The sequence below is a fragment of the Giraffa tippelskirchi genome, chromosome 8 (genome assembly GCF_054371585.1).
Source record: "Giraffa tippelskirchi isolate mGirTip1 chromosome 8, T2T-mGirTip1v1.2.pri, whole genome shotgun sequence".
NCBI classification, from domain to species: domain Eukaryota; kingdom Metazoa; phylum Chordata; class Mammalia; order Artiodactyla; family Giraffidae; genus Giraffa; species Giraffa tippelskirchi.
Window position 1 is genome coordinate 77786791 of NC_137282.1, and position 70114 is coordinate 77856904.

Consider the following 70114-nt stretch of genomic DNA (forward strand, 5'->3'; position numbering starts at 1 on the left):
CACAGCTTGCCTGGAGGTGGAAGAAACCAATTTGTTAACAATCCTCAGAGAACAAAGAGGCCGGGCCGGGTAGCAGGAGAATAGAATCCAGAGGCAAAATCCCAGCCAGCCAAGAGAGAGGCCTGGGTCCAGGCCCTGCTTTTGCCTACTCCTCTGGCCCCTCACCCTCACCCCTGCAAGTCCTCCTCCACCAGGAAGCCTTCCAGCCCTTCTCCTCGTGATGTGATCAGCTCTCTTTGCCCTGCAGGAGGTGTCCTCCACAGCCGCGTTGCTTTGATTTGCTTTTATGCTTGTTAAGATGGTGCAACCCTGCTTGAAGTTGTCTGCTCTCAGGCCACTGGAGTCCATGTTTCCTAAGTCCAGGACACCTGTGACTATTTTGTTTCTCTTATTAGTCTTCATTTTTTTTTTTTAAGCAATTTAGGTTCACAGCAAAATTGAATGGAAGGTACAGAGATTCCCCATGACCCCTTTGTATGGTGGCCTCTCCCATGAACCACATCCTGAACCAGATGCTACATTTGTTTCAATCAATGACCCTCCACTGGCACATCTTAAGGCTCACTCTTGGGGCTGTGCATCCTATGGGTTTGGACTAGTGTATAAGGATGTGTATCCACCACTATAGCATCATTCAGAGTATTCTCATTGCCCTAAAAATCCTCTGTTTCACCTCTTCATCCCATTACCCCTCAATCTCTGAAAACCACTGATCTTTACAGTCTCTATAGTTTTGCTTGTTCCAGAATGTCACAGAGTTGGAATTACACAGCATGGAGACTTTTCCGATTGGCTTCTTTCACTTTGTCCTATGCATTTAAGGTTCCCCCATGCCTTTTCATGGCTTGATTTTTATCACTGAATAATATCCCATTGTCTGGAGGGACCAGTTTATTTAGCCATTCACATTCTGAGGGACACCTTGATTGCTTCCAAGTTTTGGCAAGTATGAATAGAAGTGATAAAAATATCTATGTGCAGATTTTTGTGTAGACCTAAGTGTTCAACTCCTTTGGGGAAATGCCAAGGAGTATGATTGTCAGATCATATGGTAAGAGTATGTTTAATTTCTAAGAAAGCGCCAAAGTGGCTGTACCATATTGCGTTCCCACCAACAATGAATGAGACGTTCCTGCTGTTCTACATCCTCACCAGCCTTTGGGGATGTCAGTGTCTGGATCTGGTCATTTTCCTAGGGGTGCGGGGCGTCTCCCTACTGCTTAAATTTGCATTTCCCTGATGACATCTGATGTGAGGAGCATCTTTCATGTGCTTGTTTGCCATCAGCACATCTTTTCTCCCACACAATGACAGTGTCTCACTGGGCAGTCATTGGGTTCTGCGCACTGGACTTGCTCTCTCGTTCCTTATTCTTGAAATTAGGAAGAGAGTTTGCTAAGGGCAGGGTGTGCCTCCCAGGTCAGAGCTTGACCCTGGAGAGTCTGGGCACCGTGGGGTAAGAGCACATCTGCTTGTGTGATCACAGAGAGGCTACATCACCCACCTGAGCCACAAGCTCATCACCTGTGAAGTGGCAAGATGCCTAGAACCTTCTTTAGAGAGCTGTTTCCAGTGGTAAACCCGCTGCTGTATATAGAATCGCTCGGTGCCGGCACATGGGCAACCCCAGGAAAGATTAGAGAACGGTGACCGAGACTGTTCTGTTTGCAGCTTAGAGGAAGGACCCGCTTCCATCAGCCCAGATAACAGCTGAGCTGGGACAGGGGAGCTGGAATCATTCTCAGCACCAGGAAATCTGAAGCCAGCAGCCAGGCTGCCTTCTTGTGTTGTCTCATTACGAATTTTTTTTTTCCCTAAAATAGGTGCCCAGGAGTTTGGGGTGATGAGTAGGCAGAAAAGGTTAAGACAAAGCCACCATGCCATGGTTGCAGCTCGATAAACTGCAACTTCCAGAGCAAGTAAGTTACGACTTGAGAATTAAATGTTAAGATTAAGAGACATTACCTAATATGGGGATTCACCCAGGAGTCAGGCTCAGTTATCAGCATAGGGGTGAGCTGGTTAACAGAAGACCAGTTCCTGGGGCTCCTCGCTCACTTTCTTGGCTCCAGCCAAGGCCAGTCCTGGCCTGCCCTCTTTCCTCACACCATCAACACACAATTAATGAAATGTTGGAACAGGCCCAGACGAAAAACTTGTTTAGAACACTTCCTCTCCACTTCACCAGCACACAAACATCTATTCTGGGTTTGGGCTATTTTCCAAGTTGTGTTACATGATAATAAACAAGCTTGTTTTTTTTTTTTTATGAGTGAAACTTTAACTGGGTACTTTGCAAAACACAATTAAAAACATTATTTGGAGAAACTATTAAGTGGAAAAGTTCAAGACGTAAAGAATTGCATGTGGGTTATAAAAATGTTTTTCTCTAAGCTCTGTTTATTCCTTGGCATTTGGAAAGACCTGCTTGGACACATTTCTTCTCAGGAATATGTGCTTCCCATAGATGTTGGGACTTTCTTATATAGGCTATCAATAATTAGCTATCTTGTTTTAAGGATAAAAAATGGGAAAAGTTCAAGAAATTGATGAGCAGGCTTAAATTTGCTGAGAAGCTTAGAATTCGTGACTGCAATTTACAAAGTAAATCAACACACTATGAAGAAGTAAATTAACCCAGAATGACAAAATGAAGGGATGGTTCCCATGTAACCTCGTAAATTTCCTGCTTGATGCATTTCAAGTCTCTGATTTCTAATAAAATTCTCATGAGAACATACTATTGCTCCATAAAAACTCCTGAACTCTCCCCATGAGAACCGACTGGTTTATAAGGGCACAAGAGTTCAAGGCTGTGGTTTATTTATTAAAAAATTCTCAGTAAATATATCATGGTCCACTGGAGAAGGCCCCACAATTATGGGGCGGCCGTGTGTCATCCCTGCTGCCCCCAAGCATGAAGAAAAACAAGAAGAAACACGTCAAACACTCTGAACCAGGAAAAAAATTGTAACTTTTTTTTTTTTCTTCCCTGAAGAAAGTTCTGTGTGAGTCGCTCCGGGCCTTTATCTTTGGTGCTAAGGATAGGGGAAGCTCTCACCGGAGTTTCACCTTTGCCTTAGGAGAGTCTGAATGGTTGGCAGCGAGCCGGCAAAGCACAGAGTGGGTCTTGGTGTCCTTTCCGTTGGTGGAGCACCCCCCAGGGCACCCCTCCTGGGACCACACGGCAGAGAAAGGCGGCCAAGTGGGCACCGCGCAATCTGAGAGATTTCAAACGTCTCAAAGAGGTTTTAATATATTTAAATGTAGTCATGAAGAGAAGGAGTTCGTGGCATACTCACCTCCCCCCCACATGCCTACCAGCTGGGAAAGTAATCTCTACTAACCTTCTGTTTTTCATCTGTGCCAATGCTTGGCTAAAGGCTGTATGGGGGGCTTCCCAGATGGTCCCGTGGTTAAGCCTCCGTGTTTCCAGCGCAGGGGGCGTGGGTTTGACCCCTGGTCGGGGAACTAGGATCCCATGCACTGCATGGTGCAGTCAAAGAAAAGAAAGCTTTAGGGGTCTTTGACCCCACTCGATTGTACACAGGGTCCTGTAACACAGGCTGTTTCTGTCACCCTCATTTCAGAGCCCTGAGGGAAACTCCGCACAGAAACGTTAAGGTGCAGAGATCACTCAGCTCACGAGGGATGGAGCAGGGACCCAAACCCAGCCAGGCAGACTGAAGTGCTGACCACTAACCACCGGCCTGGACTTGGAGGAAATGCCCACCAAGGAGGTGTCATGACTCCTGGGGCCTTTCCAGGTCTTAACCTGCCTCGCCCAAGGTCCTCTTTAAACAAACTCACAGGTTCAGATCTAACAGCTGCAAAGCACCTGTATCGGGTTGAAAACTACCGAGCTCCTCACAGGTGGGCCACGTCTGACGCTCACAGCCCGCGAGGGAAACAAGCCCTCAGCTTTTTGTGCCGCTGTCTTCACCGGACTCCACACTCCAGAGCTGGACCTTGTGTTTCCAGCGCTTGGCGAGGGGCCTGGCACATATAGGGTGCTTGATGGAACGTTCTGAGAGATAAAAGTAGGTTTTGGCTTGTGGCTGAGAAGAGAGGATAACTAAGATTTAAAACAATGGACTGCTTTTAAAGAGCAACCCTAGATTCACAGCAAAACTGAGAGGAAGGTACAGAGATTCCCAGATATCCCCTGCCCGACCGAGGCGTCACCTCCCCCCGTCAACGTCCCCACCAGATGCCATGTTTGTTGCGACTGATGAACCGACACGGACGCACCATCACCACCCAGGGTCCACAGCTTCCACCAGGGCTCACTCTTGGTGCTGTGCCTTCCATGGGTTGGGACAAGCGTATAACTGTGTGTATCCATCACTATAGCATCATATAGAGTAGTTTCACTGCCTGAAACATCCTCTGTGCTCCACCTGTTCATCCCCACCTTCTCTCCCCAAGCCTTGGCAGCCACTGACCTTTTTACTGTCTCCATATTTGCCTTTTCGAGAATGTCACAGAGTTGGGATCACACAGAATGTAGTCTTTTCAGATTGGCTTCTTTCTCTTGTGTGCGCTGTTACTTCAGTTGTGTCCGATTCTGAGTGACCCCATGGACTGTAGTCCACCAGGCTCCTCTGTCCATGGGATTCTCCAGGCAAGAATACTGGAGAGGGTTGCCATGCCCTCCTCCAGAGGATCTTCCTGACCCAGGGATCAAACCTGACTCGCATGTCTCTTGCATTGGCAGGCAGGCTCTTTACCATTATCGCCACCTGGGAAGCCCAGCTCTGCTCTTAACAATTATCTCAATAAACCCTTAAGCCTACACCTGATAAGGGCAGAGCCTCAGCTGGCTGGGAGATGCAAAGGCCACGTGTAGCTTTTCAGAGCTGTGCTGCCGCCCATGCGGGGCGTTTGTGTGCACGACTGAAAGCAACGGATTAAAAATCAACCAACTAAACTTCTACATAAATGGATGAAGGATGGAGCGGGCTGATGGAGGGGCAAGGGCGCCACCTACTGAGCCCACGCCACCCTGCGGCTGCAGTGAAGTCCTCTCTGTCCCCTGCTACCCAGGGTTGGGGATTATGTAATGCTAGCGCTTGCTCTTAAAACAAAACACAGTTGTATAGTATGCTTAACTCTATAACACACATCTAGTAACAGCCCCACACAGCATGTCTTCATTACAAAAGTCAACAAGATCTATGGCCGTTTAATGCATTAACATGTCAGGGGATGCTGATCTCTGCACAGAACAGGCTTTTTGCAACTTAGAATTATGGCTAAACTTTGTCATGAATTAAGTGAGAGGAGAAAGCAGTTGGCCATTTATTTCAAACCCAAGTCAAAACGAAGCCAGATTAAGCTTTTTAGCTGATAGTTATTTAAAATAAATGACTCGAAATCCTAAAAGTTTGTATAACCTTACAAAATGCAACTTGGACCTTTGTCCACCTAACTCCATTACTCAGATTAATCACATTGCTTCCTGACTGCTGAGAAAAAAAATCTTGACCTCCAAATTCTTCAGACGTTTGAGAAGGGAAAGTGGGGTCTGTGTGTCTAAGGAAATATTTATCCCTCGATTCGCAATGGCTGTGATTTAAAGCAAACGCAGGACCGGCCACTAGAACCAATGTCTTTTCCTCCGGTGTTCCTAGAAGTCCAGGGGTTTTAAGAAGGGGAGGCTGGGACTTAACATTTCGGGAATTCCTCTTTTGTTTGTTAATTGTTTCTAAGGGTCATTTGATCATTTCTAAAGATCACCCTCTGAACCTCCAAAGCCTGAGAAGGGTCTCTGCCCTCACCCCATAGAACTCTTGCAGGAGGCTGACCTTGTGACCCCACGAGGTCATAAGACTGTGGCGAGATGCCCTGAAGTGAGTTTATGGCTTTGGAGCAATTACTATAAAACGTTTTCAGTCAAAACAAGAGTAAGTCGCCATGAGGACCCAGGATGCAGTGGCTCTGGGGTACGTCAGTGTCGTGTAAGCTTGGAGGTGGTGGTGTCCCCTTTCCTCCATGGTCTGAGGAACAAAGGACCCCCAACTGCAGGGGTGATGCAGGCTCCACCCTCTCTGGAGGGCAGCTGGGACACTCGGCTTGGGAGAGGGGACGAGCGAACGGAAGGACTCTGTCCCGGGAGTGAGACAGTTCATCTCCGCTGGCTGTGAGGCCACGCACAGGGACTCTGTGGGGCAGCCAGACTAGCTCACAGTATCTCTGATTTTCAGAAGAGGAACCCAAGGCTCTGAACTCTGAATTGATTTCTGTCCAGTCAGACGTTAGCTGGAGAAAGAGCAGAAGAGAGCCCAGGTCTCATCTTCTGCAGGGATCCCCCACCTCAGAGCTTCCCTCAGAGGCGCAGTGCGCCAAAGCTCATCTCTCCCACGGCTGGAACTTCAGGCATTAAAAAAAAAAAGTGAATCTCCATTCTCTTACCAAATATTCCATCTTTTAAAGTAAAATAAAGGCCCATATAGTCAAAGCTATGGTGTTTCCAATAGTCATGTCCGGATATGAGAGTTGGACCATAAAGAAGGCTGAGCATCGAAAGAATCGATGCTTTCAAATTGCAGTGCTGGAGAAGACTCTTGAGAGTCCCTTGGACTGCAAGGAGATCAAACCAGTCAGTCCTAAAGGAAATCAACCCTGAATACTCATTAGAAGAACTGATGCTGAAACTGAAACTCCAATACTTTGGCCACCTGATGCGAAGAGCTGACTCATTGGAAAAGACCCTGATGCTGGGCAAGATTGAGGGCAGGAGGAAAAGGGGGTGACAGAGGATAAGATGATCGGAGACATTTCCAGGAGATGGTAAAGGACAGGGATGCCTGGAGTGCTGCGGTCCATGGGATCACAAGGAGTCAGACACGACTCAGCAACTGAACAACAACAAAAAGACAAAATGTTGCCTTGAAATCCAAAATCCTCAGGTCTGGATGTCATTCTCAGTAACACTGGTTATTTTTCGGTTGGTCTTTGTTCTCTTAGTTTCGACTTGAAGGACGCACTAAGGACAAAAATCCATATTGTTTATGCTGTTCCTCTCTTCCCATCCCCCCACCCCCAGCCTTGCCAATTTGTAAACAAATCAGAAAAAAGAATCCCCAGTGGGCTGGAAACCTGTCCATGGTTTGCTCCAGCTGGAAAGAATTGCGTTCCAAGATTTAGACCCCATTTATAATGGAAACCCTGACGGGCAGTGTTGTAATTATAGTCTTGCCGTAATGAATGTATCTCTGTGGTCAATCGTGGATTTTTCCATGGTATTTTTCCATGGGAGATTTCCTCCCTGAGAGATGTTAACTTAAAATCTGGACTATAGCTTTGACTTCAGAGCAGACCTCCTGGCATCAGCGGAGCTTCAAGTCGACCATCATATTGGCTTTGGTAGACAGCATTAGCAAGGGGGACATTAGTCAAGTTGAGTTTTGCAAGATTGATGGGGCTGGGGGAAAAGGGTTTGGTGCTGCAGGACTGTATTTTGGGAACCTTGCATTGTTGCCCAGATTTTCAAACCAGAGACTGTTTTCTCCTTGAGTGGCTACATGAAGTAGAAAAAGTACCTAGAGTGGACTGATATCAGGGTGACCAGCCATCCCAATTGGCCCGGGAGACTATCTGGTTTAACCCTGAAATCTCACATCTCGGGAAACCCCCAGTCTGAGGGAAACCAGGACGGTCAGTCATCTTAAAAAGTGGGGAAAATTGAATCAAATTCTACAACTGAACTGAGTTTTAAAGTAAAACCCTTCCTACATGTTTAAAAAAACTTAGGTGTCATCAGCCCTTAGCTTGAGAACTGAATTGGGGGCACGGGGGCGGGGTCTCAGAAGGAATGAGGTCTCAATCTCACGCCTGGCTTGGCACAACATAGTATGAAAAGCCTAAGACGCCACCACTCTGCTTAACGATTTCTTACGCTGACCGATCCATGTGTCTCTGGAGGCGTGAGCGGGACAAGGCAGCTCATGGCGTGCTGGGCGTCCCAGGAGACGCTGCTGGGCCCGCAGAGGGAAAGGATGCAGGAGAGAAGGCGTCAGGGCTGGCGTGGGAGCCGGGGTTCCCCCTCTGGGCCCCCAGGAGGGGGCCTTCTAGGTCTCAGGTCGCTCTGATGGCCTTTTCCAAGGACTGCGGAAGCCTCTGCCTTTTAGGGACTGGGAGGCTGACTGGGGTAGAAAGAAACGGAAGAGTAAGGAATCAAAGCCGAGGCAAAAATGGCCAACCCCAGGGACTTCCCTGGCAGTCCAGGGGTTAAGACTTTGCCTTCCAATGTTGGGGGAAGCAGGTTTGATCCCTGGTCAGGGAACTTAGACCCCACATGTCTTGGGGCCAAAACACCAAAACATAAGACAGAAGCAATATTTTAACAAATTCAATAAAGACTTTAAAAATCATCCACATCCAAACAAACAAAAAAATCTTAAAGAAAATGGCCAACACAAGATCCCAAAACATGAGGGACCTCTGCACAGGGGTGAGAAGAAACACGTGTCAATCTCTTTCTGACTTCTAAAACCAGGCAGCTTGGGACACAAATATTAACCCCATCTTTGGGGTTATAAATGCTGAGGTTTCGGGGTAGGAATAGAAGCTGTTTGTATAAGTTCAGAGCCTTTGGTGGACGTGTGTTATCTCTGCTGCTGTAGACTGTGTAGCTCTGAGGTCCAGCATCGAGATGGAGAAACAGGACACACTTAAACGGCCACGTCCCTGCTTAGGGGCGACTGGTTTAGAGGCAAGCGCTCCTCAGTTTGTGAAAGAAGCCGACAGCGCTGCTGGAGGGAACCGGGCGGTTACTTTCAGCGCCCCCGCCCCAGGCTGGCCTCCCAAGCTACTGGGCTCGGGGCGCCCACTTTTGGAGAGTTCGTGTCCTCTGCCTTCCCTTTCTGGCAGTGGCGGCGGAGAGCAGGCCCGGGGCATTCATCCCTGTGGCCTCCTCCTGCCTGCTCGCTGTGGGTTGTCATTGGTCCTTACCAGCACCAGCAGCACAGCACACCCAGGGCTCCACTGCAGTGAGAGGACCCTCCTGGGGTGGTGCAGCCCCCTCCTCCTGCAAGCTAGGGTGCTCTGGTTCCCGGGACTCCAACCAGAGAGCTGCACGCCACCCCCTGTCAGACTGTCGACCACCCTGTAAACGTGACAGAGAGCCAGTTGTGTTCTAGGATAGCACGGACCTCAGCCATAAAGGCAGGCATGTGCAACTGTTTCTACAAAAACCCACTCCCCAAACGATCATTCAGAGGCTTCGCTTATGACAGGCGCAATCTCTAGTCATTCAGAACAATCTAGAACTTAATTCCACTTAGGAGTGGTCACTGTTTGCTGTAAGCTGTCTGTCAGCCAGGCCTCACCAGGCAAACAGCTGAAGAAAACAGCCTGTCACAAGGAGTGAACAACCATCAGAGAAACATTCGTGGAGACCAAGCCTGATTTCCTCAGCTTCTGGAGAGCCCGGTCTCCCTCCTTTGCATCAACGGCCGTTGAAGGGACGTGTGGGCAGTGGGTAGCAGGCGATACTGCAAGTCCTTGGTTGCTTCCTACGTAGCTTCAAGGGAGAAGGGAGTGAAGTAGGCTTAAAAGATATGAGAAAAGCAGGTGTGACAGCAGATACGAGATAAACGTCCTCAAGCAAATATCCGGGGGCAGCCTGTACTCTCAAGGTTCTGGGTGACGGTTCCTCACTGAGGCAGGAACACCAGCAGAATATATCCAGTACGTGAGACTTAGCCTAACGAACAGCGGTGCAGCAACTACCGCTATTCCAAGGGAGCAGAGAGCAGCCCCCTGAATCTGGGAGCTCATCGGATGCTCCCAGCCAGGCCAAGTGTTCCGTCATTCACAGGGTCTCACAGGTTATCAGCTTCAGAAGAGGCCTCCTGGAGACGGCGACAGAGAAAAAGCAACGTCACTGCGCAGCCCGCAAGATCCACCCCTTCTACCCAAAGGGGCAATGGCTGGTCTGGTTTTCAAACACGGCTTCCTTCTCAGCCTGGTCTAGCCTCTTCAGGCAAGCGTGACGGGGGGCGTGGTCACAGAACTGCACCCGAACCGGAGCGGACAGCTGCTCCCCGAGGTCCTTCCAAATTCATGCACCACGGCCCCAGCCTCGGTCCCTCCTTGGACTCGTCCTGAGATGCCCCGCTGGGCTCATTTCCCGTCACTGTGATGAGTCCTGAACCTGCTGGTTCAAGCTCAGGTGGCTCCCGGTGGTCCTCCCGAGGACACTTGCCGTGCCATCTCCAAACGTCACCCTCGGGCTCCGCGAGTCCCAACCACGGAGATCCAGACCGGGAGGAGTCGTGTGGAAAGCTCCCTCTAGTGACCGCTTTCTCAAGGTCACACAGAGCATCCAGTTCTTGCCGAGCCTTCAATGTGGAGGGGAAAGGCCAGAGGTCCTTGGTGGAGCTACTGATGCTGTTCTCTGCGTCCTCCTGACAAAGATTCTCTTTGACCAAACCCTGCTCAGGCTCCCCCAAACTTTTCAACCAAGTCCTCTTCCGTGTTCCTCTCTGCATTGTCCAATTTTAGCTCGAATCCTGCTAAGTCAACTTAACCAGAAGCCCCCACCCTCAGTATCCGATCACCTTCCATACCCGATCAGGTTCCTCGTTCACCTGATCCTCCGACCCAGGGAGGACGTCTGACCTCGCTGGCCTGCCTTCAGCAAGCATCCTGTTACCCTGGTTTAGCCAGAAGCCCCCTAACCCCGATGTTTCCTCTTTACAATTTTCCACCCAGTAAGCCCCACCTGCTCCTCGGCTGTAAACCCCACTTGTCCACACTGAGTTCAGAGTTGAGCTGGTTTTACAGAGGTCTCTTCCCCTATTGCAACAGCTCCTGAATAAAATCTGTTTTCACCATTTTAACTCTGTCCAGGTCTGGTTTTTCTCTGACTCTCCTTTTACAGGACAGAGGTCTGAGGTGTCCTGAGGCTTACAAAGGATTTCATAAAATGATGCAGCTAAAACACGTTTAAAAGAAGAGTGACTAATAACCACTTAGTGTTTTTAACAGAATGAAATAGGACTCTGGGTTTACCCTTGAGTTTACTGGGGAAACCACAGGTGGGGGAATAAAGGATCATAGAGTTTGTCAGGAGAAACTTCCCTGGTGGCTCAGATGGTAAGGAATCTCCCTGCGACGCAGGAGAGTCAGGCTCGATCCCTGGGTCAGGGAAGATCCCCTGGAGGAGGGAACGGCACCCCAGAAGCGGGCGATCGTGGAGGAAGCTTTACCGTCGCCCCCCTCCCGGTGTTAGAGAAGGACTCCTATGCGAACGTGTGGCGTGTGGGGCTTGCGGAGACCTTAGAAACAATCTAACCTGGTTCCCTCGCTTTCCGCCTGTGCGGATAGATGTCCCAAGGGGCTATGACACACTCAAGGGTGGAGGTGTTGGAAGTTCCCACCCCAGTGACCAGCCTGACGGGCCAGCCTGTGGGTCAGCCGCTGACCAGGCTCAGAGGAGGACACCCGCCTCGGCCCTCAGCCTCCCCCTGCGGCCGCAGGCCCCGGCGGGGGACGTGCACTTGGGGGTGGACGTGAGGCAGGGCGCGTCCGCGGGCCTCGGGCGCCCCTCGGGCAATGACCTCTGGGTGCCAGCTGCGACGGGGCGACCCGGGGACTCCTGCTGCCCCCGGAGCCCCGAGCCGCCCCGGGCCCTGCCGCTGGGCTGCAAGCGTCCTCCGGGGCCTAAGATGGGACTGATGTCAGCCACGCTGAGGGGAAAAGGCTCAGTGGCTGGCAGGACGGGGGCCTGCTGAGCGGGGCTGCCTGACCCCAGCCCCCTCCTGGAGACGGACGTCGGCTCCCGGGGGGAGAGGAGCGCCCCGGTGGCACTGAAGTACAGCGTGGAGCCGGCCTGCCCACCCCCGCCCCCCGGGCAGCCCCCTGCACCCCTCGCCCCCGGGGCCACCCCGGCTCCCTCCTCTGAGCTGCACTCCCGCCGTGTAGCTGACGGCTGCTGGGCTGGACCTCGGTCAGCACTCTCGCTGGCAAAAGACAGGTAACTTGAGGTCTCGTCAGCCTCTGCTTTGGGGACCGCTGGCAACTCAGAGCCTTCCTCTGAGGTTAGAGGGTCCTGGGGTGATGAAGGGGGCTTCTGCTGGGGGGGTGGGGGCATCCTCTGCCGGCTGTGGTGTTGGCTCAACCCCCACTCGGGTGAGCAAAAGTGGGCCAGGCCGTCTTCTCCAAAGACTGCGTTGATCTTTGACACGTTCCCCGTCTTCAGAGCGAGCTTCACCAGCAGCCAGCGGTGGCGGCTGAGGAAAGAGGCCTCCCCCGCCGCCTGGCTTTCCAGCCCAGCCTCTGGGGGCACCCATGGTGGGCTGGGGGGCTTCCCCAGGCTTGGGAGCTCGTCACTTTCCTCTGGGCAGGTCCCCAGGCTGTCCGGTCCCTCTCTGGCTGGGCCCGGGGCTTGTGGAGAAGAGTCTTCTTCTGCTTTATCACCCTCTGTGGGGCCACAGGACATGTGTACAAAGCCTCGCCAAATGTCTATGGATTTCGGATGCAGCAGGCTGTAGTAAATGACCAGTGAGACACTGCCTGCAAAACAAGGGGGGAATAAAAAGCACAAGGTTATGTTGCTTGAAGTCCTGCATCCTCCCTGTGGTTTGCAGAATTCCAGGTTCTCCAATTTTGAGTACAGTAATATCATTTGGGATCCAAAACAGGACTCTTTTGGAGCATCAGAAGTGAATATTTGGGGGAATTTATGTATGTTCCAGCTCCAATAGGGCTTCCCAGGTAGTGCTAGTGGTAAAGGATCCGCCTGTCAATGCAGAAGACGCAAGAGACGCAGATTTGATCCCTGGGTTGGGAAGATCCCCTGGAGAAGGAAATGGCAACCCACTCCAGTATTCTTGTCTGGAGTATCCCATGGACAGAGGAGCCTGGAGGGCTACAGTTCATGGGGTTGCAAAACAGTCAGACACAACTGAGTGACTGAGCGTGCACACACACACACACACACACACACACACACACACACACAGTTCCAATAAGCTGCAAATGTTTCTACACTTAAAAAATGTAAGAACAAAGTTTAAATGCTAGAGATTTTATGACTTCTTCCTTGAAGGAGGCTCCAACTGAGTCCTCTAGGTATACGTGTGCGTGTATATGAGACAGAGAGAGCAGTTTGGTAGAAAAGGTAATTTCACTTTCAGAAAACCGGGTCAAATACTCAGAACACAACCATCCACATACCGATTGATGGATTCCAAAGTGAAGGGAGAGAGAGATAAGGAATCATTTCAAAAACAAGACCCAAGCAGAGGTTAAAACACCCATCAAAAACCCCATATCAAGGAATTTCCACGAGCAGCAACAAAACTTCCTTTGTGCACAAACATCTGAATCACATTGTTGTCAGCTTCATTTATTTTGATCAGAAGTGTTGACTGCGGTAATAATTTATTTAGCAGAGCATTCCAGTAATCCTCCCACGTTATTTCCAGTTTCCTGTTGTACTGGACCAAGCGCCGGGTTTCATGGAGCTCGTAATAAACAGCATGAAGCCTGACATGGGGGCGGGGGTGGGGTGTGGGCTTTGGCAGAGCCAGGAAACGCAGCAAGGATGCAGCTAGAAGGAGCCGCACAGACGTCCCCTCGCCTCGTCTCAGCATCTCTGGGGGAAATGGGGTCAGAACTCCTGATGGAGGGTGACCCAGTGTTGTCTCTGCAGGGGGCTCAGGCCATTTCCACCCAGTGTCCTGAGTCCTCACGGTCAGTGGGCAGGAGGTATTGTCCCCCTTCTCTTATGAGGAGCCCCCCGAGACCAAGAAAGGGGAGCTGACCCCGTCGCACTCCATCCTGCCAGTCGCAGGGCTGTGTGTGTTCAATGAAGACAGAGATTTTCCTTGAAAGCCTGCTGTTTAACTGGTTTCTTGGTTGCAGCCCCAGGCTGGCATGCAGTAGGCACTCAATAAATGTTTATCCAGGCAGCTCAAGATGGAAGCCAGAGCTGCTGCTTTAAAGCCTGGGCTCCACCTCCCCACTGAAGACTCCAGTCCGGAGCACCTGGACGGTCGAGGGTTCCGCTGCCCCTGGAAGCTGGAGGGAAGGGCCAGCCAGCCTGGTTCTGCCTGAGCCCCTCCAGCCTCATGAACAGGCCAACCCTGGGGCGGCCCCTGCTCTGCTTGCGGTTCTGAGCATGGCCGAGCGAAGAAGACAAAGGCCGATCCAGGCCCTCACGCCTGGGTGGGGGCAGCCTGGCTACCCTTAGCGCAGGGCCCGGCCCTGGTCTCTACCCAGCTGCTTCCGAGCCCCGATTCCTACCCCTGGGGTGAGCTGACTGCAAAGAAGCACGTTGTGGGAGGCGGGTGGGGGACGGAAGGGCAGCGAAGGCAAACTCGGGGCTCACCGATCAGAAATCCAGACAAGACGCCTGCGACGGCCCCCAGGCTGGTCCACGAGGCCCCCTGGAGAAAGTCTGTCGCCAGCAGCACAAGGATGATATTTTCAAGCAGCATCACCTGTGAGAACAGGAGAGTCAGCACGCCTGGGCAGTGCACGCCGCCTGGGCACGCTCCCGTCTGGCGATCTCCTGCAGCCCCCTTCAGGGCTGGGAGCTCAGTCCTCATGGTCAGGGGGGCTCCCACTGCTGACCAGGCCCCCCTAGTAGCAGGGCAGGGCCGAGCAAGCCTCTCTCGCTAAGGGGGCTCTCCTGTTCTCACTGCAGAGGCATAAACGCACAGGAAACGGAAGGGCACAGCTCACAAGGCTACAGGGGTCCCTTTGGGGAGTCGGGTGGGGCTGACAGGGGCTTCTATTTGCTACTTTTTCTGTTGCATAGTCTCATGTTAACTCTATACACATGTTAGTTTTATCATGCGATAACTAAAAGTATCTGCAGAGCTCACAGTGACACTGGATTCTAGTAAGAGTCACAAACGTTCATAATGATTTTAGATTTTGGTTTTTTTCCAAATATTTGCCCAAGACACCCATCTCCTCCCGTCCCTGGACACCGGAGCTCATGGTTCCTGGCCTTTCGGGCCTGGACTGAATGATCACCAGCTTCCTGGTTCTCCAGCTTGTGGAGGGCAGACTGTGGGACTTGGTGGTGCTGTAATCGCATGAGAGAATCCCTGTAACAAGTCTCTTATGTATCTAGACACATCTTCCCGGTTCTGTTTCTAGTGGTTGCATTTGTCAGAGCCCTCCAGAGAAAGAGAACCAACAGGATGTGAACGCAACCACTTTCCATTGACAAAGAGGCTCTTCTTGACCAAACTTGACTCAGATGGGCTCCTCTGAGCACTCTTCTTGGCCTATAAAAACTGCAGACCTGAAGCAGAAATGACTGTTTGAAACCAACACTAACGTAGTTTCTAATAGCTCAAGCCTGCATCCCTAGTGTGGTGATCCAGCCCCAGAGAAGTTCCTGCCTGAGAAAGTTCGGTGCTGCCTGGAGAACTTGCTGTTTGTTCCAGAAAATCTCTGGTCATAAGACAGAGAGGCCCAGACCCCTCCACGTAGGGGGAGCTACTTTAGAAAGCCTGCAGTTATACATAGTTTCTCTGTTCCTCTGAAATGTCAGTCTTTTGCCGCCCAGAGCTGTCTTCTCCAGGACCTGAGAACCAGCCCTCAGAAACACAGACATCTCGGGAGACAGCTCTCCCAGCTCTGTGTGTGTGAGTCGCTCAGTTGTGTCCGAGTCTTTGCGACTCCACGGACTGTAGCCCGCCAGGCTCCTCTGTCCATGGGATTTTCCAGGCAAGAAGACTGGAGTGGGTTGCCAGTTCCTTCTCCAGGGGAGCTTTCCGACCCAAGGATTGAACCCGGTTCTCCCACACTGTGGGCAAATTCTTTACCATCTGAGTCACCAGGGAAACCCAGCTCGAAAGTGTGTTAACACTGCCTCCCATCATGAATACGTGGGAAGTGTGTGAACGACCCAGATGGTTTGCGGTCACTCCCTGACCTTGCTGGAGACCACACTGTTCCCTGCCCTCCGCTCCCCCTTTAAAATGCGCAGTCGCCTCTGCATAAATGGAGGTGAGGGGTCAGCCCATGCGGGACCCCTCTCCTTCTTGCAATTGACTTATCAGGATCTGTGTCCCTCGCCTTTCCTTGGTGTCTGGATATGTTTGTCTCAGCACCATCCACACGCACTCTCCCTTGGGCGCCCCCGGGTTCCACAGCCTTCACTGTGCTTCTGCGGCTTCTCCCCACTCGAAACTTCCGCAGTGTCTAATTTCTGCCTTTCCTGCTTGGTCGCTCTGAGCTCAGTGGTCCAGTGACTAAGACGACTGGAAAGAAGGAAGCGCTTGTTACCTTTCCTTGTGTGTGTGCCTGCGTGCTCAGTCACTTCAGTCATGGCTGGCTCTGGGCGGCCCCATGGACTGGAGCCCACCAGGCCCTCTGTCCATGGGATTCTCTCCTGACAAGCACACTGGAGTGGGTTGCCATGCCCCCCTCCAGGGGATCTTTGGGACTCAGGGGTTGAATCTGAGTCTCTTGCTTCTCCTGCATGGCAGGTGGATTTTTTACCCACCAAGACACCTAGGAAGTCCCCCTTCCTCGCATAACGGCCCCTAAAACTCCGGGGACATGATCTGCTGATGAGGGTGTGAACGTGACAAAAACAAACAAAAGCAGCAAATGTGAAACACCTCCTTCTTTAGTTCTGCTTCTCAGGGCACCTCTGGACACCAGCACGTGAGCGTGATGCTCCCACAAATGGACAATGAAATTCACCCTCTTTTATTCCCAGTGTGTGTGGGCTACGCTCTGCCACACACTCAGCCCTCAGCCCACACGGTGTGAGGGGCCTGGTTACTCCCAATTTCCAGATGTGGAGACTGAGGCTTGGTGTGACTCACTCATTATCATGGGTCCTCTGTGGGGCCTGTGGCCTCAGGGGTCAGTGAGCTCTATGGGGCTCCCCTAAAACCCGGAGGCGACCACGCCGTCGCCTTCCCTGGACCGGAGCAGCCTCCTCAGCTCTTCCCTTCACTCCAGTCTCCATCCTGCAGCACCGGCGCCTCTGAAAGTCTCAGCTTCTATTTTTGGTAAAGGCCACTCTTGGTTGCTTATTGCAGCCCAAGTTTATTATTTTATTTACTCTTCACTGGGACCTTGAAAACTAGGTAGGTCTTAACATCATTGTCTCAGCGACACCAAGAGGTGAGTGCCTGATGCACTGATAAAAAGTAGGTCCAGAGAGTCTAAATTCTCAGTCACAGTTGGTAACATTTAATGACAGAGCCAGGGTCCCATGGAAGCCGTCTGGTTCCAAAGCCTCAGCTCTGAAGCACGTGGCTGATGCACGCTCTCCTTTGCCTTCTGCGATACAGCTCAACTTCCTCCCTCTCATCAAAAGTGTCCCTGGTCATCCGAGCAGGAAGTGATAATCCTGTGAGATTCAGACACTGCTTTCTCTGCTGGCATTGGTCCACATTCTGCCTCTTTATTATTATTTGGGTACAAATTTATTTCCTCTAATGGACTAGAAGCTGCCTACACATAAGCATTATGTCACCTTTGTGTTTTTCACACTATCTATGACCACAGCTATAACTCAGCAATTGAGTTGATTGACAAGGATGTCACGTATATGACAAAGAATAGAACTGTGATTTTACTTATCAGATGGGCTGATGTAGAGAGTCGCTGAAAAGCATCACCAAATACACCACAATCCTCGCTATGGTAACTACGTGGAAACAAACATCAGATTGCTACTTTCAGAGACCATCATCTCTGCTCAAGACTATAATTCCTTTTGGAGTTTTTCCTAAAATCAAGCTATTCCTTCTTAACAGATATGCGTGCACAAATGCACACATGCACACACACACATGCACGGCCACATTCCACGTATACAGTAACGTTAGGATCACTTGCCGTGTAGAACGTGGCCATCCTCGTTCTGGAGGGGCTGTCCCAGAGGTTGAGGTAGCAGAGGATGAACACCGCACCCACGAGCAGGTTGAAGAGCCTCCAGCGGCAGGTACTGTCCACAATGTCACTCTGCTGGGCCACGAGCCAGAAGGTCATCACCAGCCAGTGGGCACCTGGAGAGAGCAGCCCCGGGAGTCAGGGTCCAGAGAGGAAGCAGGGCTGGGGGAAGCAGGAGGGGTGGGGCAGGGACTCGGAATCTGGGGCCCGTAACCCTCCTCTCTGTTCTGACTGTGTGTGACTTGGCATCCGAGGAGACGGACGAAAAGCCAGGAGAGAGGCAAGGGACACAAAACATTCACATGTTTTATGTCACGTGAGCCTTCGTGCATTCCTCTCTCCCGGGACACTCAGGGACACTCAGGGTGTCCCTCCACATTCTTGAACCTAGGCTGGCCGAGACTGCTTTGCCGGGCAAAATTCAGCAGAAGCCATGCTGACCGAGTTCTGGGCCAGATTTAAGAGGACTCCCTTTCTCTTGAAATTCCCAGCTGCCATGTCTGAAGCCAGCTGCCTCGGCTGCATGGAGAGGGTGGAGGGGCCCCGGGTGCAGGATGTCTGAAAAGCCAGCCCAGGGGGGCCCCGCTGTGAGTCCAGATACCTGCGAGCCTACAGGGATGGGGCGAGGACCCTGCAGGCAAGAAGCCCCAGCGAACCCCGGTCGGCCCTCAGAAGCCGGGTTGTTGCTCACAAGTGGTTCTTTTCAGGCATTAAGCTCTGGGGTTGCTTGTCGTGCAGCAGTAGACGGTCGGGACAGAAGCTCAGCTTACCTGCGACAACCAGCACCCAGACGCGGTGAGCCCAGAAGAAGAGAACCAGGCTGAGGACACGAGCCCCGAGCATGCCCATCCTCCAGAGCTGCTGGCAGCCGAGGGCCGTCCAGGGTGTGGAGAGGTGGTCCGGCTTCACGGAGCGCAGGGACCCAGCGTAGCACACCAGGGCCCAGGACAGCGTGCTCCAGGAGCACAGGGCACTCACCCCTGGAAGGCAAGCGGACGCCACCAGGACCCTAGGACCCCTAGCCGACAGGACCTGCCTTCACAGGCGGCACCGCCACCTCCATGCAAACACACAGGCCTGTCCCCATGCGGAGAAACGAGGACCTGGGGACTCCTCCCCCCCAGGCGGGCTGGGCTCTCCGTGGGCTCACGCTTAAGAAAAAAGGCCCAGGGGCTTCCCCGGTGGCTCAGCGGTAAAGCAGCCATCTGCCAGTGCAGGAGACACAGGTTTGATCCCTGGTCTGGGAAGAAGATCCCATGTGCTAGGGAGCAACTCAGCCCGAACACCGCGACTACTGAGCCTGTGCTCTGGAGCCCGGGAGCCGTACCTCCCGAGCCCACGTGCCACGTCTAATGAAGCCCCTTCACCTGGAGCCTGTGGTCCGCAACGAGAAACCCTCACACTTCAACTAGAGGGTGGCCCCCACTCAACGCAACCAGAGAAAAGCCCACACAGCAAAACGAACACCCAGGGCAGTCAATGAATAAATAAAATTATAAAAAACAAACAAACAAACCAGCCCAGCCACTGCCCCTCGAGCTCCTCTGGTTTATGACGATGCAGCTCTTAACAGCTCTGAACGTGGTATTTCATCTCAGCTGTACTTTGCAATTCAATCCATATGTGTGCATGTATGTTGTATCCAACATGCATTCAGTTTGTGTCCAACTCTGCAACCCCTGGTGAGCCATAGCTCGAAAGGCTCCTCTGTCCGTGGGATTCTCCAGGCAAGAATGCTGGAGTGGGTGGCCATGCCCTCCTCCAGGGGGCCTTCCCGACTCAGGGATCAAACTCACGTCTCTTCTACCTCCTGCACTGGCAGGTGGATTCTTTACCACTAGTGCCACTTGGGAAGCCCTCAGTCCATACAAAGGAGTTGCAACCAGATAAACAAGACCAGAACACGAGGGGGTGCCAGGCCCGGAGGAGGCACCCCGAGCCCTGGCCTGAGTGCCAGCGCCTCTGCTGGCGCCCAAGTTGTTGATCCCACTGCTCTTAGGGGGTGAGGCGCGGGCTGCATGGAGTTAGTCCCGGGAGAAACGGACACAGTGATCTCACAAGGCGCTGCACAGGCGTCCCCAAGGTGCTTTCAGGGTCCTCTCACCACCTGCAACTTCCCTCTCATGGACCAACCCCCACGAAGGAAGTCCACCCCCTGGGAACTCATCGCCCCAAACAAAAGCCAGTTTTCATGGTCACCTTGGGCATCGTAGGTAACAACCCTGGTGGCTCAGATGGTAAAAGAATCCACCAATACAGGAGACCTGGATTCAGTCCCTGGGTTAGGAAGATCCCCTGGAGGAGGAAATGGCAACCCACTCCAGTGTTCTTGCCTGGAGAATCCCATGGACGGAGGAGCCTTGAGGGCTGCATTCCATGGGGTCGCGAAGAGTCAGACACAACTGAGCGACTCACACTATCACTTTTTCACTTTTGTGAGCCGTAGGGAGCTTGGGCCACCCTAATTCTCCCCAACAGGGCACATCGTAGGCTGCCAGGGTTTGCTAAACAAGGCATTCGTTTCTATCCCCCATGAGAAGTCAGACAGTCTGCGGTCGGGGGTGGAAGTTACTCACCTGGCATGACAGCAGTGAAGTCAGAGACGAGGAAAACGTATGTTTGGATCAGCAGGTGGGGCCCGACCTGAAGCAGGGCTTCGAGGAGGCGTAGGGCCGCCAGGTCCGCCTCCCGCAGCAGCAGCTGGGCCTGGTGGGCGGCCTGCCCTTCCTTCCAGAGGCCGGCGGACATGGCGTCCCAATGCCTGATGCAGAGGAGGGCCAGGACTCAGAACCGCACTGCGAGGGCTCAGTCGGACCCCTCTCCTGGCGTATCACCTAGAGGCGGAGAGCTTTCCACGTCCCAGGTCCCTGAGCCCTGACTCTAGGCTGAGGGTGGCGCTTCTGGTCCCAGTGCAGGAATCCTGCCCAGCGGATCTCACTCTGCCCACATGTGGAAGGGCCGCTGGGTTGGGAGCTGGGAGCAGACAGGTTTGCTGGGGGCTCTCTCTGAGCCCTGCAAAATTCCGAGCTAAGCCTGAATTCCACCCTCCACCCACCGACCCCGGGGCCTCCAAGGTCAGTCGTTCAGGTTCAGCCGTGTCTGACTCTGTGTGACCCCACAGACCGTAGCCCGCCAGGCTCCTCTGTCCATGAGATTTCCCAGGCAAGAATACGGGAGTGGGTTGCCATTCCCTTCTCCAGAGCCTCTCACGATGGGAATTAATTCAGTCCCGCTGGATGGCAGGAAGGGCAGGGGGCTACTGTGGGGTCCGCAAGACCAGGCTGCCCCGGGCACAGGGACACACTGGCTCCTCCGGGTGGGGCCACCTTCCTCACGTCCAGGAAAAGGAGTCAACACAAGAGAAAAAAAAAAATCAATTAAAGTTCTTGTTTCATTCTACTTCCGATAAGCTCACCCTCAAAACCTTTCCTGATGCTTCATTCTTATGAAAGCCGACTGGAGGTGCCGTGGACCATCGTCCTGGGCTACCTGGAGGGTCGTGCATGCATAAAAATGTCACCGCAGGCTCTGAGGACTTCGGGTTTTCACAGCAATTTCCCCCTCACCCTCCCAGGAGCAGGAACAAGGTGACCCCTACACCTGCCTGCAGCAGGGGCACGTATGCTTGCCAAGTCCATGGGCAATCTCAAACTTCAGTCCTATCCAAGTTAAGAAAAACTGGAAATCATTTAAATTTACCGATTCCCGAATCAGAGCTGGGTGTGCCTTTCAAGTCACCCCAAACGCCCTCTCCCTCTGATCTCCGGCCAACGTTTCTTCGCCTTTTTCATGACTTGGATCCCGGAGTGAAGTGATTCCTTACTGAGTCTTTGAAGCTGTGATCTCTGACCCAAACAGAATGCTAAGAAAAAGCAGATGAAGCCACACCTGTAGCTCCCCTTCGGGTCCTGAATCCTCAGTTCTGGGGACAACCCAGCCCCCCTTCCTAGCCTCCCAGCTGCCCCCATTCATTCAGCAGGCATCTTTATGGGCTGCTCCCACCTGTTGGAAACTGCAGAGGCTGCAAACAAAACTGGAGACCTTCTCTAGAAGCCTAAGATTCAGTTGTGGAAAGAAAACCACACACGCGCGTGAAGTTTTAAGCAGGAAGAAAGACGTGCCGAAATGAGAGGGGAGAGAGGGGCCCTGGGGAGAGAGGACAACGTGGGCATAGAACGGCCAGTGGCAGTGTTGGTCCCTTCTCCCGCTGGCAACCACCACTCTAAATTTCTCTCTCTATGGTTTCGGCTACTCTGGGCACCTCACGTAAGTGGAATTATACAATGTGTGTCTTACTGCATCATGTCCTAGAGACTCATCCATATTGTAGCGGATTACAGAATGTGCTTCTGTTTTCCATTGTATGTGTAGACCACACTGTACTTATCCGTTCATCCGTTAATAGACACTTGGGTTGCTTCATGTTTTGGCTATTGTGAATTAATGCTGCTATGAATACAGGTGTACAAAGATCTCTTCAGGACACTGCTTTCAACTTGTTTGGATATTTACCCAGAAGTGGAATTGTTGGATTATATGGTAATTCTGTGTTTAAATTTACTACACTGTTTTCCAGTGCCTACACCATTTTACAAGTCCACCAACAGTACACAAGGGTTCTAATTTCATCACATCCTTGCTAACATGTTATTTCCTGTTTGTTTTTTTGTGGTGGGGGGGATAGTAGCCATCCTAGTGGGTGTGAGGTGGTATCTCATTGTGGTTTTGATTTGCATTTCCCTAATTGTTAGTGAAGTTGAGCATCTTTTCATGAGCTTATTGATAGGAATGTATATTACAAACTTTTAAATGTTAAATTTATACCCATCAATACTAAGCTTGCCTTCCATATCCTGAAAGCTCATCTCAACTTTTTTGTAATAATTTTTCCCTTCCACTAAAGAAACATTTTTAACCCAAAACACAGGCTAAGAATGAGATGGATTAAGTATTCTTCTATTATCTCATGCTGAGTTTACAAATGCACTTACAGGCTTAAAATTTTTCTTACTTATTGGTAACATACAGCATTAAAGTAGAATTATAAAAACAAAATAGAAAAAAGTAACTGACTTTGTTTAAACAAGTAGTTACTAATGTCTAGTTCTTTTGAACAGTCAGACTTAACATTATCTGTATTATTTGGAATTTTAAAAAAATACATGGGACTTCCCCGGCAGTCCAGTGGTTAAGACTCTGCACTTCCAATGCAGGGGACACAGATTCAATCCCTGTACCTGGTGGGGGAACTAAGATCCCACGATGTTTGGCTGGAAAAAAGAAAAAAGAGGAAAATATTTATGTTTTAAGTCCTTGCACTTTTTATAAGCTACTTTATGTCAGGAGGTTCTTGTTTAATTGGTTTCTCTGTAGTTAGTACAGTCTTCTGCATTATATCGAGCCGCATGCATGCTAGGTCATTCAGTCATGTCTGACTCTTTGCGACCCCATGGACTGTAGTCCATCAGGCTCCTCTGTCCATGGGATTCTCCAGGCATGAAACGGAGAGGGTTGCCATTTCCTCCAGGGGATCTTCCAGACCCAGTGATCGAACTGGGTCTCTCCTGCATTGCAGGCAGATTCTTTACCATCCAAGCCAGAATCCCTTTTTAAAAAGGTCTGTCTAGTCAAAGCTATGGTTTTTCCAGTAGTCATGTACAGATGTGAGAGTTGGTCTATAAAGAAAGCTGAGTGCCGAAGAACTGATGCTTTTGAACTGTGGTGTTGGAGAAGACTCTTGAGAGTCCCTTGGACTGCAAGGAGATCCAACCAGTCCATCCTAAAGGAGATCAGTCCTGAATATTCTTTGGAAGGACTGATGCTGAAGCTGAAACTCCAATACTTTGGCCACCTAATGCGAAGAGCTGACTCACTGGAAAAGACCCTGATGCTGGGAAAGATTGAAGGCAGGAGGAGAAAGGGACGACAGAGGATGAGATGGTTGGATGGCATCACCGACTCAATGGACATGAGTTTGAGTAAGCTCCGGGAGTTGGTGATGGACAGGGAGGCCTGGCGTGCTTTGATTCATGGGGTCGCAGAGTCGGAGACGACTGAGCGACTGAACTGAACTGAACTGAGAAGGATTGCGCAAACAGAGTTGTTTTGGCTCCACCTACAGGCGCTTTTACTGAACTGCAGTTTGCTGAGAGGCTTCTTTACTGACCCTGATTGGGAGTCCATTACAAAATTCCGTGTGGATTTGCTTAAAGACAATTCCTTATCCAGTGTATTCTTTGTGAAAGCCAGATATGCTGGCTGCAGGATGAGAGATTTATTTTCTACTTTAACTTTCAAAGCTTTCTTCTAAGGAAGTAGATTTCCATTTGTTTGGTTTATTTTTAAACACAGAAACACTGCAAACCATGGAGCTTTTTATGTTAACAAAGTTCAGTTCAATTCAGTCGCTCAGTCGTGTCCGACTCTTTGCGACCCCATGAATCACAGCACGCCAGGCCTCCCTGTCCATCACCAATTCTCGGAGTTTACCCAAACCCATGTCCATCAAGTTAGTGATGTCATCAAACCATCTCATCCTCTGTTGTCCCCTTCTCCTCCTGCCCCCAATCCTTCCCAGCATGAGGGTCTTTTCCAATGAGTCAGCTCTTCGCATCAGGTGGCCAAAGTATTGGAGTTTCAGCTTCAGCATCAGTCCTTCCAATGAACACCCAGGACGGATCTCCTTTAGGATGGACTGGTTGGATCTCCTTGCAGTCCAAGGGACTCTCAAGAGTCTTCTCCAACACTACAGCTCAAAAGCATCAATTCTTCGGCACTCAGCTTTCTTCATCGTCCAACTCTCAAATCCATACATGACCACTGGAAAAACCATAGCCTTGACTAGATGGACCTTTGTTGGCAAAGTAATGTCTCTGCTTTTAAATATGCTATCTAGGTTGGCCATAACCTTCCTTCCAAGGAGTAAGCGTCTTTTAATTTCATGGCTGCAATCACCATCAGCAGTGATTTTGGAGCCCCAAAAAATAAAGTCTGACACTGTTTCCACTGTTTCCCCATCTATTTCCCATGAAGTGATAGGACCAGATGCCATGATCTTAGTTTTCTGAACGTTGAGCTTTAAGCCAACTTTTTCACTCTCCTCTTTCACGTTCATCAAGAGACTCTTTAGTTCTTCTTCACTTTCTGCCATAAGGATGGTGTCATTTGCATATCTGAGGTTATTGGTATTTCTCCCGACAATCTTGATTCCAGCTTGTGCTTCTTCCAGCCCAGCGTTTCTCATGATGTTCTCTGCATATAAGTTAAATAAGCAGGGTGACAATATACAGCCTTGATGTACTCCTTTTCCTATTTGGAACCAGCCTGTTGTTCCATGTCCAGTTCTAACTGTTGCTTCCTGACCTGCATACAGGTTTCTCAAGAGACAGATCAGATGGTCTGGTATTCCCATCTCTTTCAGAATTTTCCACAGTTTATTGTGATCCACACAGTCAAAGGCTTTGGCATAGTCAATAAAGCAGAAATAGATGTTTTTCTGGAACTCTCTTGCTTTTTTGATGATCCAGCGGATGTTGGCAATTTGATCTCTGGTTCCTCTGCCTTTTCTAAAACCAGCTTGAACATCTGGAAGTACAAAACTTAGACCCAAATTTGTGGTTCACCCCGAGTAACTGCATTTGCCATTACCTTGTTTTCCAACACTCCCTTAAGCTTCCTGCATGCTCTCACTTCTTTTCTTTTTTCTTGCCTTTTTTTGTCCTTTTAAATTATATATATATATATTTTTTTCTTTTTTTTAGTCACCTTAACTGATTTTTTAAAATAAGAAGAGATATTGACGACCAGTTGTTTTTCCTAATTTCTAATCTTCATGTCTCTCTTCACTTATTTCCATTTTTAAAAATGTATTTAGTATTCATGACATCATTGGAGAGGCTTGGGGAAGATGAGTAGGGGGTCAGCGTTGGACACCAGCATGGAAGTGGACATGTGAGCCTGACCCTGTCCCACTTCTGAAAAAGGTACTGGATCAGATGGGCCAGAGGGTCCCCACAGGACCCCAGAAGGCAGACTTATCTGACAATTATTCAGGAAGTTTCTCTCAAGTGACTGGCACTGACTTCACTCTTCTGAGAGCTATGACACGTTTGCTTAGGGGAAAGCTGATTCATTTTTTCAAGAGGTGGTCTGTCTTTGAGGTCACATACTTGTTAGCTATAATGTACCAGGTGGTCCCCGGAAGGACTTGAGCCCTTAGTGGTTTTCAGACCAAGCTGGGCTGAGAGAAGCGTCAGTACACGTGAGCAGTGCCCACGACAGGTTCCAATCCCCCCCTGAGCCAGAAGGAAAAGCCACGTCTGCTCTCTCCCTACTGGTCAGAATCACATCTTTTCAGAGACACCACACAGCTTGAACACAATGGCCCACCATTAGGCTAAATTGGTGTGGCTGAAAATGCTTCTGGTGCCTTTAGAGATGGAGGGTTCCAGCTCAGAGAACCCCAGTGAAATTTGGCTAGCTGCATGATACCTTTATGAGAAGCACCCTCTGGGGTATTCCCTGGCAGTCCAACGGTTAGGCCTCTGGGCTTTCAATGCAGAGGGCCCAGGGTTCGATCCTTGGTCAGGGAACTAAGATCCCACATGCCTGGTGGCAAGGCCAAAAAAAAAAAAAAAAAGAAGCACCCAAATTGAGATCCACTCCCTCCTCAGAGTCTGCTGAGATACCATAAAACTCACTTTAGTTCCTCTAAAGAAAGCCTTGGGCTACAGCTTGAGGGCATAAAACACCCAGCAGCGCTGCCTGAGATCTGAGACTAGACAACCACTCCTTGGACAGCCTTCCCACCCTCGGCATCTTCCTGTACCCTGAGCTGAGGGGCTGCACTGGTCTGATCTCCCACAGGCCAGCCCGCTGAGCACTCGGCCTGTCCAGGTGAGACCGACTGAATTGAAACAACAGCAAACAGGATTTGGCCCAAGTCATGAAAAAGCTTTTGAAGGGTCAGAGATCCTTCTGGAAGGAGCCCCCTGAGGATGTGCAAGGCAGTTTAGGCTGGGTGAGGGGAGTGGCATCAGAGCAAATGTTCAAAGAGATGGCTGCAGAGCCTCTCCCAAGCCGGCACGTTTGTGACCCGAAGGATGGAACAGCTATGTGCAGAAGGACTCTCCTATTTCAGGTGTGAAGTCACCATCAGGGTGAAAGGGGCTGTCTGTTCTTACCGCTTCCACACGCCGAGCTGGAGGAGGTGCAGGACCACCAGCAAGCAGCCACCTTGACGTCCATCTTCTCGGAACCAGAGGTAGCTCAGGCCCTGGACTAAGAAGCCGGGCAGTAGCACCGAGAGGACCAGCCAGGCCCAGAGGAGCCGGCCTGTGGTGAAGTAGTAAACCACAGCGCAGAGGCCTGGGGATGAAGAGGAAGGACCAGAGGGTTAGTGGGAGGCTGGGGGCGGGGGGCGGGGGGGAGCCTGGGCGCCTGGGCAACGCTACATCCCCAGAGTTGGCAGGGCTGCCTGCTAGACCCAGCTGGGGAGCTGGCAGAGCCCAGAAGCAGCCTAGATGGGAATGAGGTTGAATGGAAAGGCCAGAGCTACCCAAAGGATCAGACGCCATGGTCCGAGAAAAAGACTGCTGGATCGCGTAGGGCAGCGTGCACAAAGCACTGGGTACTTAGCACGTGCTCAAAAATGTAAAACCTTCCCTCTGGGGACAGAAGATCCTAAGACAGGGTAGGGTTTCCCAGGTGGCTCAGTGGTAAAGAATCTGCCTACAATGCAGCAAACATGGGTTTGATCCCTGAGTTGGGAAGATCCCCAGGAGGAGGACATGGCAGCCCGCTCCAGTATTCTCGCCTGGGAAATCCCATGGACAGAGGGACCTGGCGGGCTACAGTCCCTCGGGTGGAAGAAGGGTTGGACATGACTTAGCGACTAAACAGCAACAAGAAGAAGACAGGGTCAGGTAGTGGAAGGAGCTTGACTGATCTAATTCGGATCTGCCCTCCCTGATGAGTGACATAGAGGTGGGTGCCCAGGACTAGCAGGTGCTCAGGACTCACAGGAATTGTTTGATACAACTGTTGCTTGGGTTTCCTGATGTTAGAGTTTAACACGGATTTATGGGCGCAAAAAGCTTGAATTGCAGAGCAAGAGAGTACCAGCCCTGGGCACAGACCGGAGCCCTGCAGGTCTGGACTGGGAAGCCCGGGGTTGGGCAGCGCCTCCTTGGTCCACAGGCTCTATGCTCATGTGGAGTCGCTAAGTCCTGTCTGACTCTTTGCGACCCCATGGACTGCAGCACACTAGGCTTTTCTGTCCTTCACTATCTCCCAGGAGTTTGTTCAAACTCAAGTCCATTGAGTCAGTGATGCCATCCAACCATCTCATCCTCTGTAGCTCACTTCTCCTTCTGCCTTCAATCTTTCCCAGCATCAGGGTCTTTTTCCAATGAGTCAGCTCTTCACATTACATGGCTGAAGTATTGGAGCTTCAGCTTCAGCATCAGTCCTTCCAATGAATATTCAGGGCTGATTTCCTTTAGGAAGGACGGGTTTGATCTCCTTGGTTCTGTCCCCTGCTCTAATCACCCGGCACACTCAGCAAACCAGGGTCCCCCAGGGAAAAAGCCTCAGGTGGAGTCACACCCTCCCCTATCCGAGGAACGCCCAGGCTCTGGCTGGGAGGGAAGGAGGGGCCTACGTCCGCGGGACCCTCTAGAGTGGATGCTGGAACTGCGGTCCTGTCTCATCAGCGGGGGCGCTGGACCCGGGCGGGAGTTTAGGGACCGAGCTCAGCCTGGCTCCTCCTCTGTACACCTTGGAGACCTCAGGGGAACTGCACGGACCCCAGCTCATAAGGGCCCCGCTAACTCAAGGTGGGGGCAGCTCGCTCCCAGGGGTCAAGTTCAGAGCCCGGCACTCAAACTAGAGCGAGCTGGGGAGGGGCGAGGAACCCTGGGGGTCTCGAGGCTGGAGCGCCATCAAGTCCACTCCCACCCGCCATCCGGGGGGACCCCGCGAAGGAAGAAGCGGCTGCTGGGTGCGGGGCAGGGAGGGGCGGAGGCCTCGGCGGCGGCACCGAAGGAGTTACGCGTTCAAACTGGAAAGGCGCGAAACCGCTCCGCGCGCCCGCTCCGCCGCGGCTGGGGGACCGCACTCAGCACTCGGCCTGGGGATCCCCAGCCGGCCTCCTCCGGCCAGAAGGTGAACTGTCCTCCAGAGCTCCGCGGACGTCGAGCTCGGTCCCACCCCAACCCGGCCCCAAACGGCTCCCCGCGCCGCCCGGACCCCAGGCGGGCGAGGGAGCCGGGAGGGGCGAGCAGGGCGCGCCAGGCCCTCGTGCAGCGCCCCAGCCCCGCAGCACTTGGACGAGTCCGAGAGGCCTTCTGGAGGGAAGGGGGGGTCAGACATTCCCAGACTCCCGGCGAGGATCGCCCGTTCGAGGCGTGGGGCTGGGGGTAGGAGGGAGGATTGTGCGTCCGCAGGGGAGGGGTCTCAAGCACCGGGAGGACCATGTATGCAGCGGGGCGGGGGTCCATGCATCCTCTGGGGGATTTACGCCTCCCCGGAAGGGCCACGCGTTCGCGGGGATCCCCGAGGGGCTGGGCTGCGGTGAGGGTCCCCGGGCGTCGGGGTGGGTCGGAGGGGCGAGCATGGCCTGCCCGGCACTCACGCGCGCTCTGCTCGGCCGCCAGCAGCAGGGCGGACAGGCCCAGGACCCCCGCGTGCATCCTCCGCGCCGCCCGCCCGCCTCCTGCGCCCCCGCCCCTTCCCCTCCGGCCGCCCCGGGACGGGGAGGTTTCCGGCCTGAGACCCCACTGCAGGATGCGTTTGGGCTGGGCTTTTCGGCGCAACGTTTTTCCCTGGGTTTCCCTCTGTTTTTTTCCGGGTAACTAGACGGGGCGGAGGAAGGGAAGAGAGGCAGCTTGAGTGGTCTGCTTGGTAAGCAGGTAAAGCACCGATTACGCCCGGCCTCTGGATGCGCGCAGCGCCGGTCCCCCTGTGACCGCCCTGGTACAGGACTCGGTGAGTGTTAGGGCCGCGGGCGGGCTGCTCAGCAGGAGGTTAGGCCGGCCCCGCTCGAGCCGCTGAGCGGCAGTCTGGTGAGCCACTAGTCTGAGCGCACGGGCGTCTGTGGGAGGAGTTGACTTGGAACCGTTAAGGAGTCTATCCGAAACCGTGGAGGGCAGGAAAGCTGGCATCTTCCCCGTTTCTCACTCTTAAATCCATCACGATCTCTGTCCGCACAAGTTTTTTTTCCCCACATGGACTTGACGGTTAATCAAGACTCCCACGTGCAAGAAGTAAAACTGCTCTTTGGAAACACCTTCCCCCACGTAGTATGACCAGTCTTGGCCTTCCGCAACCTGCAGACATTGAGCAGAGGGCAAAGGAGAGATTCAGGCAAGGCTTTATTGGGGCTCCCGCTCTGGCCGCGAGTGTGTGTGTGTGTGGCAATAGTTCCCTTGCTAGCTCCCAGAAGGGTTAGGGTTGGAGCGGGGAGCTTCTTCCTTATTTGGGGTGAGGGTTGGGGTGGGGTCAGGCTGGAGGCTGGCTTAGGTGGTTTGCCCAGCTTTTTGTGGTGTTGAGTGCAGGGAGCACTCAGTACCCTGCTTTTGCTCCTACATTCAGTCTTTGCTCCTGGCTCTTCAGAAATGACAGCTGAATTTGTTTTTGTCTTTGTGTGTCTTTTGGGGTGAAGAATTCGCCCCAACTGCACATGCACACAGTTATTTTTAGTCTCATATAGTATCTTAGTATTTTATAGGGTGCAAGCATTCCAGCACTGTAGCAAAGTGTCCCAGTCCCAGGCCTGTCTCACCAAGACATCTATCTATCTGTTTGTCTGTCTTATCTATCTATCCATCTAACTAGGGTGTAGTTTAAGGAAGAAGTGATATTTAGGCATGGTGATGCTGATGATGCAAGTGGGCTGTTTAACTTTCAAAGTAGGCAGTTAGCCAAACTATTCCTCCTTTTTGGGCTTCCCTAGTAGCTCAGATGGTAAAGAATCTGCCTGCAGTGTGGGAGACCCGGGTTTGATCCCTGGGTCGGGAAGATCCTCTGGAGAAGGAAATGGCAACCCACTCCAGTATTCTTGCCTGGGAAATCCCATGGACAGAGGAACCTGCAGGCTACAGTCCATGAGGTCACAAAGAGTTGGACACGACTGAGTGATTAACACACACACACACACATGCACACACACACACACATTCCTTTTTATTTGGGAGAGTTTTCCACGTGCATCCTTAAGTCAAGGATTTGCCACTTCCAAAGGACCTTGCTGTGCTGACCTACTGGTTTAATGAGGTAGAGTACCCGCTCCTTCCCTACAAAAGCCCTGCGGTAGAAAATACCCCAGCTGAAGAACTTACATTTTAAAGGGAAAAAATAGAGGGGGGTGACCCAGGTGACCCTCTATATCAAGTGAAGCTACAAAACGTAATTAGTTTTTCATTTACCAAAATAAAACTGCAGAGTCAGACATCTTTGATTCTTCCCTATGGTTTGGATGAAGTTCTTAAAAAAAATGCTTTATTTCGTTGAAGGTAATGTATTTGGCTTCCCTGATGGCTCAGTGGTAAAGAATATGCTTGCAGTGCAGGAGACACGGGAGACTCTGATTCAGTCCTGGGTGTGGAAGATTCCCCTGGAGAAGGAAATGGCAACCCACTGCAGTATGCTTGCCTGAAAATCCCCAAGGACAGAGGAACCTGGTGGGCTACAGTCCAGGAGGGTGCAAACAGTTGGACATGACTTAGCAACTGAACAGCAACGTTTGTTTATCCCAAGAGGCTTCCCTCCTAGTTTTCCACTCACTTTTCAACGAATTTCTGGATTTCTCATCAGAATTTTGAATTCTGATCTTCTAGGTCTGTCCCCATTTCAGAGTCTCAGTTCTGTGATACAGATGTTCAAACCCCCTGTAAACTTTTGGCGACTCTTCCCTCAGGGCTTCCTTTGTGGCTCAGCTGGTAAAGAATCCGCCTGCAATGTGAAAGACCTGGGTTCGATCCCAGGGTTGGGAAGATCCCCTGGAGAAGGGAAAGGCTACCCATTCCAGTATTCTAGTCTGGAGAATTCCATGGACTGTTTGGTCCATGGTGTCACAAAGAGTGGGACAGGACTGAGCAAACTCCACTTTCACTTTCCCTCTATATCAATATAAGGGAACAGGTTTAAGATCTGGGTTGCCATACGTTTAGCTTCATTTTCACCAAAACCGCCCTTGTTAAAAGGCCCACTCCCTTTGACTGACTACTACCTCCCCTTTTATTGGCTTCCAGTCCCCAAAACCTCCTTTTCCTGGTTGTCCTGCAAAGGGAGTATGTCATAATGTGTCCACATTGGGAGCAGGACTCTCCTCCTCTACAAAAGGGTTAGAAAATTGAAGTCACATACAGAATTTGGAATTGGGAGGAAAGGAATCATTGTGGTATTCCATACTTTCCTCAATGTTTCAAGTTTTGGAAAAACAGAATGTTTCCCCAAATTTCTAAGTATTATTGGAGGCATAAATATGTATCCCATTTTCATATGTTAGAAAAGAATCCATTGATTTAAAGGTTTAGAGGAGGGTCTTACTCCTGGGACAGCAACAGTGAACAGGAGCCAATAGTGAATGTCTTCAGCCCTGAAGCTATGGGAGGGTTTTTGTGAGGAAAAGTATATGGATGTGTGTCAAAGGATAACTTTCCAAGTCCTGCAGACAAAGTGGGGAGATCTGCTTTGTGACATGTTTTAGGGAGGAAAAGTACATTGCAGTAATTATTTTAAAAACCTGCTTGTGTGATGGCTGGTAGTTTTAAACACTTTACATTCTTTCAGATTTATTCCATGAGCTTGTGTGGTGGTAACAAGGCTGGATTCCTGCTTAGTAAGACAGCTGAGTGCATAATTCAGGAATCAGCTGAGTAAGTTAGACATACGATCACGGAAGGAACCCTCCATCCACTTGGCTCAGTTCTGAGGCTTCGGTACAAAATAACAAAGAGATTTGTGAGGTCTAGGAGGGCAGAGATATCTGTTTCTTGAACCCAGGTGGTTTCCATCTGCAGACTTAAGTTGAAAGGCCTCAAATAATGCAGGACCAGATGTCTCTGAGGCTCCCCCAGGACCTTGCCTGAGCAGGGTCGTGACATTCTGGGAAACCTGGCTCAGGTTTGAAACTGAAGATCAGAGCTGTGTCACCACCGGGGCCTGAAGGGGTAGATGGGGTGGGGGGATGTTGAAACGAGTGGAGCCGAGTTGTGAGGAAAGAGCTGTGGAGAAAGAGGAGACTCAGAGAGTGGGGCTGAGTCTCTGCCCGCTTATCCAGAGTGCGGACCTGCGCCCCTATGTTTGTGTGTGTGCTAAGTCTCTTCAGTCTTGTCTGACTCTGCAACCCTGTGGTTCCTCTGTCCACGGGGATTCTCCGGGCAAGAATACTAGAATGGGTTGTCATGCCCTCCTCCAGGGGATCTTCCTGACCCAGGTATTGAACCTGTGTCTCTTACATCTACCTGCATTGGCAGCCGGGTTCTTTACCACTAGTGCCACCTGGGAAGCCCATCCATCCCTGAGTTTACAGGGGCCCAAAGAAACCAGACAGCAACGCTAAGCTCCTTTAGCTACAGACTTTATTGTTTGAACATTTTCAACTATGTCTTTTTTTGACAGACTTTCATTTTATAAAACCCTACATTCCATGTTGCTGAGTCACTTCACTCTCCATTTGATACCACATTTTCATGAAGAGTTATTTCCCCCAACCACAAACTGCCTGACTGTGTGTTACAGGATTCTTTTAGGGGTTCCCCTTCCCACACAGTGTCATTTTTTTTTTTTTCTGATATGAAATCTAGCTGTAGGTTCACTGTGGTTTTAGGATTGCTGCATCCTCAGTGTGAGAATTTAATGTTGACTGAGAAATGAAAGTGATCCCTGAAGTCTTCCCTTCTGTCATGACACTTGAGGGTGTATTCTATAGACTGAGCATGTGTGGACTGGAGGGATTGCTCTATGGAGAAAGAATTTCTCATACCTTTCCATGAAATAACTTCTCTAGGATGAATTATTTAAAAGTATGCTTTGGTGTTGCTCGACATACTTTGGTATCTTTCAAGAGTCTTCATTTTTGTTCTTGTGTTTATTTTTTTCTCAAGGTTTCTTGTGCACATCAAGCCTGGTTGGTGGTCAACTGAATGGTTGTCAACAGTTATCACAGTCTTAGTGGTTCTCTCCATGGAGTTGGTTCACATTGACCAATAATTATCAAAGAAGTAGTAGCGGTTGCTTATCCTCTGCTCATGTCCTCTAAGATCTTCAGAGTTGGGGGCTGTTGCTGGAAACACCCATATTGTGTTTGTAGAGTGAGTTCTGTTAAGTTACACGAGGTCAGGCTAATGACTAAAGGCTTAGTCACAGAGATAGCACACGTGTGGATCCACATCCACAGGCAGTGCCTGTCTGGACTGCACAGCGCAATGCCTGAAGGAACCTCCATATTGATTATGTCACCTCAGGTCAGAACGTCTACTGAGGGTCCTGCTGGTTTTCTCTCCTGTGCTGAGTTCCCTCGTGTCGTCTAAGGGAAGAGGCACGCGTGAAGTGTTCCCCACAGAGCGGACATCCATAGGGCTTCTCTCCACTGTGGGTCCTCTCATGTTCCCTCAGCTTAGCATATCTATTGAAGGCCTTCCTACACACAGGGCAGACATGTGGTTTCTCTCTAATGTGGATCCTTTTATGCACATGTAGCCCCGAACTATGAGTAAAGGCCTTCCCACACTCAAGACATACGTGTGGCTTCTCTCCAGTGTGGACTTTCTTGTGCGAACTAAGGCCAGAGCTTTGAAGAAAGGCTTTGCTGCACTGATGACATTCATATCTCTTCTCTCCTGTGTGAGTTTTCTCATGTTGTTTCAAGGAGGAATTTTGATTGAAGACTTTCCCACACAGTTGACATTTGAATGGTTTCTCTCCAGTGTGAATCATGCTGTGTCTCCTGAGGCCAGCACATCTACTAAAGGCTTTTCCACACTGATGACATTCATATCTCTTCTCTCCTGTGTGAGTTTTCTCATGTTGTTTCAAGGAGGAATTTTGATTGAAAACTTTCTCACACAGTTGACATTTGAATGGTTTCTCTCCAGTGTGAATCATGCTGTGTCTCTTGAGGCTAGCACATCTACTAAAGGCTTTTCCACACTGATGACATTCATATCTCTTCTCTCCTGTGTGAGTTTTCTCATGTGCTTTCAAGGAGGAATTTTGATTGAAGACTTTCCCACACAGATGACATTTGAATTGTTTCTCTCCAGTGTGAATCATGCTGTGTCTCCTGAGACTAGCACATCTACTGAAGGCTTTTCCACACTGATGACATTCATAGGGCTTCTCTCCTGTGTGAGTTTTCTCATGTGCTTTCAGGGAGAATCTTTGATTGAAGACTTTCCCACACAGTTGACATTTGAATGGTTTCTCTCCAGTGTGAATCATCTTATGTATGCTGAGGCTAGAGCATCTATTGAAAACTTTCCCACACAGAGCACATTCATATGATTTATGTCTAGTGTGAATGTGACCCTGTCCATTGAGGAATGACCCTTGATTAAGTGATTTTCCACGCTGTTTGCTGACATTATGTTTCCTTCTGAAGGGAACTACTGCATATTGAAGTGAAGATGTAGGAGTAACTTCATCTCTTGAATCAGTGCATCCAGCAGGATCCTCTTGTGGGTGAGAAACCTGCTTTGGGGGGAGGAGATATGAGGCTGTTACTGGTTTGCCCATGTCTAGGTAGACACTCATTGTCTACATATTCACCCTAGAGCATCAGCCGATAATAGTCTCCTGTTAAAACGTCTCTAGTGTTGGCTGCAAACACATGTTTTGTTGTTACTCCCCTGCAGGCACAAACACTCTCTTTTATAGTTTTCTGACCCCAGATATCAGATTAATTTTGAAGATTTCATTGTGTTTTAAAGACTATAAGACAAGCAATGTTTTTGCAACTTTTTTTTCTTAGATTATGGTTTTGAGCTCATACTATCTTATTAACCAGTTTCAGGTATCTAAAAATTTGCCTAGAAAAAGCTCAATTTCAACTTACATACAGTTACCAACTTATCTCATCACTAGGTCATTCAGTTGATGCCTGGGCTTCTCACCCATGAAACTTACCATTGTCCTGGTTGGGGGTATGTGCTTCCAGTAGACACTTTGCATTAATATCATTTCTGGTTGTCTAAAGAGACTTTCACTGCCTACAGAAATGGAAAAAATATATAGGTTTTAGAATGGCATTAGAGAAATGAAAATATAGATCCATGTGACTATCTTTCAAAAATTAGTAGTTAGTTGGAGAAGCTGTGTATAACAAAGAAATACTCAAGGTAGTAGAAATACATTAAAAGTAATTGTCTAGGGGCTTCCCTGCTGGTGCAGTGGTTAAGATTTCACTTTCCAGTGCAGGGAGTGTGGGCTCGATCCCTGCTAGGGGAGCTGAGATCCCACATGCCTTGTGACCGTAAAACCAAAACGTAAAACTGGAGAAATATTCTAACAAATTCAATAAAGGCTTTAAAATGGTCCACATTAAAAAAAAAAATCTTTTTTTTTTAGAGCCATTGTGTATTAGAAGAAAACCAGGATTAAATATGGAAATGTAATGTGGTGAAGAGATACTGGGTCAATAAATGATGGAAAAAACATTAAATGGGAGGATCAGGACAAGAATCACTATGTAGAAATTTTAAGTTCAGAAAGTCCACAGCACTTTTTCCCTGAAAGAAGAGAAAGTGGCGGGAAGGAAGTAATATGAACACAGGATGATAACAATGTGAGGAATATGCCCCAGTGTCCTCACTTCCATTTTAGGATATATCCTTCACTTCACTTTCATTTGGTATCTCCAAGGACGCTCATCTGGACTCTGACCTTGGAGGCCTCCTGCTGCTTCAGTCCACAACTCTTTCCCTTGTTCCAGCTGGAAAATCACATCTGATTTGCTGATCTGATAACCTGTTTGATTAAAAAAAAAAAAGCTGTAGATTTTGAGTCTAGGCTAATTACTCTTTGCTGTGCTCAAAACCTAGGTAAGGTAGTGAGGAAAGTAAAGGATAATTGAAGGTCAGTGAAGGCAACAACATCTTCACCAGGCAGAACAGTGAAGGTCCTTCAGCAGACCAGGAGGAAACTCACAGCAGCAGCAAGAACAGTGAGGCCATTTGAGGGCTGATGCCCGTGCACCAGTTCAGAGAAAGGTCACAGATCCTCAGTCTTTTCCAAAGGGGAAAGATTAAAAGACTCTACAGTAGGCTGAATATTTCTGTCAAACAGGATCCAGTTAGGATTTACCTTGCAGGAAGAATCAAAATTATGTCATATACAGACATATGTATATGACATATACACGTACTCTTCTCTCAAGCCTTCATGCAGTGATGGGAACAGAAGAATTATTTTTAAAAATATTTCATCCTTTATCCTATTATTTGTGTATTATGATATCCATTGAATACTCAGTTCTGTTCTGAATGTTGAGTCTGAGTAGCAACAAAGATATGAAACCTGGCCAAGATAACCCTTCCATGTGGTAATGAAAAGTACCATGAAAAGGAACACCTTCCTTTTATGTAGTTATGAGGACTAGCACAGAATCAAGAAGCAGCTGGATTGGGACCCAGGGTAGTTTGTTCAGTGAGTGAATGAATGGAATGGACACAGGTGTGGGTACATCCCTGTTGACAGACTCACCTACAGAGACCAGGTGGGTTACAGTTTCCATCATCACATTTCTGAACAGGTTTTTCTGGGGTGTGTCTAGCAGGCTCCACTCATCCTGGGTGAAGTCGACAGCTACATCTTCAAACGTCACCGATTCCTAAAGCATCAGAGATGTTCTGGTTTAGATAGAGCAGGCCAACCACTGTCCAGACTGGGAGGCTGAGCTGAGGAAGGATGGGGACTGGGTGCAGCTTCAGGAGAAGGAGGTATGGCTACTCACCAGGGGCTCCATCCTTAACAGCTCAGTCACTGGGAGCCTTTCTTGGGATTTCACTCACAGCCAATCCAAGCACTAGGCAGGCCAATCTGAGGATGAAGAAGCCATGAGACCCCAGTCCTGCATTTCCAGACCCACCTGAATTCAAGCCCCCAACCTTCACCTTGGTGCAGCCCCAGCCCAGCACTTGGAAATCAGTGGTGCATCCAGGGAATACTATGCAGCTTCTTCTCTCCCAGATCCCATGTAAGGAGCTAAAGCTGCAGTTGCTAACACAGAAAGTCAAAGTTCAGAGAGTCTGCAAATAAGAATGTGCTAAGCGTTGACTTTGTGTTCATCAGCCTGTGGCACCCAGAATGTCGTTCAGTGTCCTCCCTGATTCCAATCTTCTGGCCAGAGTAGATGATGGTTTAAACACTCTGGAAACCCCCAAATCATCTCCTGCCTTATGCACCCACAGTGCTTCTCCAACAGCCCTGGCAGTCCTCCGGAAACACACTGCCTTCCAGCTCTCCCTCAACTCTGACGTTAGTTCTGTCCCCCATGGATGTGGATATCAATTACCCTAGGACCTCTTTTAGGATGGAGTTAAATTGAGGACTTACTCCATTTGGAGAAACTGCAGCACCCACCGGAGCAGGCAATGGCAACCCACTCCAGTACTCTTGCCTGGAAAATACCATGGACGGTGGAGCCTGGTGGGCTAAAGTCCATGGGGTCGCTAAGAGTCGGACACGACTGAGCGACTTCACTTTCACTTTTCACTTTCATGCATTGGAGAAGGAAACGGCAACCCACTCCAGTGTTCTTGCCTGGAGAATCCCAGGGACGGGGGAGCCCGGTGGGCTGCCATCTCTGGGGTCGCACAGAGTCGGACACGACTGAAACGACTTAGCAGCAGCAGCAGCAGCAGCAGCACCCACCCTGCCAGCCTCGTCCTTAACATCCCCTGCCCCGGAAAGTAGCAGGAGTCCAGGAGTCACAGTGTTACTGTCAGAGACTATCTCAATCGTCCTGGTCAAGGATGGTCAGAAATATGGAGGTTTAGAAGGAAATTGCTTTATTTACCAATTTACAGTGGACACCCAGAGGTTCCAAAATCTTTAATATATGACAGGGTTACACTAGAGGAAAGAGCAGCTGTCATTTAATTTTGCTCAGTCTGTGTCTTGTGATCAAATACCCTTAGCCTAACAAAGATCAACTAGGTTTTCCCTGTAATATGACTTCTAACAATAATAATCAGAAGAAACTCCTGTTATTTCTCTCTTCATATTTATTACTCAGTTTGGGGGGAACCTCTCCATATATCCAAAGTCAGGCCCCTCTGTCTTGAAACAGAAACCTCCCTAAAGATATTTACTCTTAATCTTCTGCTCTCAGGTCCTCCCTTCGAAACCAAAGTGAAAGCCTAGGTGTCATTTCCTATCAGAAATGAAGTCCTGGATCCATGCCTCTGCTAACTGTGGAAAGGAATCTAGTGTCCAGGACAATGCACAAATCCCAAAATCCACTCAAGAAAAAGTGATTGGATTATTGATTAGATTATCCAGAGCACCTGGGGAAACCCAAGCTGGGAGGGACTGTTTAGGAAAACCAATCAAGACTTGACCGTGGATTGCCTTTGGTTTAGACTTCAGACAATTTCCAAAGTGAAGTGTTCTTTTTTCACTCTTAGAATATTTCTTCTACTGATAATAGGAATAGGTAAATTACTATGATATCCAGGGAAACCTCAGACATATGTAACAGGCTGCCTACAATAGAAAGAAGATGGAACCTAGGCAACTTTGGCTATGTCCAGCTTAGATGTCATAAGAATCAAAGGAGATTAGTATATATTAATTTTTTGGAAGAATTAAAATAAGTATTTCAAGTGATTTATTCCATCTTGAGATAATTATTTCAACGTAAAAATAGATCTCAAGACATAAGAAAGTGAGGAAAATCACCTGATGAAATCCATCAAAGGACATTAATTCAGAGAAGCAGAAATGAAATACTTAGAAGCTAATTATCTAAATATTTAGAAACAAATATTTAAAAACATCAGATGTAGATCAATGACCAATAAAACTTTTCAAGACGAAGGACATGCTCTGTATCTGCATTGTGTGATACAGAAAGTGTCACACACGTGGGATGACAGAATACTTGAAGTCTGGCTGGCAGTACCAACGACTGAAATTTAGCTATTTAATTGCATTAATTTAAATGTTCAAGCCACATGGTACTGTATTGGAAAGCACAAGACTAGGATCTTAGGTTAGGCGGGTAAATAGATTCAAGACAGAAATGTTGGAGCTGAAAAAAAGGATGTGAACAGTCAAAGGTTGGAATGAGAGTGGCAGAGAAAATGTTGCCACAGTATGATTCAGAGACCATGGCCTGTGTCTAGAGACAGATAAGACATAACAATTAAGGGAAGGAAGCACACTCCTATCTCAGAGTTTGGAGTACTCACCAAAATCCTAAATTGGAGGAGCTGCTGCTGCTGCTGCTGCTAAGTCGCGTCAGTCGTGTCTGACTCTGTGCGGGAGAAGCCAAATGGATTCTGAGGATTCCATAGCAAGCAGCTGATTCCTCTTCCTCCAACCTCCTAAACGGTCCAGCTTCTTCTCTGAACAAATGCCTCCCTCTGTCTGTTTGACTTTCTTCTAAACCTGAGTAGCAGTTTATAACCCAACCTGATCCACCCTATCAAGATCCTGAGCTTGATAGGGTTTCAGTCTGTGAGCCACGCCCCGTCTGGTTTGAAAGTCTGGATTTTCCAGATTAATCGAAGTTATAGCCCACACCCAGTGTTGGAGAGCAAAGATGTAATGACATTGTCCAGGGACAGTGAGAAGATCCATCATTCTCTTCTTCATTCATAAATACTTTTGAGTGCATTCTCTGTACTGTCTTCAAATAACAGGACATCCGACACACTGGGATTCTGGGGAAATGAAGCTGGGTTTCCCTGGGAGAAATTTGAAATTAAAAATAAAATGCAAAATGAAGAACGATGAATTTTGAAATGTAAATAATGAGGTGACAACATAAAATCTATTGCTGGGCTGCAGAGCGTGACTTTGAAAGTACTGACAACATAGTACCTTCAAGAACATGTTAAGAATCTATTAACTGTGTAAAGAAAATGGGAAGACAACTTTATACTTTGCTTCTTGGTTAGCAGGAAAATCCATACAAGTGTTCCTACACGGTAAAACTATTACAAGTAATTTTACTTCCATGTTATGCACAGCTGATTTAAACATTTGAGTGGAAATCTTATGGATGTGGAGATGGCTCTTTAAGCTTAAAATTTCTGGTTTCTAAGTGGAAAACATTTAACCAAGGGACACAATATTTCACTGTATCTGAGGACATTTTGCTTATACCTCATACAATGCCTTGTGATCCTATTATCTTGTGCATTTCAATTCCATCTCCCATATTCATTAAAGACTATTTCACCTGAAACTAGTATATTAAGGTAAATCCACTATACTTCAATTTTTAAAAAAGAATATTTTAAACTTATGCCATTACCATTCAGTCTCCATGGACTCATCCTTTTCCTTTACACTCATCAGATTATGTACAGACTGTTTCCAAAATGAAATAGATAATTTTGAGTGTGGACTCTTTCTACCACAAGATTTAAAGAACTCTTGTAATTATGCCATCTCCCCAATGTAACGAAAGGAATTGCCTTTCATCTAAGCTTGGGAATTTATTTCTACACTTGTGTTCTTTCCTATTTTCTCCTGGCACATCAGAATGTATGTTATGACTCAAAACGTACACACTTTATTTTATTTTCATTTAATTTTTAAAGTATAGTTGATGAACAATATTATATTTGTTCCAGATATACAACTTAGTGATACAGTATTTTTTATAGATTATACTCCTCTTGAAATTATTATAAATATTGTATGTGTTCCCTGTGTTGTACCATATATCCTTGTAGTGTATTTATTTTATGTAAAACAGTTTGTATCTCTTAATCCTCAACCCCTAACCTGCCCCTCCTACCTCCCCCTTCCAATAGTAACCACTAGTTTGTATTGTATACCTGTGAATCTGTTTCTGTTCTGTCATTTCTTTTTTTTTTTTAGATTATACATATATATGATAACATACAGTATTTGTCTTTCTCTGACTTATTTCACTAAGCACTGTATGCCTAGACTCATTCCTGTTGTTTCTAATGGCAAATTTCATTCTTTTCTTTTTTGCAAGGAAGTATTCCATTCTAGTATATAACACATCTTCTTTATCCATTCATCAGTGGATGGACACTAAGGTTGCGTCCATGTCTTGGCTCTTATAAGTAATAATTCTGCGAATATGGGATGTCCATTGTATCTTTTGGTGTTAGTTCTTTCCTTTTCTTCAGATATGTACCCTGGAGTGGAATTATCTTTGTTCCTTGAGAGTTTTGACAGATGATTTTTCTTCTGAAAATATTATGTAGTTTAATGAGTTTTCCCTTTCTTTTTCTGAATATTTTCTGTCCAGTGTGTATAATGACCTTTGTGTTGCCCCCCAAGTTCATATGTTGAAGCTGGAACACTCAGCGCATCAGAAGGTGACCTGGTGAGCCTGCAGTCAGAGCCAGGATTAGATTAAATCGATGGGCTCCTGGTGGGGCCCTAATCCAATCTCATCTGTGCCCTTAGAAGCAGGAGAAGACACCAGGGGTCTGAGCAAGAGGAAAGGCTGTGTGAGGACTCGGTGAGTTGATTCCTGTCAGCTGTACGTGGACACAGGCCTTGGGGACAAGCAAACCCTTCTATGCCTTGATCTGGGAAATTCTGGCTCCAGGAAACCTTGATTTAGGTGGAAACTAATGGGAAACTCCAGACTCGGCTTGGAGGGAATGTGCTATTTCACATTAAAGACTTCGGAACACAGTTTCCATGTCTTTTGTCCATTCCCTCAGGAGGCAGAGACTTGACACAGAGCTCGGCTCAGGGATTTCATGAGACCAGGATGTGGTCAGTAGAATGAAGGGCTTAGGAATTCCTTGAAAAGAACTTCAGGCTGCTGTATGCATCTAATGTCTATATAATATCAATCTATGTACATTCTTTCTCTTTCTTCATTTGTCATGAGTTCTATTTAACACATCTTGAAATGATGTATACGTTCAAATACCTTTTTAAAAACATGGATGTTATCTCACACTTTTTCAATTTTTCGAAATATATTGTCATCACACATTTTTTGTTATCTTTCTTCCCTGGGCTATTTAAATGATTATTTTTGTTTTGAAAGTAGGAGATTGTTGAACCCCTCCTTGCTTACTCTGTCTGAATATTTTGGGTCAAGTGTGGCTAATGAGTTGCGTGCCTTCACCTGGGGGGATGGAGGACCACCATCTTCTCACAGCTGACAGCACGTGTTCTGACGGAGCCCAGATCTGTGCCATCTCACCAAAATCGCCCTGTGTCCTGAAGCCCTGGCCCCTGGGTGCGCAGGCCCAAGAATATCAGCCCATCCCTAATAATTCCAACCCCACCTGACTTCTGTGACAGACGCCTCCTCTCTACTCCTGTGATGCTCAGAGGATCCCATAAAATAGAGCATTTCTCAAGCCCATTCAGAGCCTGTGAAATGACAAAGTTGAAGATCAGACGATGTTTTGTTTTGTGAGAATCTAAGAATGTAATGAGGAGGATTTAGATCCTGAGACAAAGGAGTAAACGGAATAGGCTGTGACCCAGGTCACAGAGAAAGACCATCTCAGAAGTTTCGGGAGGTCTGGGCATGGCCCCAGTGTGCCAGCTGTTTCCCTGATAGTTTAATCACCTCGTGCCTTCAGCCAGCATCTCCCTGCCCTTGAGGTGCAGGGCTCGGCAGAATGAAGACATTCCCCCAACCGTGTTCTGTAGGAAGGAAGGAGCACAGGTTGCTCTCCTAGGAGGTCCTCTCCACATGGCTCAGTGGCTGTTCTTGGACCTACTCAGGTCTTTTCCTGCTGGAGAAGACAGGCAGTGGTGAGGTGGGTGATCTCTGCCCACCACCTCCAGTGCTTCTCAAACGCTGCTGCTCGTGTGATGACCTCAGAACAGCGGCAAGCCCAGTGCCCAGGCCTCAGAACAGAGAACCAGCTCTACTCGTAAGGAGGATTCAGGCTTATGTACACGTTACAACTCACCAACTGAGTCCAGTGTGGCCCAGAGTGAGAATAAACCAGTACAAATGCTTAACATATTCTCTACGCAGGGGACTGACATGGTGCATTGTTAATGTGCGTATGTGGGGGTCTGGGAGGGCCTGATTCTCTGTTCTTAATAAGCTCCTCCGAAGCTCCTCTTTCCCTCAATTACAAAACCTATCTTGAGTAAAAATAACATTCAGATGATCTTCAAGGCTTAGAGATAAAAATCACATACAACGTGTCTTTATATGGTAGAACTTTATTAAAATTGAAAAAAATTTTTATTGGTAAATTTTATAAAATTTTTGGGAGACATTATATCAATCCTACCAAAATTATCATTAAAAAGGAAGGTGGGAACTTATTCCAATTATTTTATCATGTCAACTATTTTTTCATACTGGTATTATATAACAAAATCAAGTAATACATTATAAGAAAATCACAGATGAATTTCCTCATAAGCATAGATTAAAAAATTCTTAATAAATTATTAGCACATTAAATCCAACAGTATATAATATTTTATATATATATATAATGGATCTTGACCTAGGAATGATTATGCAAATTTGATTTAGGGCAGAAGAAGGCCCTGCTGGGGCTGGGTTCAGGGCCTGCCTGCCACAAAATGCTCTTTCTACATCTTTTGATATGATTGTATAGTTTTTCTTGTTTATTCTATAAATATAGAAAAATTTTAAATAAAGCTTTATAGTAACACCCCTGGGGGCTCAGAGGGTAAAGAATCTTCCTGCTAAAGGAGACTCAGGTTTGATACCTGGGTCAGGAAGATCCCCTGGAGGAGGGCATGGCAACCCACTCCAGTATTCTTCCCTTGAGAATCCCCATGGACAGTGGAGCCTGGCGGGCTGTATAGTCCATGGGGTTACAAAGAGTCAGACATGACTGAGCAACTAACACTAACTAATAAAACATAATAAGCACAACCATGGGAAGGTCCCCCACCATGATTTACAGTGAAAGACTCCACGAGTCTCATCTCAGGACAAGGCACTGTTGACCTTCTGCAGAGCAGAGTCAGGCCCTTTAGGCAGGTTCCAAATGTTCAGATACAGATACTACCATCAAATACAGATACTACTACCAAATACAGATACTACTATCAAATACAGATACTACCACCAAATACAGATACTATTATCAAATACAGATACTACCATTAAATACAGATACTACTACCAAATACAGATACTGCTACCAAATACAGATACTACTATCAAATACAGATACTACCATCAACTACAGATACTACCGTCACCTCCTATCTACACAATGGTTAAACGTTACTCCCAGAATTTGCCTCAATTACTTATAACAGATTTAGGCTGACAGCCTGATGTTCAGTTTAAGTGACGGGTGACAGACTCGGATTCCCGAGGAGACAGCGCGGTGTGTGCAGCTGTGTGTCCCCAGGCTGGTCCGAGTCCCGCTGCTGTTTCTCCCACCGGGCGGGGAGTCCTGCTTCCCCGGGAACAGCGCTCCCGGGACCCCCACCCCGCCCACCAGTCACAGTCCGTCAGGGCGCCTGGCGCTGGAGGACGGGGCTCAGTGGCCACTGGAGTCTCCGTCCCAGTTACTCTCCTCAGAGGAAGAAGACACCCGGAGGTCATCGTAGAGGACGCTCCGGTGCCCGGGGACAGCGTGTCCCTCGGGCTCCTGGTCGATGGACGGGCTCTGGGCAGGAGGGGCTGGGCGCTGCGCAGGCCGCGGAGAGGGCGGCGCCGTGTACCTGCAGCTCCACCAGCCTTTGCCGTCTCTCAGGAAGAGCATCCGGAGAGGCTGGCCCGGGCCGCGCACGGTGGGCGGAGGGTGGGCGGCGGAGACGGCTGGGACGCTGCTGGAGGGAGATCTGTCCGGTGGAGGCTGGAGGTCAAAGCGTTGCCCCTGGGCAGGTGTCTTCCTGGACACACGAGCTGCCACTCTCGGCCCACGGCCGGCTGTGCTGGGTGGAGGAGGGAGATCCAGGAAGGCCCCCAGATCTGCTGTCGGGGTGCTCTCCTGGGGGGTCTGGACGAGGCTGAGTCTAGGTTTCTTTGAGGGGTTCACACATGCCAGGGTGGGGATCTGGACAGATCTCTTGCCTGGAGCCTCGATGCTGCCCTTGGAGGCTTGGACCAAATTCCTGCCGATGAGAGGCACTGCGGGGAGGGTGGATTTCACATCTTTCCTGGTTGGTGACCCTCCTGGGTGATCTGGATCCTGGAGGGAGTTCCTCTTGGATGTGTGGATAAGCACGGGCATGTTTGGATGCTGTAGGGAAGACCACACAGAGAAACCAGGTGTGAGAATCTCCTCTCCATCCAGTAAAAGTTGGCAGTAACCAAAAAACACCTCCCAGGAATTAATTTTATGTGATAAGATACTCACCCTCAGGGGTGCTCTTAAAAAAAGAAAATTACAGTATTACCTGGATACATTTATGGATCAAATAGGTAAATGGAAATGTTATAATAATATATCTTATTAAGTAAGGGGAAACAAGCGTTTGGTACACCCTCTTCTTAGGACTGTTACAGACTGGTGTCTTGCAGGCGCCTTGATGGCAAAATGAGTTTTCATGGTCATGAAGGATGAATCACAATTTACAGATTCCTGTTCTAACTTAAAGGATTCTACTCTGGAAGCTACTGATAAAATCACTTCCATGTCCCTGCCAGCTTCTTGCCAGACAAGTAAGAATGCAAAATCAAAGGCACCGCGAAAAATGGCGTCTGAAAACTAAATGATGACATTGGTCAGAAAAGAATGTGAATGGTTTCCTCCCACAGACAGGCACTGAGACCAGTCAATTAAAGAGGGGGCTCAGCAGAGACCCACCCTCAGGCAGTGGCCAGGCTCCAGCTCCTCATCCCAGCTCTGTGGCTGCCGACTGCGGGGCCTCCTGGGAAATCGCTGCAGGAGCTTCCTCTGCTGCTCCTCTTTCCTGCAACACAAACATGCCAAGTGTCAGAAACCCAGTGTCCTTGTCACAGTTGGGACCGACAACGCTGTGGCCCAGCCCCTTTCCTAGTTTGGGGGTGACACCAGACCTGAACCCCTCTGCCTTTGTGCAGAACACCCATGTCCTTCCTCAACTCCAGAGATCCCTCCAGGGTCTCCCAGGAAGTCCTGTCTCTTCATCTCTATGGCTTTGGGGCCGGTCAGGTGCAAAGTTGTGTGTGTTCCCCACACCTCTCAGTGACCTCAAGGTATATTAGAGGCCCTAAGTGTGGCCCCCGAGGACGTGGCTCCTGTCTCTGTCTCCCCAGTCTCCCTGTCCTTTCTGGAGATGGCTCAGCACACAGTGTCCACAAGGAGAGGAACCGTCTCCAGATTTCAGCCCAGACCTTGGGTCCCACCTCCCCGTCACTCACCTCTGCCTTTCCTCCTCCTCTCTCTCAGCCGTGTTAGGGGTGCCTGGGATCGATGGGTCCTGCAGCTTCCGTGCTTCCAGGTTCTCCTTACCAAGTCTGGACCCCAAGGGCAGGGGGGCCAGGGCCCCTTGCCAGCGCTTCATGTGGCACCTGAGGCTCCTTGCTGTGTGCCCAAAGGCTCCACAGTCCTTACACTTCACCTGTGGGTGGAGGAGAACAAAGTCAGTGAGTCAGCAGAAACCACAGCCCTGAGTCCAAGGTGAATCCCAGGATGGGTGGAGAGGGTTGAATGCTGGTTCTGGAGAAAGGACAGAAGCACATGGTCCCTCAAGTGTCGGTATAATTACAATATTGTGGTTCCCAAAGCCTTTGTCAGGAGCATCAGAGGAGGAGGGGCTGGCGGTCTAAGGTGAACAGTAAGAGCCCCATTGAAAGATCTGGATGAAGCCAGGCCAGACATAACACCAAGGAGCCCAGGTGGTTCCTCCCAGTCTCTGAATGGCCCGAACTGCTGGGCAGTGAGGTCGAGGCAGCTATCTTTGGATGCGAATGCACTAGTGAGTTATGGACCCAGAATATTCCAGGTCTAAACCTTGTGTCCACAGTCCAGGCCACCCACAGATTCCCTGCAGGTCCAAGCCTCCACTTACCATAGAGTCTTTCTCCTGTGGTTGGGGAGCTGTCTGCCTCCCTGGTCCTGGGTTTTGCTTCCTCACTTTCTGGTCTTGAAAGAGTTGGCAGGATCTCAGCCATCCGTAATGACCAGCCATCGTCCACACCTACTGGAGATTCTCCTCAATCTTAATTTTTGGATTTCCTCTGTGAAAAGAAAGAAAAAACTGTCATATTGATGCAGAGACACAGAGACATCCTTGCCCTATTGACCCTAAATGGGGATCATGACCTCGTGACCAGGTTTCTGACAATTTGACTTCTCCTGCCCATATATTTCTCTTCACAGAAAGTGAAAAAGAACTAAAGAGCCTCTTGATGAAAGTGAAAGAGGAGAGTGAATAAGTTGGCTTAAAATTCAACATTCAGAAAACTAAGATCATGGCAAATAGATGGGGAAACAGTGACAGACTTTATTTTTGGGGGCTCCAAAATCACTGCAGATGGTGATTGCAGCCATGACATTAAAAGACGTTTGTTCCTTGGAAGAAAAGCTGTGACCAATCTAGACAGCATATTAAAAAGCAGAGACATTACTTTGCTGGCAAATGTCCATTTAGTCAAAGCTATGGTTTTTCCAGTAGTCATGTATGGATGTGAGAGTTGGACTGTAAACAAAGACGAATGCTGAAGGATTAATGCTTTTGAACTGTGGTGTTGGAGAGACTCTTGAGAGTCCCTTGGACTGCAAGGAGATCCAACCAGTCCATCCTAAAGGAAATCAGTCCTGAATATTCACTGGAAGGACTGATGCTGAAGCTGAAATTCCAATACTTTGGCCACTTGATGTTAAGAACTGACTCAGGAGAAGACTTGATTCTGGGAAAGATTGATGGCAGGAGAAGGGGACGTCAGAGGATGAGATGGGTGGATGGCATCCTCGACTCGATGGCCATGAGTTTGAGTAAACTCCAGGAGTTGGTGATGGACAGGGAAGCCTGGCGTGCTGCAGTCCATGATTTCGCAATGATTCAGACATGACTGAGTGACTGCATTGAACTGAAATGCCCAGACATTTCTATATTCTCCCCTGATTGCCGACACACAGGTTAGGACCCAGACTAACATGCATTTGGATTTGCATCCTCAGAAGACTAAATTTAGAGACTTGGGTTACATGTATCACAATCTAGGAGATAAAAGATCTCCCCACATGTACACAAATATTTGTGCTAGGAGAAAGCTACATTTAATATTGAGGAATAGGCATTTGAAAATCAAAAATAATTGTGATTAATTTTGAAAACTGGACCCTCCCATTTGACATCAGAGAAGGCAATTTTCAAGTACAAATTCACTTAAAATTATCTTCCTCTCTACTAGATTAGATGATTCACAGCTGAAGGTCTGTTTTCTGAAACTTTTGTCCTCAGCGTCTCATTTTTACCTAGCTAATGTGAAATACATGTTTCAACTAAGGATGAACAAATAATGTTTTTGGCTTTCAATAGTATGTATATTCAATGGAAATGTAATCAGCCATAAAAAAAAATGGAAAAAAGGTTGAGATCTTATTATTTTCCAGAACATGGAGAGACCTTATTGTTATGATGCTAATGAATTAAGTTGGAGGCTGCAGGCAAACACAAAAGCACTTCACTCCTGGGTAGAACAGTGAGAACAACCAAAAAAGTAACAAATCAACAAATTGATGATCAAACCAGAAGACAGAAGCAAACACACAGATGCACAGAATAATTAGTGGACAATAGGGAGAAAACTTCCAACATCCATTGGATCATCGTAAAAGCAAGAGAGTTCCAGAAAAACATCTACTTCTGCTTCATTGACTACGCCAAAGACTTTGACTGTGCGGATCACAACAAACTCTCGAAAATTCTTAAAGAGATGGGAATACCAGACCACCTGTCCTGCCTCTTGAGAAATCTATATGCAGGTCAGGAAACAACAGTTAGAACTGGACAATGAACAACAGACTGGTTCCAAATAGGGAAAGGAGTATGTCAAGGCTGTATATTGTCACCCTGCTTATTTAACTTATATGCAGAGGACATCATGAGAAATGCTGGGCTAGATGAAGCACAAGTTGGAATCAAGATTGCCGGGAAAAATATCAATAACCTCAGATATGCAGATGACACCACCCTTCTGGCAGAAATCGAACAGGAACTAAACAGCCTCTTGATGAAAGTGAAAGAGGAGAGTGAAAAAGTTGGCTTAAAGCTCAATGTTCAGAAAACTAAGATCATGGCATCTGGTTCCATCACTTCATGGGAAATAGATGGGGAAACAGTGGCAGACTTTATCTTCTTGGGCTCCAAAATCACTGCAGATGATGGATGCAGCCATGAAATTAACAGACGCTTGCTCCTTGGTGACTGCAGTGACTCCACTCTTGTACATTATTACATTTCAGCTTTTTGAACCTTATTCATGTTCACCACCAGCAGCAGTTGTGACCAACCTAGACAGCATATTAAAAAGCAGAGACATTACTTTGCCAACAAAGGTCTGTCTAGTCAAGGCTATGGTTTTTCCAATAGTTATGGATGGATGTGAGAGTTGGACTGTGAAGAAAGCTGAGCACCGAAGAATTGATGCTTTTGAACTGTGGTGTTAGAGAAGACTCTTGAGAGTCCCTTGGACTGCAAGGAGATCCAACCAGTCCATCCTAAAGGAGATCAGTCCTGGGTGTTCATTGGAAGGACTGATGCTAAAGCTGAAACTCCAATACTTTGGGCACCTGATGCGAAGAGCTGACTCATTGGAAAAGACCCTGATGCTGGGAAGGATTGTGAGCAGGAGGAGAAGAGGATGACAGAGGATGAGATGGTTGGATGGCATCACCGACTCAATGTACATGGGTTTGAGTAAACTCCGGGAGTTGGTGATGGACAGGGAGGCCTGGCGTGCTGTGGTTCATGGGGTCGATTCTCAAAGAGTCGGACACAACTGACTGACTGAACTGAACTGAGGGAGGAAGCTTCAGGGGAGAAGGCAGGACCGTAATGGTGGTCAAATGTGTAGTGACAGTGGGAGAGGCAAATCTGGGTGGTGAACATGAATAAGGTTCAAAAAGCTGAAATGTAATAATGTACAAGAGTGGAGTTGCTGCAGTCACCATGACGCGAGGTAACCAGCAGGAGCTCGCCCGCCAGAACATGAGAAAGCAGAGCAAGTCAGCTAAGCGAAAGCTCTGCGCTGATGGGGCGATCATCCCCCATACAGAGGGACCCACAGATAATGCAGCAGAAGGTGAAAAAGGCAAAAGGGAAGCAGGAACCCAAGTAGCTTTGTGGCTTTGGGCGCAACCCTCTCGCCCTTTGCCTGTGTGCCTGAAGCCAGTCCCCTCACGCTGGAGTTTCCTGCTGGAGTGCTCACAGGCCCCAGGACCGATGGCGTTCCCTTTGCCATGACTCTGCAGAGGGTCCCTTTTGTGCTTCCTTCCCCTCAGGTAGCCTCTCTCCCTTTGGGTCACTCCCAAAGGGTGAGGGGGTTATCCTTTCCCAGTCTTTTTTATTCCTGTGGGGTTCACCCCAAAGTTTTAAAATTACCTTCGTAATTGCAAAAAAAAAAAAGAAAAAGTACAAATGGAACATCTAATATTAACATCAACGCTAACTGAATTTAAGAACTAAAATTATAAAGTTAAAGACATTTTACCCTATTGCCAGGCCAAATCACTACATAACTTTACTATGAACTTTTTTTCTGAGTGATATGCTGAACACCAGATTTAAAAACCAAAGTATCCTAAAATCCAGTTGTGCTCTCCTCTCTGTAGGAGCTGATCAGAGAGGTGGGGGAGGAATGCCCTCACTGGAGGAGATGCAGCTTTGAAGGTGGCTGAGGACCGGTCAAGAAGGAATTTCCCTTTCCCAGCTGACCTGAGGCTGCTCCAAGGTCGCAGGACCTTGTTGAGGGTTTCTTAGCCAAGTGACATCGTCTATCACCTTTGGTCTAACCACATCTGAAGACACGTTAAGAGAAAGAATAATTCACAATTTCACTCATATGTGGAACACAATAAATAAACAAAAAGAAAACAAGTAAACAGAATTTTAAAGAAGACAAAGTTGACATGATAGCAAATACAAAGATACACAGTCAGGAGTAAAGGAAATCAGAAGAGAAGCCTCAAACAAAATGGGGCAGCAAATACTCTAGAATTATAATGGGATAATACCAACATTTTAAAAAACTAAAATTAAATTCGAAAGAAATCAGAGAATCGATCCCCAGCTGCCTAAAGCCACATCACCACATGACTTTAGTCTTGTCCCGTTTCCCTGAGAGACTAGCCAAGCACCAAATTTAAACCACACAACCTGAAATTCAGCGGTGAGCCTCTAGTCTGTCAGCAGATGCTCAGAATCATGAGTGCTGGACACTCCAGCTGAGGAGATGCAGCTTCCAGGGTGGCTGAGGAGGGTCAGTGGGGAAATTTCCCTTTCCTGCTGACTTTACACTACCCTAAGGTCACAAGACCTTGATGAGGTTTTCTTTCTTTCTTTTTTTTTTCTGATGAGGTTTTCTTAACCAATCAACGTTATGTAGGCTACAGTCCAGGGGGTCACAAAGAGTCAGACACAACTTAGCGACTGAACAACAAAATCACCCTGTGTCTATCAGTGTCTTGAAGACCCATTTAGAAAAGAGAAATACCTTATGAATTCACTTCGATGTGGAACACTAAACACAAATTTCAAAAGCAAATAAGTAAAAACAAAAAGAAAGGAAAGCAAATGACACAAAAGCAAACATTCTCACAGAATAGAACAAGGCATGTCAGAGGATAGTGGCAAGGGGATAGCTGAAAACGGGTCCACAGGATGGTAACAAAACCCCTAAGTTGTTGTTGCTAACCAATTTTAAGGTATACAGGAATTGAAATATATTTCGTTTCAAATATATATTTCAATTCAAGTATATTTCAAATATATTTCAACACGTAAAACTTATCTAACATTTTGACTAAATGATACCCTACAAAAATAATTAAATTAAAAAATTATTCATGCCCATGGCCTAGACCACATTGGTACTTATTTTGTCTACTGTCCCATTTTTCTGATGGACAAACTGAACATCAAGTTTAAATCAACCTGAACCTCAGTCACATGCCTCTTACCTGTCAGGAGATGCCAAGAATGCTGGGTGCTGGGCACGCTGCAACTTTGAAGGTGACTGAGGAGGGCCAGTGGGGTAACTTCCCTTTCCTGCTGCCTTTGATTCGTCCCCAAGGTTACCTGAGTTTGATGAGGTTTTTCCTAATCCAATCAAGGTTATGTATCACCTTTGATCTAATAATGTCTTGTAGACACCTTTAGAAAACAGAAATACCTGATGAATTCACTCATATATGGAACACTAAATATAAGGTAAAAGAGTAAATAAGTAAAAAAAATATTAAGACAGCAAATGACATGCAAATAAACACATATTCAGAGAAGAGAGCCGTGGGTGTCAGAGGGCACCAGCAGGGGGGTGGCTGATGAGTGAAACAGTCCACAGGATGGTAAAAAAAAAATCAAAGTCTTTGGTGCAGGTCAGTTTTATGGCATGCTGAGATTGAAATATATTTTTATATAAATAAAACACATAATATTGTAACCAAATGAATGATACTCTAGAAAAATAATTAAGGGCTTCCGTGGTGGCTCAGACAGTAAAGCGTCTGCCTGCAATGTGGCAGACCCAGGTTCGATCCCTGGGTCGGGAAGATCCCCTGGAAAAGGAAATGACAACCCACTTCAGTACTCTTGCTTGGAAAATTCCATGGGCGGAAAAATAATTACATGAAAAATTATCCATGCCTCAGTGCATAAAGCCACATGTGTACCTATTTTGTCTACGTCTTGTTTCTCTGGGGGATACACTGAACACCAAATAAAACCAAACAACCTGAAATCCAGCTGGGGTACCTCCCATCAGTCAGTAGATGCTCAGAATGGTGGGCGCTGGACACCGTCCACCGGAGGAGATACAGCCTCGGAGGTGGCTGAGGGTCCCTTTCTTAGCTGACTTGTTACTGCTCCAAGGTCATGTGACCTTGTGAAGATTTTTCCTGACCAATCCAAGTCATATATCAACTTTGTTCCCTCTGTGGCTGAAGACAGACTAAGAGAAGAGAAACACCTATTGACTCTACTCATGTGTGAAGTAGGAAGAAACCAAGAAACAAAAAGAAAACAAGTGAAAAAACAAATCACACAAGAACACATACAAGGATACACGGAACTGAGTGGTGGATACCGGGAGAATTGGCAGGCGGGAGGGCCCAAGGGAAAAACAGTCACGAGACAGTAAAGGAGGGAAGATAACGTGTTGGTGCTGAGCAGGTATATGGTATGCAGGAGCTGAAATGCATTGTTGTGAACGTAAAACTCATCTAATATTATAACTGAATGATAGCTCAGTATAACATGGAAATGAAATTTTTAAAAAAATTAAAGAACTTTTACCCCATTGTCTAAAGCCACATCACTACATATTTTGACTGCTGTTCCATTTCTCTGGGGGTTTAGCTGAACACCATGTTTATTTCAAACCAACCTGAAATCCAGCTGCGCTCCTCCTATCTGTCAGTAGAATCTCAGAAAAGTGGGTGCTGGACAAACTCCACTGGAAGAGATGAAGCTACTCAAGAGGCCGAGGAAGTGTCCATGGGGAAAGTTGTCTTTGCAAACTGACCTTCATGGTGCTCCAAGGTCACATGACCTTGTTGAGCCATTTGTACCCAAGGAACGATACGTGTCACAACAGACAATAGAATTGGTGGCTCATCACCTTCACCCAGGACTTGTGTTCCCATCTTGACTGCCCTCAGAATTCCTTGTAGAAATTTTGAAAACCAGTGATGGAGTTTCTCTGGTAGGTCAGTGGATAAGAATCTTCCCACCAAGGCGGCAGACACAGGTTTGATCCCTGCTCTGGGAAGATCTCACGAGCAACTAAGCCTCTGTGCCCACTGTTGAGCCTGTGCCCTAGAGCCCCAGGAGCCCCAGCTACTGAGTGCAGGCGCCCTAGAGCTCGAGCTCTGCAGCAAGAGAAGCCACTGTAATGAGAAGCCCGCTCACTGCAATTAGAGAGTGGTTCCTGTTTGCCTCAAGCAGAGAAAAAGCCCTCCCAGCAATGAAGACCCAGCAGAGCCAAAATTAAATAAAAATTTCTTTAATTAAAAAAAAAGTCATTATGCATCAGTACCATCCTTGTGTGTGTTCCTGTGAGTGGACTCAGGCCTTGGTTGGGGAATTGTACAGCTTTGGCAGAAACACACCTCATCCAAGTGGATATCCGGGAACACTCTCTCTGGAGATATGGGTTCAATATGAATGTGTGTCAAAGGATAACTTTCCAAGTCCTGCAGACAAGAGGGGAGATTTGCTCTGTGATGACATTTCTTTATTTGGAAAAGGACATTGTGCTAATTATTTAAAAAAAAACCTGCTTGTGTGATGACTGATAGTGTTAGGCACATTATATACTTGCATATTTATTTCCTGAGCTTATGTGGTGGTAACAAGGCTGGGTTCCTGTTTAATGAGATGGCTGGGTCCAAAATTGAGGAATCAGCTGAGTAAGACAGAGAGTACGATCATGGAAGGAACTCTTCATCCACTTGGCTCAGTTCAGAGGTTGTGGGACAAAATAAAAAGAGATTTCTGAGGTCTGAGAGGGCAGGGATATCTGTCTCTTGAGCACCAGGTGGTTTCCATCTGCAGACACAGGTTGTGAGTGCCAGTGCACTAAGCTGCTTCAGTTCAGCTCAGTTCAGTCGCTCAGTCGTGTCTGACTCTCTGCGACCCCATGAATTGCAGCACGTCAGGCCTCCCTGTCCATCACCAACTCCCGGAGTTTACCCAAACCCATGTCCATCAAGTCAGTGATGCCATCCAGCCATCTCATCTTCTGTCGTCCCCTTCTCCTCCTGCCCCCAATCCTTCCCAGCATCAGGGTCTTTTCAAATGAGTCAACTCTTCGCATCAGGTGCCCAAAGTATTGGAGTTTCAGCTTCAACATCAGTCCTTCCAATGAACACCCAGGACTGATCTCCTTTAGGATGGACTGGTTGGATCTCCTTGCAGTCCAAGGGACTCTCAAGAGTCTTCTCCAACACCACAGTTCAAAAGCATCAATTCTTCGGTGCTCAGCTTTCTTCACAGTCCGACTCTCACATCCATACATGACTATTGGAAAAACCATAGCCTTGACTAGACAGACCTTTGTTGGCAAAGTAATGTCTCTGCTTTTTAATATGCTGTCTAGGTTGGTCACAACTGCTGCTGGTGGTGAACATGAATAAGGTTCAAAAAGCTGAAATGTAACAATGTACAAGAATGGAGTCACTGCAGTCACCAAGGAGCAAGCGTCTGTTAATTTCATGGCTGCATCCATCATCTGCAGTGATTTTGGAGCCCAAGAAAATAAAGTCTGCCACTGTTTCCCCATCTATTTCCCATGAAGTGATGGGACCAGATGCCATGATCTTAGTTTTCTGAATGTTGAGCTTTAAGCCAGCTTTTTCACTCTCCTCTTTCACTTTCATCAAGAGGCTCTTTAGTTCTTCACTTTCTGCCACAAGGATGGTGTCATCTGCATATCTGAGGTTATTGATATTTCTCCCAGCAATCTTAATTCCAACTTGTGCTTCATCTAGCCCAGCATTTCTCATGATGTACTCTGCATATAAGTTAAATAAGCAGGGTGACAATATACAGCCTTGACGTACTCTTTTTCCTATTTGGAATCAGTCTGTTGTTCCATAACCAGTTCTAACTGTTGCTTCCTGACCTGCATACAGGTTTCTTAAAAGACAGGTCAGGTGGTCTGGTATTCCCATCTCTTTCAGAATTTTCCAATTTATTGTGATCCACACAGTCAAAAGCTTTGGCATAGTCAATAAAGCAGAAGGAGATGTTTTTCTGGAACTCTCTTGCTTTTTCGATGATCCAGCGGACATTGGCAATTTGATCTCTGGTTCCTCTGCCTTTTCTAAAACCAGCTTCAACATCTGGAAGTTCATGGTTCACATATTGCTGAAGCCTGGCTTGGAGAATTTTGAGAATTACTTTACTAGCGTGTGAGATGAGTGTAAATGTGCGGTAGTTTGCTCATTCTTTGGCATTGCCTTTCTTTGGGATTGGAACGAAAACTGACCTTTTCCAGTCCTGTGGCCTGCTGAGTTTTCCAAATTTGCTGGCATATTGAGTGCAGCACTTTCACAGCATCATCTTTCAGGATTTGAAATGGCTCAACTGAAATTCCATCACCTCCACTAGCTTTGTTCGTAGTGATGCTTCCTAAGGCCCACTTGACTTCACATTCCAGGATGTCTGGCTCTAGGTGAGTGATCACACCAACGTGATTATCTGAGTCGTGAGATCTTTTTTTTGCACTTCTTCTATGTATTCTTGCTACCTCTTCTTAATATCATTGGACTTCCCTGGTGGCTCAGAGGTTAAAGCGTCTGCCTCCAATGCGGGAGACCTGGGTTCGATCCCTGGGTCAGGGAAGATCCCCTGGAGAAGGAAATGGCAAACCACTCCAGTATTCTTGCTTAGAGAATCCCATGGACGGAGGAGCCTGGTAGGCTACAGTCCACGGGGTCGCTTAATATCACTTAATATCTTCTGCTTCTGTTAAGTCCCTACCATTTCTGTCCTTTATTGAGCCCATCTTTGCATGAAATGTTCCCTTGGTATCTCTAATTTTCTTGAAGAGATCTCTAGTCTTTCCTATTCTTTTGTTTTCCTCTATTTCTTTGCACTGATCACTGAGGAAGGCTTTCTTATCTCTCCTTGCTATTCTTTGGAACTCTGCATTCAGATGGGAATATCTTTCCTTTTCTCCTTTGCTTTTCGTTTCTCTTCTTTTCACAGCTATTTGTAAGGCCTCCTCAGACAGCCATTTTGCTTTTTGGCATTTCTTTTCCATGAGGATGGTCTTGATCCCTGTCTCCTGTACAATGTCACGAACCTCCGTCCATAGTTCATCAGGCACTCTGACTATCAGATCTAGTCCCTTAAATCTATTTCTCACTTCCACTGTATAATCATAAGGGAATTGATTTAGGTCATACCTGAATGGTCTAGTGGTTTTCTCCACTTTCTTCAATTTAAGTCTGAATTTGGCAATAAGGAGTTCATGATCTGAGCCACAGTCAGCTCCCAGTCTTGTTTTTGCTGACTGTATAGAGCTTCTCTATCTTTGGCTGCAAAGAATATAATCAGTCTGATTTCGGTGTCGACCATCTGGTGATGTCCATGTGTAGAGTCTTCTCTTGTGTTGTTGGAAGAGGGTGTTTGCTATGAGCAGTGCGTACTCTTGGCAGAACTCTATTAGCCTTTGTCCTGCTTCATTCTGTACTCCAAGTCCAAATTTGCCTGTTACCCCAGGTGTTTCTTGACTTCCTATTTTTGCATTCCAGTCCCCTATAATGAAAAGGGCATCTTTTTTGGGTGTTAGTTCTAAAAGATCTTTTAGGTCTTCATAGAACCGCTCAACTTCAGCTTCTTCAGCGTTACTAGAGGCGCGGCAGCTGCGACGGATGGCGCAGAAGCGCTGCCGGGAGGAGCTACCCGACATTCCAGGTCAGGGGCGGCTGCGCAGGCGCAGGAGGGCAGAGAGGAGCTACTCCATGTTCAAGGTCAGGAGGGGCGGCCATGAGGAGATACCCCTCGTCCAAGGTAAGAGAAACTCAGATAAGACGATAGGTGTTGCAAGAGGGCATCAGAGGGCAGACACACTGAAACCATAATCACAGAAAACTAGCCAGTCTGATCACACGGACCACAGCCTTGTCTAACTCAAGCCATGCTGTGTGGGGCCACCCAAGACGGATGGGGAATGGTGGAGAGTTCTGACAAAATGTGGTCCACTGGAGAAGAGAATGGCAAACCACTTCAGTATTCTTGCCTTGAGAACCCCATGAACAGTACGAAAAGGCAAAAAGATAGGACACTGGAAGATGAACTCCCCAGGTCGGTAGATGCCCAGTATGCTACTGGAGATCAGTGGAGAAATAACTCCAGAAAGAATGAAGGGATGGAGCCAAAGCAAAAGCAATACCCAGTTGTGGATGTGACTGGTGATAGAAGCAAAGTCCGATGCTGTAAAGAGCAATATTGCATAAGTTGCTTCAGTTGTCTCCAACTCTTTATGACCCCTTGGACTGTAGCCCGCTAGGTTCCTTTGTCTGTGGGATTTTCCAGACAAGAATACTGAAATGGGTTGCCATGCCCTCCTCCAGGGGATCTTCCAGACCCAGGGATGGAAACTGAGTTTCTTATGTCTCCTGCATTGGCAGTCAGGTTCTTTACCACTAGCACCACCTGGGAAGGCCACAGACATAGGTTGAGGAGTCTCAAATAATGTAGGACCAGATGTCACTGAGGCTCCCCCAGGACCTTGCCTGAGCAGGGTCGTGACATTCTGGAAAACCTGGCCAGTGGAGCTGAAGATCAGAGCTGTGTGACCACCAGGGTCTGAAGGGGTACATGGGGTGGGGGAGCCACGGAATGAGTGGAGCTGAGTTGTGAGGAAAGAGCTGTAGAGAAAGGGGAGACTCAGAGAGTGGGGCTGAGTCTCTGCCCACTTTTCCAGAGTGCAGACCCGCGTCCCTGTGTTTGCAGGGGCCCAAGGAAACCAGACAGCAACTCTGAACTCCTTTAGCCACAGATTTTGTTGTTTGAATATTAACAACTATTATTCTATACACACATTTTAATTTCTTACAAAACTCTACATTTCATATTGCTAGGTCTCTTCATTCTCCATTTTATGCCACGTTTTCATGAAAAGGTATTTCCCTGAGTCATAATCTGCCTGATTGTGTGTTTGTTGTTATGGCTGTTGTGGTGCAGTTGCTAAGTTGTGACCCCATGGATCATAGACCCCCAGGCTCTTTTGTCCATGGGGTTCTCTAGGTAAGAATACTGGCTTGGGTTGCCGTTTCCTTCTCCAGGGGAACTTTCCAGACCAGGGATTGAATCTGTCTCTTGCATTGCAAGTGGATTTTTCAGCACTCAGCCACCTAGGAATCCTGATTGTATGCTACAGGTTTCTTTTGCAGGCTCTCGCTCCTACACAGGGTCACTTTTCTGATATGAAATCTAGCTGTAGCTCCACTGTGACTTTAGGATTGCTGCATCCTTAGTGTGATAATTTCGTGTTGACAGAGAAATAAGTCCCCAAAGACTTCCCTTCCTTCACAACACTGAAGGTGTGTCATACAGACTAGGCACATGTGGAGCAGAGCGTTGATCTATGGAGAAAGGATTTCCCAGAACCTTCCATGCAATCACTTTGCTAGGATAAATTATTTAGAAGTATGTCTTGGTGTGGCTCAACATACTTCAGTATTTTTCAAGAGTCGTCATCTTTGTTCTTGTTTTAGTGTTTATTTTTTTCATTGAGCTTCTTGAGCACATCAAGCCTGGGGCTCTGCTGAATGTTAACAGTGATTACAATCCTACTGGTTCTCTTCATGGAGTTGGCTTATGTTGAACAATTATGAAAGAAGAACTAGGGGTTGCTTATCCTCTGTTCATGACCTCTAGGTGCTCAGGGGCTTTAGAGTTGGGAGCCGTTGCTGAAAACACCCATATTGTATTTAGAGGGAGTTCTTCTAAGTTACCTGAGGTCAGGCCAATGACTAAAGGCTTTGCCACAGAGTTAGCGCACATGTGGATCCATATCCACAGATGATGCCTGAAGGAGCCTCCATATTGATTACAGACAGTTACTTTAGTGAGTGTGAACCTTGGTGAGTTTAAATGCTAACACTATGGCTGCTGTTCCTGTCACATTCCTCATGTGTGGAATATGGAAGGAACAGCGTGTCACCTCAGGTGAGAAAGTCTACTGAGGGCCTTCCTGGTTTTCTCTCCGGTGCTGGGTCCCCTCGTGTCGTCTCCGGGAAGAGCCATGACTAAAGCACTTCCCACAGAACTGACACTCATAGGGCTGCTCTCCGGTGTGGCTTCTCTCATGCCTTCTCAGGTGTGCATATTGACTGAAGGCATTCCCACACTGCTGACATTCATAGGGTTTCTCTCCTGTGTGGGTCCTTTTGTGCCGAGTCAATTCGGAACTCTGACTGAAGGCCTTCCCACACGCAAGGCACACGTGAGGTTTCTCTCCAGTGTGGATTCTCTTGTGCTGACTAAGGCCAGAGTTTTGGCTAAAGGTTTTCCCACACTGATGACATTCATAGTGCTTTTCTTTGGGGTGGATTTTCTCGTGTTTTCTAAGGTAAGAGATTTGATTAAATTTTTTCTCACACAGACGACATTTGTAGGGCTTCTCTCCTGTGTGAGTTTTCTCATGTTGTTTCAGGTAGGAACTTTGACTAAAGAGTTTCTCACACACATGACATTTGAATGGTTTCTCTCCAGTGTGGACCCGATTGTGGTTTCTAAGGTCAGAACTTTGAAAAAAGCCACTTCCACAGAGACCACATTTGTATGGTTTTTCTCCAGTGTGAATCATCTTGTGTCGTCTGAGGCTAAAGCAATTACTAAATACTTTTCTACACAGAGGACATTCACACAATTTGCCTCTACCATGAATGTGACCCTGTGCATTAAGGAATGACCCTTGACTAAGTGATTTTCCACACTGTTTGTTGATATTATGTTTCCTTCTTAAGTGAATTGATGAGTTTTGAGGGGAATATCTAGAAGGAACTTCATCTCTCAAATCCGTGCATCCAGCAGGATCCCCTTGCAGGTGAGAAACCTGTTTGGGGAAAGGAGATATGAGGCTGTTACTGGTCTGCCCATGTCCAAATAGACACTCATTCACCCACATGTTCACCCTAGAACATCAGCTCAAAATAGTCTCTGGTTAAAATGTCTCCAGTGTTAGTTGCAAACACATGTTGTGTTACTCCCCTGCAAGCATGAACACTCTCTTTTATAGTTTCCCAGCCCAAGATATCAAATTAATTTTGAAGATTTCAGTGTGTTCTAGAGACTAGGAGATGAAAAATGTGCAACTTACCTTTTTCTCCCTTACATTATGGTTTTGAGCTCATATTAACTTCCTAACCAATTTCAGAGTATCCAAAAGTTTGCTCAGGAAGAACTCAGTCTCAATTTACACACAGGCAATTGTGCTCAATTACCAACTTATCTCACTGCAGGTCTTTCATTTGGATGACTGGGATTCCCACCCATGAAACTTACCATTGCCATGGTAGGGGATATGTGCTTCCTGTAGATACTTGGGGTGAATATCATTTCTTGTCGTCTAAGAGGTCTTTCACTGCCTAAAGAAATGTGAAAAGTATAGATTTTAGAGTGGCAATAGGGAAGTAAAAATTGTAGAAAAACACCAAGGTCCATGTGAGTATATTTCAAAAACTGGCACTTGGAGAAACGGTATAACAAAGAAATACTCAATGTAGTAGAAATACTTTAAAAGTCTTGTCTATTAGGGAAAAAGCCAGGATTAAAATATAAAAATATAACGTGGTGAAGAGATATTGGGTCAGAAAATGGTGGAAAAAACTTTAAGTGGCAGGATCAGGACAGGAATCACTATGTAAAAGTTGAAGGTGTGGTACAGTCCACAAGCACCTTTTTCCCTAAAGGAGAGGAAATATCAGGAATATGAATTGTGATGATAGGGGCCCAGAATGATAACAACTTGAGAAATATGCCCCAATGTCCTCACTTCCACTTTGGAATACATCCCTGCCTTCATCAGACTTGCATGTGGTGTCTCCAAGGACTTAACACACGGGCTGAAACTGTTTTGCCCTGAAGCCCAGCCCCCTGATGCTCACCTGGACTCTGACCTTGGAGGTCTCCTGCTGCTTCAGTCCACAGCTCTTTCCCTTGTTCCAGCTGGGCAATCACATCTGATTTGCTGATCTGATAGCCTGTTTGATTAAAAAAAGAAAGGTGTGGATTTTGAGTCTAGGCTAATTACTCTTTGCTGTGCTCAAAACATGGGTAAGGTACTGAGAAAAACAAAGAGACAACTGAAGGTCAGCACAGGTAACAACATCCTCACCAGGCAGAACAGTGAAGGTCCTTCAGCAGACCAGGAGGAAACCCAGAGCAGCAGCAAGAACAGTGAGGCCGTCTAAGGGCTGATGCCCGTGCACCAGTTCAGAGAGAGGTCACAGATCCTCAGTCTTTTCCAAATGGGAAAGATTAAAAGACTCTACAGTGGGCTGAATATTTCTATCAAACAGGATCTGGTAGTGATTCACCTTACAGGAAGAATCAAAATTATGTCATATACAGGACTCTGCTCTCAAGCCTTCATGGAGTGACTAGAAGAATTGGTTTAAAATATTTTATCCTTTTATTTATGTATTAAAATATCCACTGAATCCTCAGCTCTGTTCTGAATGTGGAGAGTAAGTATCAATAAAGATATGAAACCTGGCCAAGGTGACCTTTCAGTGTGGTAATAAAAAGTACCATGCAAAAGAACACCTTCCTTTTATGTAGTTATGAGGACTAGCAGAGAATCAGGAAGCAGCTGGAATGGGACACAGGATAGTTTGTTCATTGATGAATGAACGGAATGGACACAGATGTGGGTACATCCCTGTCGACAGACTCACCTACAGAGACCAGGTGGGTTACAGTTTCCATCATCACATTTCTGAACAGGTTTTTCTGGGGTGTGTCTAGCAGGCCCCACTCTTCCTGGGTGAAGTCGACGGCTACATCTTCAAACGTCACCGACTGCTAAAACATCAGAGATGTTCTGGTTTAGACAGAGCAGCCCTGTCGCTGTCCAGACTGGGAGGCTGAGCCGAGGAAGGGTGGGGACTGGGTGCAGCTTCAGGAGAGGGAGGTATGGCTACTCACCAGGGGCTCCATCCTTAACAGCTCAGTCACTGGGAGCCTTTCTTGGGATTTCACTCACAGCCAATCCAAGCACTAGGCAGGCCAATCTGAGGATGGAGAGGAAGCCATGAGACCCAGTGCTGTACTTCCAGACCCACCTGAATTCAAGCCCCCAACCTTCCCCTGGGTGCAGCCCCAGCCCAGCACTCAGAAACCAGTGGTGCATCCAGGGAGTACTATGCAGCTTCTTCTCTCCCAGATCCCATGTAAGGAGCTAGAGCTGCGGTTGCTAACACGGAAAGCCCAAGTTCAGAGAGTCTGCAAATAAGAATGTGCTAAGAAGTATTGACTTTGTGTTCATCAGCATGTGGCACCCAGAATGTCATTCAGCGTCCTCTCTGATTCCAATCCTCAGGGACCCTGACTCTGGCCAGAGTAGATGGTGGTTTACTGCTGTAGGTAAACACTCTGGAAACCCCCAGATCATCTCCTGCTTTATGCGCCCACAGTGCTTCTCTAACAGCCCTGGCAGTCCTCCAGAAACACACTGCCTTCCAGCTCTCCCTCAACCCTGATGTTAGCTCTGTCCCCCATGGATGTGGACAATTACCCTAGGACCTCTTTTAGGATGGAGTTAAATTGAGGACTTACTCCATTTGGAGCAACTGCAGCACCCACCCTGCCAGCCTCGTCCTTAACATCCCCCGCCCCGGAAAGTAGCAGGAGTCCAGGAGTCACAGTGTTACTGTCAGAGACTATCTCAATCGTCCTGGTCAAGGATGGTCAGAAATATGGAGGTTTAGAAGGAAATTGCTTTATTTACCAATTTACAGTGGACACCCAGAGGTTCCAAAATCTTTAATATATGACAGGGTTACACTAGAGGAAAGAGCAGCTGTCATTTAATTTTGCTCAGTCTGTGTCTTGTGATCAAACACCTTGAGAGTAACAAAGATCACCCAGATTTTACCTGTAATACAGCCTCTAACATTAACAATCAGAAGCAGCTCCTTGTTATGTGTCTCTTCATGATTATGGCCCAGTTTGGGGGGAACCTCTCTATATATCCAGTCAATCCCCTCATCACATCTCGTCTATCTTGAAACAGGAACCTCCCTGAAGATATTTGCTCTCAGGTTTCTGCTCTCCAGTTCTCCTTTCACCATCAAAGTGAAAACTTAGGTGTCATTTCCTATCAGAAATGAAGTCCTGGATCCCTGCCTCTGCTATTTGTGGAGAGGAATCAAGTGTCCAGGACAAGGAGCAAACCCCAAAACCCACTCAAGAAACGGTGATTGAATTAGTGATTAGATTATCCAGAACACCTGGGGAAGCCCAAGTTGGGAGGGACTGTTGAGGAAAACAAATCAAGACTGGGCATAGTTTGCCTTTGGTTTAGACTTCAATTTCTGCATGAAGTGAAATGTTCTTTTTCACTCTTAAATTTCTTCTTCTATTGATAATAGGAATATGTGAATTCCTATGATATCCAGGGAAACCCCAGGCATATGCGAAAGGGGATTCCTACTATAGAAAGAAGACTGAACCTCAGCAACCCTGGTGATGTCCAGCTTAGAGGTCATAGGAATCAAAGGAGGTTAATAAATATTAAATTTTTGGAAGAATTAAAATAAATATCTGAAAATATTTTATCTTGAGATAATTATTTTGACACAAAAATCCATCTCAAGACACATAGGAAATAAAATGAAGTAAATCACTTGATAAAATCCATAAAAGAAAATTCAGTGAAGCAGAAAATGAAGCATTTAAAAACAAATTAGTAAAAGTATACTTGTAGATCAACGGTCAGCAGAACTTTTCAAGATGAAGGACATCCTCTGTATCTGTATTGTGTGAACAGAAACTGCCACACATAATACCTGAAATCTGGCTGGCACTACCAAGGATGTGAAGTTTAGCTGTTTAACTGCATTGATTTAAATGTTCCAGCCACTTGTGGCTGGTCGTTACTGTGTTGGAGATCACAAAATCTTAGTTTAGGTGTATAACATAGATTCAAGACAAGAATGTTGGAGTTGAAAAAAATTGTGAACAGTCAAAGGTTGGAAATGAGAGTGGCAAAGAAAATGTTGGCACAGTATGATTCAGAGACCATAAAAGACTGCTTTGACTCCAGTGTCTAGAGACAGATAAGACTTTTAACATTTAAGGGAATGAAACACTCGTATCTCAGTTTGGAGGACTCACCAAAACCCCAAATTGGAGAAGCCGGTGAAGCCAAGGGGATTCTGAAGACTCCACAGCAAGCAGTTGATTTCTCTTCCTTCAAGGTCCCAAACAGTCCAGCTTCTTCTGTGAACTAATGCATCCCTCTGTCTGTTTGACTTCCTCTTATACCTGAATAACAGTTTATAACACAATCTGGGCTGTGATCCACTCTATTTGATCTAGAGCTTAATAGGGTTTCAGTCTGTGAGCCACATCCTGTTCAATTTGACTGGATTTTCTAAACTAATTTGAAGTTATAACCCACACCCAGTGTTGAAGAGCAAAGATGTAATGACATTGAAAAGATCCATCATTTCCTTCTTCATCCATAAATACTTCTGATGGTTGTATTGCTGTATTGGAGATCACAATATAGTACTGTACTGAGAACCATTCAATGTCTTCAAGTAACAGGGCATCAGACACCCTGGGTTTCTGGGGAAATGAAGCCAGGACTCTCTGGGAGAAACATGAAATTAAAAATAAAATGCAAGATGAAGAACTATGAACATTTGAAATATAAGTAATTGAGTGAAAACACACGATCTATTGCTGGTCTGCTGGGCATGACTCTTAAAGCACTGGCTACACGGTACCTTCAGGAACATGTTAAGAATCTATTAATTGTGCAAAGAAAATGAGAAGACAGTTTTACTCTCTAATAGTAATTAGTGGGGAAATGAACACAAATGTTCCTACAGAGTGAAGTATTGTAAATTATTTTACCTCCATGTATCATGTACAGTTGATTTAAACATTTGAGTGGAAATCTTACAGGTGTGGTGATGGCTCTTTAAGCTTAAAATTCCTGGTTCCCAAATTAAAAAAAATTTTAACCAGGGGACACAGTATTTCATTGTATCTGAGGACATTTTGCTTATACCTCATACAATGCCTAGTGATCCTATTATCTCATGCATTTCAATTTCATCTTCCACATTCATTCAAGAGTAGTTTGCCTGAAACTAGTATATTAAGTTAAATACACTATACTTCAATTTTGAAAAAAAGGGTATTTTGAACTTTCGCCATTAACATTCAATCCCCCTGGATTCATCCTTTTCCCTTAAATTCATTAGATTATGTGTAAACTATTTCCTAAATGAAACAGATCATTTTGGATATAGGCACTTTCCACCACAAGATTTAAAGAACTCCTGCAGGGTCATTCGTTACTTATGTCATCTCCTACATACATCTCCTACATTCATCTCAGCTCAGGAACTTATTTGTTTTTTCCTATTCTCTCCTGGAACATCAGACTATTTGTTATGATTTAAAACATATGCACTCTCTTTTCATCTAGTTTTTAAAGATATAGTTGATGTACAATATTTTGTTTGCTTCAGATGTAGAACACTGATACAGTTTTTTATAGATTATGCTCCACTAAAGCTATTATAAAATATCCCCTGTATTCCTTGTGTTTTGCAATCTGTTGTTGTCGTTGAGTTGCTAAGTCATGTCCAACTCTTTGAGACACTATAGACTGTAGCACGCGGCTCCTCTGTTCTCCACTGCTGCTGCTGCTGCTAAGTCGCTTCAGTCGTGTCCGACTCTGTGTGACCCCATAGACGGCAGCCCACCAGGCTCCGCTGTCCCTGGGATTCTCCAGGCAAGAACACTGGAGTGGGTTGCCATTTCCTTCTCCATTGCAGGAAAGTGAAAAGTGAAAGTGAATTCGCTCAGTTGTGTCCAACTCTTAGCGACCCCATGGACTGCAGCCCACCAGGCTCCTCCATCCATGGGATTTTCCAGGCAAGAGTACTGGAGTGGGGTGCCATTGCCTTCTTCATGTCCTTGACTATCTTCCAAAATTTGCTCAAATTCATGTCCATTGAGTCAGTGATGCTATCTAACCATCTCATCCTCTGCTGTCCCCTTCTCCTGCTCTCAATCTTTCCCTCAATTGGAAAAGCACCAGGATCTTTTCCAGTGAGTCAGCTCTTTGCATTGGTGGCCAAAGTATTAGAGCTTCAGCTTCAGTATCAGTCCTTCCAATGAATATTCAGTTTTGATTTCCTGTAGGTTTGACTGGTTTGATCTCCTTGCTGTCCAAGGGACTCTCAAGAGTCTCCTCCAGCACCACAATTCAAAAGCATAATTTATTCAGCACTCGGCCTTCTTTAAGGTCCAACCCTCACATCCACAATATATACTGGTAGCTTATTTATTTTATACATGTAGGTTTGTTCTTCTTAACCCCCAACCCCCATCTTGCCCCCCTCACCTCCCCGTACCAAATGGCAATCACTAGTTTGTATTCTGTATCTGTCTTTTTCTGTTCAATTTTGTTTATTTGTATTTGTTTAGATTTACACATATAAGTGATAACATATAATATTTGTATTTCTCTGTTTGAATTATTTCACTTGGCATAATACACAATGCAATATTACTCAGTCATAAAAATGAAAGCAATTTACCATTTGCAAAAACAAGGGTGGGCTGGAGGGTATTAACCATTCATCTGTGGATGGACACTTAGGTGCTTCCATATCTGGGCTCTTGTAAATAATACTAGCGTGAAATGAGAGGTGCATTTATCTATTTGCATTTGTGTTTTCCTTTCCTCAGATTTTACCCAGGAAAGGAATTTTGGATCATAAAGTAGTTCTGTTTTCAGGAACCCCCATACTGTTCTCCATAGTGGCTACACCAATTTGCATTCCCACCAACAGTGTAGGAGGGTTCTCTTCTCTCCATGTTCTAGCCGACACCTGCTAGCCGTAGAATTCTGGTGATAGCCATGAAAGGTGTGAGGTGAAATCTCATTGTGGATTGGACTTCCATTTCTTTGATTAGCATTGTTGAGCATATTTTCATGTGCCTGTGGCATATTTCTTCTTTGTAAAAATGTCTGTTCAGACCTCTGCTCTATTACTTATTGCTTTTTTTTTTTGATATTGAGTTGTATGAGTTGCAATCCAACCATATACACTTTAAACTGCTTCTTCTCTCCGAAACCTCCTCTTAGCATTTAAATATGTTATGGCATCACCCAATCTGAAATTTTAAATGAAACAAAAAAACATAAGCAAACAATTTGAATTCCTTTTATCTCTAATGGTTTCCCTCTCACACTCTTTTATCCAGGTTGAGGGCAGAGCTTATTAGCATTTCTCCCCACCTCAAACAATCTTGTGTTTTTCCCCCATTAATTGATAGACATTATTCTTGCCAGCAAAGCTCACTTCCGAACAAAATTCAAGTCTCATGAGATGCCATCCGTCTTCATGTTATTTCCATCCTGAGCAGAAGTTGATTCCTTCTGTTGTAAGCCCGATTTTCCCTGGAATCTTATCACTTTGGTCACAAAGTTTTGGATACCAGAAGGCAGAGGAAATGGAGCTTCACGTGCTGGGTATTTATTCGGGAGTGATCTCAAGATAAACATGTTGGGAAAGGATGAGGAGGAAGAAATCCACACATTCGGGAAACCCGGCTTCACTTCAGCTGTCAGCAAGCGCTGGCCAAGCACACACTCAAGCTCTGCCAGGGTGGATGGTAGGAATGCGGCTGGCTGAAAGAGGAGAGTGAATAAGTGGGCTTAAAGCTCACCATTCAGAAAACTAAGATCATGGTATCTGGTCCCATCACTTCACGGCAAATAGATGGGGAAACAGTGACAGACTTTATTTTTGGGGGCTCCAAAATCACTGCAGATGGTGACTGCAGCCATGAAATTAAAAGACGCTTACTTCTTGGCAGCAAAGTTATGACCAACATAGACAGCATATTAAAAAGCAGAGACATTACTTTGCCAACAAAGGTCCGTCTAGTCAAGGCTATGGTTTTTCCAGTAGTCATGTGTGGATGTGAGAGTTGGACTATAAAGAAAGCTGAGCGCCGAAGAGTTGATGCTTTTGAACTGTGGTGTTGGAGAAGACTCTTGAGAGTCCCTTGGACGGCAAGGAGATCCAACCAGTCCATCCTAAAGGAGATCGGTCCTGAGTGTTCATTGGAAGGACTGATGCTGAAGCTGAAACTCCAATACTTTGGCCACCTGATGGGAAGAGCTGACTCATTGGAAAAGACCCTGATGCTGGGAAAGATTGATGGCAGGAAGAGGAGG

At 47.2% G+C, this 70114-nt stretch overlaps 4 protein-coding genes, 1 non-coding gene and 1 pseudogene across 5 annotated transcripts; 2 read left to right on the plus strand and 4 right to left on the minus strand.

Annotated features, from left to right (window-relative positions):
- Positions 1–11010: 11010 nt before the first annotated feature.
- On the minus strand, positions 11011–29585 carry XKR5 (XK related 5). The gene is made up of 7 exons (XM_081521383.1): positions 29516–29585; positions 27066–27249; positions 20460–20644; positions 18654–18863; positions 17830–17999; positions 14342–14453; positions 11011–12522 (listed from the first exon to the last, which is right to left on the minus strand). The coding sequence occupies exons 1-7, from the start codon at positions 29571–29573 to the stop codon at positions 11438–11440; spliced, it is 2004 nt and encodes a 667-aa protein (XP_081377509.1). The 5' UTR covers positions 29574–29585; the 3' UTR covers positions 11011–11437.
- Positions 29586–34359: 4774 nt separating this feature from the next.
- LOC145518984 (uncharacterized) lies at positions 34360–37846 on the minus strand. The gene is made up of 4 exons (XM_081524246.1): positions 37835–37846; positions 37585–37711; positions 36766–36849; positions 34360–35558 (listed from the first exon to the last, which is right to left on the minus strand). Exons 1-4 carry the CDS (start codon positions 37844–37846, stop codon positions 34360–34362), a joined length of 1422 nt encoding a protein of 473 aa, XP_081380372.1.
- A 7708-nt stretch (positions 37847–45554) lies between these two features.
- Positions 45555–48132, minus strand: LOC145518985 (protein FAM90A27P-like). Its single transcript, XM_081524247.1, has 4 exons — positions 48079–48132; positions 47363–47562; positions 46827–46932; positions 45555–46259 (listed from the first exon to the last, which is right to left on the minus strand). Exons 1-4 carry the CDS (start codon positions 48130–48132, stop codon positions 45555–45557), a joined length of 1065 nt encoding a protein of 354 aa, XP_081380373.1.
- A 2985-nt stretch (positions 48133–51117) lies between these two features.
- On the plus strand, positions 51118–51286 carry LOC145516627 (small EDRK-rich factor 2 pseudogene; annotated as a pseudogene).
- Positions 51287–57437: 6151 nt separating this feature from the next.
- On the plus strand, positions 57438–57510 carry TRNAW-CCA (transfer RNA tryptophan (anticodon CCA)). Its single transcript has one exon. It is a non-coding gene; the product is annotated as a tRNA-Trp (tRNA).
- A 1098-nt stretch (positions 57511–58608) lies between these two features.
- LOC145518986 (uncharacterized) lies at positions 58609–62193 on the minus strand. The gene is made up of 2 exons (XM_081524249.1): positions 62185–62193; positions 58609–61573 (listed from the first exon to the last, which is right to left on the minus strand). Exons 1-2 carry the CDS (start codon positions 62191–62193, stop codon positions 60857–60859), a joined length of 726 nt encoding a protein of 241 aa, XP_081380375.1. The 3' UTR covers positions 58609–60856.
- Between the last annotated feature and the right edge of the window lie 7921 nt (positions 62194–70114).

Coding starts and splice junctions, on each gene's coding strand:
- LOC145518985 (XM_081524247.1), bottom strand. CDS start 48,132: ATGGCTGGTCATTACGGATGGCTGAGATCCTGCCAACTCTTTCAAGAC. Junction 47,563..48,078: donor AACTCTTTCAAGACCAGAAA/GTGAGGAAGCAA, acceptor CTCCACCCACAG/GTGAAGTGTAAGGACTGTGG. Junction 46,260..46,826: donor AGCCTGGCCACTGCCTGAGG/GTGGGTCTCTGC, acceptor TCTTCCCTACAG/CATCCAAACATGCCCGTGCT.
- LOC145518984 (XM_081524246.1), bottom strand. Junction 36,850..37,584: donor AACCCACCTGGTCTCTGTAG/GTGAGTCTGTCA, acceptor TTAATCAAACAG/GTTATCAGATCAGCAAATCA. Junction 35,559..36,765: donor AGCAGCAGGAGGCCTCCAAG/GTCAGAGTCCAG, acceptor CTCACCCACAAG/AGGATCCTGCTGGATGCACT.
- XKR5 (XM_081521383.1), bottom strand. CDS start 29,573: ATGCACGCGGGGGTCCTGGGCCTGTCCGCCCTGCTGCTGGCGGCCGAG. Junction 27,250..29,515: donor GGCGGCCGAGCAGAGCGCGC/GTGAGTGCCGGG, acceptor CTTCATCCCCAG/GCCTCTGCGCTGTGGTTTAC. Junction 14,454..17,829: donor GGATGGCCACGTTCTACACG/GCAAGTGATCCT, acceptor CTGTTCTCACAG/GTGATGCTGCTTGAAAATAT.